The 72,089-nt window shown below is 40.3% G+C and overlaps 1 protein-coding gene across 1 annotated transcript; it reads left to right on the top strand.

Annotated features, from left to right (window-relative positions):
* The first annotated feature begins 22,258 nt into the window (after positions 1–22,258).
* zswim2 (zinc finger, SWIM-type containing 2) lies at positions 22,259–54,362 on the top strand. The gene is made up of 9 exons (XM_073047039.1): positions 22,259–22,428; positions 25,798–25,874; positions 27,469–27,509; positions 32,080–32,299; positions 39,317–39,568; positions 41,361–41,445; positions 41,881–42,008; positions 43,278–43,437; positions 53,074–54,362. The coding sequence occupies exons 1-9, from the start codon at positions 22,279–22,281 to the stop codon at positions 53,872–53,874; spliced, it is 1,914 nt and encodes a 637-aa protein (XP_072903140.1). The 5' UTR covers positions 22,259–22,278; the 3' UTR covers positions 53,875–54,362.
* The last annotated feature ends 17,727 nt before the right edge of the window (positions 54,363–72,089 follow it).

Below are 72,089 nucleotides of genomic sequence, written 5' to 3' on the forward strand. Positions count from 1 at the left end.
ATCAAGGACAGGGGAAGCAGACAAGCCAGTTGTCTTTGTTTCCCCCCATTTTGTGGACTCTGAACAGTTTCTTGTTCTCGGATAATCTAATCAGAGCTACTGAATGTGGACACACGAAGCTTCAGGCAATGAACTGCTAAACCTGAGACTATTTGTTATGTAAAGGGATAGACTCTGAACTGATAATTTGCTCTGGGACAATCTAATCAGAGCAAGAAACATGAGACCATTCTCAGAGAAGAAAAGCCAGACCTGCAATTGGTTATCGCGTTAGGCTCTCTCTGTGTTGCCTCATTTGACAGAGTGTAAAGACACAAATACACAAGGCTGGCGTGGGCAGAGCCATGAAACAATTTTGGCTGTAGCCCTGTACAATGACCAGTAAGAGGGTGACCCAGGTAGGTCAGGTGACCTTGAGCCAATGGGATGGAGATCCAACAGTTCAATTGCTGAGGAACAGTATAAGACTCAGGAGCTCAAACACGCAGGGACGATAACACTCCAGCAGCCAGAGACCAAGCATCGTGGATAAGGAGGATACCATGGGCATGTGGAGATCGAGACCATGAGGAACACCTAGCCAGCATAGACTCCTTTCCCGGGTAATAACTTTTCTCTTCATTGACTGTTCATGGAGAGTCAGGGAATTCTAGTAGGGCGCACACGGAGACAGTTTGTGAACCCACGTCCTTTTAGTTGAAACAATAAAAGTTACTTGTCGGTAAATACAGATTTTCTGTACCTCACTGATCACTATTATGAGGGTCGATCCTTATAACATCCAATTCACCATATGTATATTTAAATATAAAATAAATTTATATCCATTTACAAAGTGCTGATTAATCAACGGAGAGCACAGTTTATTATTATATATATATATATTTACTGTAAAGCATTTCTTTGCAAATATTAATGAAAATTAAGTAGTGAAATAATGCACATCATCTTGCCCAATGCATGTGACACTAATTAATTTGCTTCAGTTGGTAGCACTTTTGTCTCCAAGTCAGAACATTGGGAGTTCAATTTCTACATAGAGACCTGAACATAGAAGTCCAGACTGACTCTCCAGTGCAATGCTGTGAGAGGTGCTCAGGTGCTGCCATCTTTTGGACATATTTGCTTGTTCCAGTGGATGTTATTGCACTATTTCAAAACAGAGGGTTAGCTCACAATCCTGGCCAATAGTTATACCCCAACCAATATCTTCAAAGGTTCAAATGTTAATTTTATTGTCAAAGTATGCAAGTACAATACAACTCTAATATTTGTCTTCTCCAGATAGCAATGAAATACGGAAAGACCATACATCAATTCCACCCTCTGCATGAAAAAGAAAAGGAAACAAAGCTTGCAAACTTCAAAATCCCCCACCCCTTTCCCACAGAAAAAAAGCAACAATAGCAACAAATTTCCACCCCCAGCTCCACAGAAAGAAACAGTGATAATAACAATCCCCAACACCCTCACCTGCAGAAAAAAGTGACAATACAATCCCCAAACCCCTCACTCACAGAAAAGATGGCAGTGACAATAGTAACACATCCCCAACCTCTCTTCTGCAGAAAAAAAACAGCAAAAATAACAATCGCAACTTGGATAAAAAGAACAGCAACAGTAGCATCAAACTTGAGTTTTGAAGAAGTGAATTAATGTTTCCCTTGGAAAGACTGTACAAACCAGAGAAGTCTGTTCATTATTTTCTCTCCACCAGCCGTTACATTCAACAAGCTCTTCTTCAGATTTTCAATGGGAATCCACAACCAATTACATCCTCCCCTCTCCGCTGGATTTTAGCATTTTGAAGGGGTCATTGCCTTTGCAGTTACCTGGCCTGCTCTACCATTTCCAGCAGCTATTCTCTCTCTTACAACCCTTTCCCATATAGGCATAGGAGATGAAATACCTTTCTTCTTACTTATTTCCAGGAAGACAAACAATTCTTGACTGTATATTCATTTCCACTGATGCTGCCTGACCTGTTGAATTTCTCCAGCATTTTCTGTGTATTGCTCTGGATTTCCAGCATCTATAGAATCTCTTGTGTTTATGATCTGATTGAAAAGCTACAGAACCTGGGCCTCTGTACCTCCCTCCGCAACTGGATCCTGGACTTCCTAACCAAATGACCATAATCTTTGCAGACTGGAAATAACAGCTCCTTCTCATTGACAATCAACACTGGCACACCTCAGGGATGTGTGCTTAGCCCACTTCTTTGCTTCCTCTATGCCCATGACTGTGTGGCTAGGCATAGCTCAAATACCACCTATAAATTTGCTGATGATACATCCATTGTTGGCAGAATCTCAGATGGTGACAAGAGGACATATAGGAGCAAGATATACAAGCTAGTTGAGTGATGTTGTAACAACAAACTTATACTCAAGATTAGCAAAACCAAAGAGGTGATTGCGGACTTCAGAAAGGGAAAGACGAAGGAACACATACCAATCCTCATAGAGGGATCAGAGGTGGAGAGAGTGAGTAATTTCAAGTTCCTGGGTGTCAATATCTCAAAGGACCTCAACTGGTCCCAAGATTTTGATGCAGCTATAAAGAAGGCAAGACAGCTGTTATATTTCATTAGGAGTTTGAGGAGATTTGGTTTGTCACTTAAAACATTCGAAAACTTCTACATATGTACCGTGGAGAATATTCAGACTGGCTGAATCATCATCTGGAGTGGGGTGCGGTGGGGGGGGAGGCAACTGCACAAGACTGAAGTAAGTTGCAGAAAATTGTAAAATTAGTCAGCTCTACCATGGGTACTATACTCGTAGTATCCAAGATATCTTTAAGGAGCGGTACCTCACAAAAACTCAGGAAGTCTTTTTCTATATTTATCGCGTATTATACTGTATTGCTGCCACAAAATTTAACAAATTTCACAACATTTGCCAATGATATTAAAGCTGAATCTGATTCCAATTCTACCAATCTATTTACAAACACATTATTGTAGTTGTCTCTGCCTTAAACAACAGCACCACCAAGTGGCAACAAAATATTAATCTTCACTTAAAGTGAACATTTCATCATTTCAGTATTACAACAAAATTAATCCTTGAACTAAATGGTTAAGAATGTACTACAAAAACAAAGCATCGAGTTTGAGCCTCTTTTAAATCATTCAAATGTATTAAATATTTACAAATAATCACAAACTATTTTTTTAAGTTCCATCCAGGAATGCAGATGCTGTTAGCATTTCTGGGATTTATTGCCCATCCCTAATTGCTCCTGAAGGAGAAATTGAGAATCAGTCACATTGACGGATCTGAAATTGCATTTGGGCCAGCTCGCGTAAGAACAGCAGTTTTCCTTCTCTGAAAGACATTAGTGAACTAGATGGATTTCTATGGCAATCATGTTTACACATTACATTAAGCTGCTTAATTTTGTACTTCTGCACTTTAAATAAAGATATTCTGTGCTGAGATATGACCATACATTTGGATCAGTGGTCTAGACCCAGTGATCTGCTGATCCAGGTACTGGTTCAAATTTCAAAGTACATGTTTGCCACCATATACAACCCTGAGATCCAGTTTCTTATGGGCATACTCAATAAATCCATAATAGAACAATAACCATAATAGAATTAATGAAAGATTGCATTGATAAACCAATGTGCAAATGGCATAAACTGTGCTAATACAAAAAGAAAGAAAAAATAATAATAGATAAATGAGCAATAAAAATCAAGAACATGAGATGAAGAGTCCTGAAAAGTGAGACCATAGATTTTGTGGGAACATTTCAGTGATGAGCAAGAGAAGTTGAGTTAAGTTATTCCCTTTGGTTCAAGAGCCTGATGATTGGCGGGGGCGGGGGGGGGGGGGGTAATAACTATTTCTGAACCTGGTAGTGTGAGTCCTGAAGCTCCTGTAACTTCTTCCTGACAGTGGCATTGGGAAGAGAGCACGTCCTGGGCTGTTCTGCGTAGATGCAATACTATACACCCAACTTCAGTTCCATATTCAAATGAGGTAAAATTGCACTTGTTCTTGCCTTATGTCTTCAGATATTGTTAATTCTAAAGTACTCATTTAGCAGTAAGGCAAGATTTTAAAGCATATAACATTCCTGTAAACAATCCAAAACACATTAATGGAAAATAACATGATTACTATTGCTCAAATTTCCAATGGGCAGTTCAAAGTTCAAAGCTCAAGTTACGTTTATTAACAAGCTATGTATTAATTACACAACCTTGAGATCCGGCTCCTTATCTCCTTACAGGCTGCCATAAAACAAGAAACCTGAAAGAACCCATTTAAAAAAGACCAACAAACACCCAATGCACAAATAAACCCAAATCGTGCAAACAATGAAAGCAAGCAACAGCATTCAGAATGAAGTGATTCCAGAGCCATACCCTCAGCCTCAGTTCATCACACGACAGAGTACGACATTGTAGAGTTCGCAAAAACAAAGCCTGGAGCTGCCAGAACTGGCCCACAATCTCAGTCTCAGTGCAGCGGAGAGCAGAGCAAACATCACAGAGCAACACGCAGAACTGGTCCAACCCTTGCCTCAGGTCCCGATACCCTACCTTTTCAATCAACCTGGCCTGGCGTTTAAATCATCCAAACACCGGGTCATCGCTTGCTCTAAGACCCAGGCCCCGATGCATTGTTACACTCTGGGCCTGGATCCCACTGCCACATTCCAGCCTGCACCCAACCTCTCCAAATCGGCCCAACACTTACATTGATCCAAGTTCTTTCTCAATTTAGGTGGACAAGCTCTGAAACTCCTCCACTCCAACTTATCTCTGCTTCCCACACTCCATCTCGACCTCGCTCCAAACACTTTTCTTCAAACATGCCTCGACCGTGGAGTCAGTCTGGCCTTCACTCACCTCTTCACTGTTTGTGGTGATTGCTTACAATTTTCCACAGAAAAAGTGTTAATATTAAAGGAATTAGTTGTATTCCTTGCTTTATGAACTGCCAGTAAGCTGTCACCCATCTTCAGTAGCACCATCTTAAATCGGAAGTAATATTGTAAGTATATTAATTGAGAAGCATTCTTTATTTGTATCATAATTTATTATAGGTTAAACATTAGAAGTATCTGAATGGCATATGTTATTACGCCACCATGTCATATTTGAGAGTCTTACTAAAAAAGGGGAAAAGAAAAACTAAACAGGCAAGTATCCTATCTCCTGTGTTTTCTTTTCATTAGTTTCTGGACTTATCAAACATAACAGTGGTAACAAGGAAGTTTTAAAATGAAGCTGAAATGACTACCTACCTGTTGAAGCACAGTATGTTTTTCTTCGGAAGGGAAGAGAGATGTTTGGGTTACTAAAAAAGGCAGAATAAGGATGAAATTAACAAACAGCGAGTTCAGCCAAGGATTCTTAAACAGTGAATATCAGGTAACAATAAACAAACAAATAAATAAATAAATAAATAAGCAAGCAAGCAGAGATGGCAGGCTACATCAAAAAATAGATGTGTCCCATTGCACAACAAATAAACAGCTCTAAATGGTGACTCCTTTGCTTGCATCTTTGGAAACATCTCTATTTCTATCTTTGATTTTTTTTTCCTTTGCAAAGTTCTTTTGAAGACCATGACCTAGAATAATACTCAGACTTCAGTTCTTTGCGGGAATGGGATCCGCTCTCAGGGCCTCACGACCGACTGCTTTTTGACATGCCAAGAACATGTCCTGGAAGACTAGTGTGCCCTCAGGGTGCCAGATTTTTGTGGCTCTGGAGACAGCTGTTTCAAGGCCAGTGCCCCTGAGCCGTGGGAGAACACGGAATATCGAGAGCAGTGGGCTAGCTGCTGGCTGTGTGCCAGAGACCCGAGCCTTTCCGGGGCCAATTCTCTGGGGTCAGGCTACAGAAAAAGTAACACAATACTTTTAACCATCATAAATCAGCAAGCTGTGAAACGGGGACGCCTCTTTTTCCCTTATTAAGAAGAGAGAGCCGGTGGTATGTCAAATTGCCGGGTGAACAAGTAGTCTTTGGGATACTTTAAGTCTGTGTCTTTATTGATGCTTTGCTGCATGCTTGAGTGCTCGGTGGGGGGGCTGCTGATGCTTTTTTGCCAGTTGGGGGGATCATTGCCTTGCTGCTGTTTGTCCATGGGAGTGGGGAGCTGGGGGAGGTTGGGGTTCTAACATTTAACTGTCATTCATTCTTTGGGGCACTCCTGGTTTCATGGATATTTGCAAAAAAAAAGAATTTCAGGATGTATATTGTAAACATTTCTCTGACGTTAAATGTACTATTAAAATCTATTAAACCTAATAATGAGACGATGTACACTGAACAAATTGAACTGTATTTTGAAGCAAATGAAAAGACGATGTAGGTGACAGTTGAAATCACTGTATCAATGGAAACAGCAGCCAGAGATGCAACTGAGTTGTAGTCACGGTTGAAAGTGACTGCCAACATAATTGCAACGTCTAAACAGAAACCTGCCTGGCCGAAAAAGTAGCATTACTGTTGTAGCAGGGGCTTATATAAAAATGGAGGTTTAAAGGCAGAAAATGCAACAAAGTAGGACAGACAGTAGGACAAAGAGCTGATTGGACAGACAAAAATAAATGGACTACACAGGGAAAAGAAAAAGATAAAAAAGTAAAGTAGCAGTTTAAAAAAAAGCACTAATCTGTTTGCTGTTGATTAAAAATCTGATCATTATGAGCGTGACATAGGACTTGGTAGACTTGAGATTTACAATGTGAAGACTAACAAGAGACAAGCAAAAGGGCTTACACCAGAAGTGAGCAACAAATTAATTAAAATAGAATTGAACATTGGGTCGGCTGACTCAGTCGTTTCATAAAATCAGTTTGAACAACATTTCAAAGATACTGAACTGAAGTCTGTAGATATCCAACTAAGAACTTATGCTGGAAAAAAGGATAACTCCTGTGGAAAATACATTTGTTAACAGTGAAATGTAACAACTAACAAGCCACACTGGACTTATATGTGTAAAAATATTCTGCCCAGGATAGAGGATATCTTTGCAAACCTTTCTGGAGGGACAAACTTTAGCAAAGTGGTCTTAGTTGAGGTCTACCTACATACTGATGGAGATGGAAGTGGTTCTCACCGTAAATACTCACAAAGGCCTTTATCGCTATAATAGGCTTATTTTTGAGTAGCATCTGCACCTGCACTTTTGCTGCAAATTATGGACCAGGTGCTGCAAGGCTACTCAGGCACTCAGTGTTACCTGGATGACATCAATGATACAGTTTGGATGATAAGAAACATCTCCAAAACCTCAAGGTAGTAAAAAAAGAAATTAAAAGATTACAGGCCAAGAGCAGTACCTCTCCAACCCTAGAGATGGCCTATATTGCCCTAGCAGAGGATTCATAGGGATTTTGCCACACCATTCAGGGCACAATTTTCTTGCTAGAGGTAGATGCAGTTATAAAGTGACCAGAAGTGTTCCCAATAGCTTCCACTACAGCTTGATCTGTTCTGAAGCCTCTTCTCAAGTGAGTGACAATAGACCACAGTTTGGTGTGGAACAGTACCAGTCATTCCTGAACATGAATGGAATAGTACATACTACATCTGCACTCTACCACCCAGCTACAGATGGCTTTGCTGAAAGGTTTGTTCAGAGTCTAAAGAGTGCGCTGTGAGCAGTGTCAGCAGAACACTCTAAACTATCACTACACAAAATCAGTTTGAATGGCATTTCAAAGATACTGAACTGAAGCCTGCAGATATCCAACTAAAGCCTTATACTGGAGAAAGGATAACTCCTGTGGAAAAGACATTCATAACAGTGAATTATAACAACCAACAAGCCACATTGGACTTGTATGTGTAAAAACAGGAAATTCACATTGTGAGCACGTACTTAGCTGAGACAACTGCATCTTGATTGGCGAACCATCCACAACTTGCATGCCACATCGTCTGCAATAGAGGCAACTGAAGGCTCACCAATTTCCTCCTTGCATATCGCAATGCAGCACACTCCACAACCAACAACACATCAGCTGTGCTCTTCCTGGGTCAGTCTTTGCTCTTAGGCTTGGATCTCCTCAAACCCAACCTCAGGAGGAGGATGCAAGATAAACAGCTGAGACAAATCGAGGGTTCTTAAAAGAATAAGGTTGAAGAACTATGGAGTCTATTAAAAGTGGGTACTTAGAAGGATTAAGGACAGAAGTAGGCCACTCTCCTACACAATGAAGATTGCACCTGATGTCTTCTGGAGACAACACATCACGCAGTTGAGGAGAGCAGACAGAGTCGACTGTTGGAGAAGAAAGGTGCCCAGAGCTGTCAGAACCATTTCCTGCAGTCCCAGAGTCAACTCCTACAACCACCATGAAGGGGGCCCCAGAACCTGAGATAGCTTTACAGCCATGATTCTTATCTGCCAAGTAGAGTGACTCACCACCACCCCCGCCCAAACTCAGGAAAGACATTATGATGTTATCTCACAAGAGTAAGAAAAAGTGATTAAATCTTTAGGCCTGAATGGGACAATTTAAAATTTACTGTCTGTCGATATCTATGTTGTAGTTGTGTTCTATGCCAGCTGGTGGCTGGTGGCATCAGCACCGGACTTCGGAGCGAAGGCTCCCGAGTTCGAATCCAGCCGTCTCCCTTGCACGCTTTCCATTCGTGCTGGGTTGAGCATCGAACTAGCAACTTGGATTTATAAAAACAAGAAAGCCTGCTAAAAGAACACAGTCACGACGGTGTCCTGATGACTTAACCCGGAGTTGATGGCTTTCATCTTCTTCTAGTTGTATCCTATAGTATATTGCATGCTATACTATATATTAGGTAACTAAGCAGGGAGGAGTGTCATGCATTTAATATTTCAGTAATATTTGAGTTATTTTGCAAATACATAGTTTAAGCATTCACTCTTCATTTTGGGTTATATGTAAGAAGTACGTGAATGGCCTACATCATTATGCCACCACATCATATGTAAGTGCCTCATTAAAAATGGAAAAGAAAAACTAAGTAGGCAAGTATCTCAGCTCCTGGGATTTTCTTTTGATTAATTTCTGGAGTTACAAAGGCAGGTAGGTGGGACGAGTCCATGGTCAGATCAGCCATGATCTTATTGAATGGCAGAGCAGACTCAACAGGCAGATGGCCTACTCCTGCTCCTATTTCTTATGTTCTTCATAAGAATATCATGAAATATTCTCTAAAAATACTAAATTCTGGCTGTAGAAGCTGGTAATTTTCTGTGATATTCATGAAGCCTTAGATCAAAGATTTAGTGTTCATTGGAAACTGGAATATATATTTGTAAGAGATTATTAAAGCTGGATGTACAGCAGCAGGTTGTACCTAACATGCTCACTTACCAGTTACAATGCCCAATGTTCCAAGAAGGCAGATTTGAAGGAAGACTTTTTTTAAAAAAACTTCTGCTGTGGAAAAGTTTATTTAAAGGCAATTCCTGAATGGAAGGCAAGGAAGATAAATAATAGAAGAGCAAAGGTGATGAGCATTTGGTTTGCAAATTTAAATGTGTTGTTTGTGAAAATGAACCATTAAAATCAAATTTAGTCACTTGCTTTCAGAATCTGTTTAACCGAAGACGTAAGTTTCCTTTCCTGCTTTGGAACAATTGAAAATAGTAAAATCAAGCCCGGTTCTAGTAGAAAGAAGAACTGATGATGAAATCTTGCAAAATTAAAGGTTGAAATTCACATGATCCCATTTTTTTTACACTTACCAGGAAATCTAGATATTGGAGGTGAATATGATCATTAATTCATTTCCCCAAATTTCAAAATTCTATTGTGTTGGAAGGGAACAATGTACAATATTTCATAAATTACACAGTTATTGTTAGTGATAAAAAACAGAAAATGCTGGAAATACCAGTAAATCAAGCACAAGCACAGTAGAACAGAGGGATCTGGGAGTACAGATACATAATTCCCTAAAAGTGGCATCACAAGTAGATAGGGTTGTAAAGAGAGCTTTTGGTACATTGGCCTTTATAAATCAAAGTATTGAGTATAAGAGTTGGAATGTAATGGTGAGGTGGTATAAGACATTGGTGAGCCCGAATTTGGAGTATTGTGTGCAGTTTTGGTCACCTAATTACAGGAAGTATATTAATAAGGTTGAAAGTGCAGAGAAGGTTTACAAGGATGTTGCCGGGACTTGAGAAACTGAGTTACAGAGAAAGGTTGAATAGGTTAGGACTTTATTCCCTGGAGCTTAGGAGAATGAGGGGTGATTTGATAGAGGTCTATAAAATTATGATGGGTATAGATAAGAGTGAATGCAAGCAGGCTTTTTCCACTGAGACTAGGGGACAAAAAAAACAGAGGTCATGAGTTAAGGTGAAGGGGGAAATATTTAAAGGGAACATTGGGGGGACTTCTTCATGCAGAGAGTGGTGGGAGTGTGGAATGAGCTGCCAGATGAAGTGATGAATGTGGACTCACTTTTGACATTTAAGAAAAACTTGGACAGGTATATGGATGAGAGGGGTTGGAGGGATATGGCCCAGGTGCGGGTCAGTGGGACTAGGCAGAAAAATGGTTCAGCACAGCCAAGAAGGGCCAAAAGACCTGTTTCTGTGCTGTAATGTTCTATGGTTCTAAGTATAAAAGCTGGAAAAATAAAAGCATCTCATTTCATGAAAACATAAACCTGGATTCAGTGAGGTTGCATGGCTTACTGTGTACTTCCACAGTGTTATTTTTTAATTTGTCATTTAATCCCAGCTTCTTAACGTAAGACTGCCTCTATGATTTATTCACTCCACTATGTACTTCGAGGCCTGCTTTCTACTTTTCTAGTAACTTTTGCAGATGCTGAACTAACTGCTGATTTTTCCAGAATTATTTCTGCTTGCTAGCAGAAAGCCACATTTGCATTGTAGTCGTTTTGCCTAGGATTATTTTACCAAGTACGGCTGAGCTTCCCGTCACTTATTTACTAAAATTCTCTCGTCCTCTCTAACTTACAGCCTCTCTTTTCTCAACCTTCAGTGCTATTCTAATGGAATTTATTATAAGCTCAAGGAACACCACGTCGCATTTCTACCTGGCAGGTTACCATCTTCTAAAGCAACAATAATTACAACTCTCTAATCGACATTTCCAACGTTTTAGTTCCAGCATGCACAATATTTTCCTGCAATAATTTCAGATGACGACTCTACTTCCACCATCTACACCTTTTGCTGCCTTGGCGCTTTTCCACCTTCATTTTGCACATTCGCTCCTCCCTTCCAGATTTTCCTACAGATTTCTTGCAGTTGTTTCATTTCCGTTTTTCTGATGAGAGGTCATGGAACTGAGATATCACCACTGATTTCTATCCGTTTTTTTAATAACCAGAAAAGAATATTCCGTTTTTGCCGTTCAGTTTCTCACACCTTACTTTTTTTTCTTTCCACTTTCTTTCCTCTCTCCCTTGAGACATGGTTTGCTATTGCTACAAGTATTTCATTGCATCTGTGCATTCATGTACCTGTGCGTGTGACAATAAACTCGACATTGACCGTGCTCCATCTATTTCTGAGTTTTAAGGAAAGGTGAAACGTTCATTCTGTTTATACTCTGCACAGTGTCTGTGTATTCTGGCTGAGGGGGGAGTAGTCGGCCTCCTGCTCTGGACCATCTTCCTCACGCACTTTTGCTGTTGGTAGCCAGAGTGAACATTAAGACATTAAATTTGGCAGCGTTGACCCCGACTGGAGCAGAATGGGCTTCCAGCACCGTTCCCATTCAGGGACTTGCAACCCCCGCTGACCCGGAAGCTGTGTTCGGCGTCCCGTCGCCATGGTAACCCGGCAGCACTGGCGCGGCTGTTTCATGGATATCAGCGCGTCTCCCGGTGCCGGAGAGGGAGCGCCGCGCCGGGTCTTCTTGTAGGTGAGTGACCCAGAAGCAACAGGGGAAACCCGGCAAGGGCGATACTCACACGGGGTAATTACACCGACTCGGGGCGGGAGAGGTAGGTGAGGAAACAGAAGTACATGGCTAAGGCTGCATCGGGTTTCAGTGAAAGGGAGTGAGGAAGGGTTCCGGGTAGAGCACGAGTTCTCGTTAGAGAGTTAGGATGGAGAGGATAAGGATATCCAGGTTTCGGGATAGAAAAGGAAGTCTGGGATTGGTAAGGGATGAGGGACTGAGATGATCCAGAGTCCATAAGATATAGGAGCAGAATTAAAGAACAATACAGCAAGTATAGGCCATTCGGCCCACAATGTTGTGCCGACCTTGCCTGCCTCCCATATAACCCTCCACCTTAAATTCCTCCATATACCTGTCTAATTAGGCCATTCGAGTCTGCTCCACCTTTTCATCATGGCTGATCTATTTCACTCAGCTCCAATCTCTTGCCTTTTCCCCTTAATCCTTCATGCCCTGACCACTCAAGAACTGATCAACCTCTGCCTTATATCCACATAAAGATTTGGCCTCCACAGTTGCCTGTGGCAAAGAATTCCGCAGATTCATCACTCTCTGGCTAAATAAATTTCTCCTCATCTCTGTTCTAAAAGGACGCCCCTCTATTCTGAGGCTAGGTCTCCTGGTCTTAGACTCTCCTGCCAAAGAAAATACCCTCTTCACCTCTACTCTATTGAAGTCTTTCACCATTTGATAGTTTTCAATTATGTCACCCCCCACCCCATTCTTCTGAATTCCAGTGATACAGGTCCAGAGCCATCAAACACTTTTCATATGACAAGCCATTCAACCCTGGAATCATTTTTGTGAACCTCCTTTGAACCCTCTCCAGTTTCAGCACATCCTTTCTAAGATAAGGGGGTCAAAACTGCTTACAATACACCAAGAGCAGCCTTACCAATGTTTTATAAAGTTCCAACATTGCATCCTTGCTTTTATATTCTAGTCCTCTAGAAAGGAATGTTTATATTGTACTTGCCTTCCTCAACATAGACTCAACCTGCAAATGAACCTTTAGGGAATCCTGCACAAGGACCCCCAAGTCCCTTTATGCCTCTATTTTTTGTATTTTCTCTCCATTTAGAAAATAGTCAACCCTTTCATTTTTTCTATCCATGCTAGAACCTTTCCCATAATACCATGGTCCTGTAGTTTGTTAAGCAGTCTTACGTGTGGCACCTTGTCAAAGGCCTTCTGAAAATCCAAGTACACAACATCAACCGATTCTCCTTTGTCTATCCTGCTTGTTATTTCTTCAAAGAATTCCAACAGATTTGTCAGGCAAGAATTTCCCTTGAGCAAACCATGTTGACTACAGCCTTTTTTATCATGTGCCTCCAAATACCCTGAGACCTTATCCTTAATAACTGACTCCAAAATCTTCCCAACCATTGAGGTCAGACTAAGTAGCCTATGGTTTCCTTTCTTCTGTCCCTCTCTCTTCTTGAAGAATGGAGTAACATTTGCAGTTTTCCAGTCTTCCAGAACCATTCCAGAATCTTGTATTTCTTGAAAGATTATTACTAATGCCTCCACAATCTCTTCAGCTACCTCTTTCAGAACCCTTGGCTGTACACTATCTGGTCCAGGTGACTTATCTAGCTTCAGACCTTTCAGTTTACTAAAAACCTTCTCTCTAGAAATGGTAACTTTGCACATTTCATGACCCCTGATACCTGGAACTACTACCATACTACTAGTGTCTTCCACAGTGAAGACTGATGCAAAATACTCATTCAGTTTGTCCACCATTTCCTTGACCCCATTACTACCTCTCCAGAATTGTTTTTCAGCAGTCTGATTTCCACTCTCACCTCTTTTACACTTTATGTATCTGAAGAAACATTTAGTATCCTCTTTAATATTATTGGCTAGCTTACTTTCGTATTCCATCTTTACCTTCTTAATGACTTTTTAGTTGCCTTTTTTGGTTTTTAAATGTTTCCCATTCCTCTAACTTCCCACTAATATTTGCTCTATTATGTGCCCTCTCTTTGGCTTTTATGGTGGCCTTGAATTTTCTTGTCAGCACAACTGTCATCATGCCTTTAGAATACTTCTTCCTCTTTGGGATGTATATATCCTGTACATTTTGAATTGTTTCCAGAAATTGTAGCCATTGGTGCTCTGCCGTCATCCCTGCCTGTGTTCTTTTCCCATCAATTCTGGTAATTCTTTCATGCCTCTGTGATTCCCTTACTCCAGTGTAATACTGATACATCTGACTTTGGCTTCTCCTTCTCAAATTTCAGGGTGAATTTAATCATATTATCCTTTAGTGGGCTCAACCTTGAGCTGCTCTAAAAAACAATCTTGTAGGCAGTCTAGAAATCCATGCTCCTGGAATCCAGCACCAACCTGATTTTCTGTATTTCAATGTACCTGTGTATCAAAATCCTCCATGACTGCTGTAACATTGCCCTTCTGGCATACATTTTCTATCTCCCATTGTAATTTGTAGACCACATGTTTACTACTGTTTGGTGTGTATACAACTCCCATCAAGGTTTTCTTACCCTTGCAGTTCCTTAGCTCTATCCACAATGATTCAAAACCTTCTGACCCTATATCACCTCTTTCTAATGATTTGATTTCATTTTTTACTAACACCGGCCCCTCTGTCTTCCTGCTTTGGACACTAAGCTCCCAGCTATAATCTTCTTTCAGCAATGATTCAGCGATGGCTACAACTGTACTACAAGTTCATCTATCTTATTCCGTATACTGCGTACATTCAAATAAAACACCTTCAGTCCTGAGTCATGAGGGGTTGTGGGTTACAGGAATTTTGGAAGGCATTCAGGGATAGAGAAAGTTGCATGTCAGGGTGAGCAATGTGAGAAGGGGAGGAGATGGGGACCCAAGACAGAAAGGGTTCAGGGTCAGAAAAAGGATTAAAGATATGGGGTTGCAGGGTGTAAGTGAAAGGAAGAGAGGAGTGCTTTTCTATTCAATAAAAGCAGCAATCTCTGTCCCATTCCAGGAAGCATTATCATCTCAGGAAGCAATGTGGTGAGTCTGTTGTACTCCCTTCATGGCATGTTTTACCTTCCTTAGTCAGCCATACAATTCCAATTTTAATTTAAGCTTGGTGCCATCCCACTCCAGTACATAAAGTTCTTTCTTTTTAAATCCCACTCAATACATAATTGTTTTTAACTGATGTGCATTTCTTTCATTTCCTCGTTTGCTCTAGACTTGTTCTTCAATATCTCCAGAAGTTTTTGTGGATATGCCATTGAAAACAGACACAAAGTAATTGTTTAATTACTTTTCATTTTCCTGCTTTTCCAATATAATTTCTGTCTCAGTCTGTAAGGAACCTACATTGATCTTGACTTTTGCTTTTGTATGATGGAATGGCAGTGCAAACTCATGGGCTAAATGGCTGAATTCTGTTCCCATGTCTTATGGTCTCAGTCTTTTACATTCTTTTTTCTGTTTCTCAAATTATTATTCTTGTTTTCTACTTTTTCTTTCTTTATCAGTCCTGAAGAAGAGTGTCAGCCCGAAACGGCTACTGTTTATTCTTTTCATAGAAACATAGAAAATAGGTGCAGGAGTAGGCCATTCGGCCCTTTGAGTCTGCACTGCCATTCAGTATGATCATGGCTGATCATCCAACTCAGAACCCTGTACCTGCTTTCTCTCCATACCCCCTGATCCCTTTAGCCCCAAGGGCCATATCTAAACTCCCTCTTAAATACAGCCAATGAACTGGCCTCAACTGTTTCCTGTAGCAGAGAATTCCACAGATTCACCACTCTCTGTGTGAAGAAGTTTTTCTTCATCTGGTCCTAAAAAGCTTCCCCTTTATCCTTGAACTGTGACCCCTCGTTCTGGATTCCCCCAACATCGGAAACAATCTTCCTGCATCTAGTCTGTCCAATCCCTTTAGAATTTTATACGTTTCAATAAGATTCCCCCCTCAATCTTCTAAATTCCAGCGAGTATAAGCCTAGTCGATCCAGTCTTTCTTCATATGAAAGTCCTGCCATCCCAGGAATCAATCTGGTGAACCTTCTTTGTACTCCCTCTATGGCAAGAATGTCTTTCCTCAGATTAGGGGACCAAAACTGCACACAATACTTCAGCTGTTGTCTCACCAAGGCCTTGTACAACTGCAATAGAACCTCCCTGCTCCTGTACTCGAATCCTCTTGCTATGAATGCCAACATACCATTTGCCTTTTTCACCGCCTGCTGTACCTGCATGCCCACTTACAATGAATGGTGTACAATGACACCCAGGTCTCGTTGCACCTCCCCTTTTCCTAATCGGCCACCATTCAGATAATATCCTGTTTTTCTGTTCTTGCAACCAAGGTGGATAACCTCACATTTATCCAAATTAAATTGCATCTACCATGAATTTGCCCACTCACCTAACCTATCCAATTCACCCTGCATCCTCTTAGCATCCTCCTCACAGCTAACACCGCCGCCCAGCTTCGTGTCATCTGCAAACTTGAAAATGCTGCATTTAATTCCCTCGTCTAAATCATTAATATATATTGTAAACAACTGAGGTCCCAACACGGAGCCTTGTGGTACCCCACTAGTCACCGCCTGCCAATCTGAAAAGGTCCCGTTTATTCCCACTCTTTGCTTCCTGTTTGCCAACCAATTCTCTATCCACATCAATACCATACCCCCAATACCATGTGCACACTAATCTCCTGTGTGGGACCTTGTCAAAAGCCTTTTGAAAATCCAAATACACCACATCCACTGGTTCTCCCCTATCCACTCTACTAGTTACATCCTCAAAAAATTCTATAAGATTCGTCAGACATGATTTTCCTTTCACAAATCCATGCTGACTTTGTCCGATGATTTCACCTCTTTCCAAATGTGCTGTTATCACATCTTTGATAACTGACTCTAGCATTTTCCCCACCACCGATGTCAGGCTAATAATTCCCCGGTTTCTCTCTCCCTCCTTTTTTAAAAAGTGGGGTTATAGTAGCCACCCTCCAATCCTCAGGAATGAATCCAGAATCTAAGGAGTTTTGAAAAATTATCACTAATGCATCCACTATTTCTTGGGCTACTTCCTTAAGCACTCTGGGATGCAGACCATCTGGCCCTGGGCCCTGGGGATTTATCTGCCCTCAGTCACTTCAATTTACCTAACACCACTTTCCTACTAACATGTATTTCCCTCAGTTCCTCCATCTCACTAGACCCTTACTATTTCCGGAAGATTATTTATGTCCTCCTTAGTGAAGACAGAACCAAAGTAGTTATTCAATTGGTCTGCCATGTCCTTGTTCCCCATGATCAATTCACCTGTTTCTGACTGTAAGGGACCTACATTTGTATTAACCAATCTTTTTCTTTTCACATATCTATAAAAGCCTTTACAGTCAGTTTTTATGTTCCCTGCCAGCTTTCTCTCATGATCTTTTTTCCCTTTCCTAATTAAGCCCTTTGTCCTCCTCTGCTGGACTCTGAATTTCTCCCAGTCCTCAGGTGTGCCGCTTTTTCTGGCTAATTTGTATGTTTCTTCCTTGGAATTGATAATATCCCTAATTTCCCTTGTCAGCCACAGGTGCACTACCTTCCCTGGTTTATTCTTTTGCCAAACTGGGATGAACACTTGTTGTAGTTCATCCATGCGATCTTTAAATGCTTGCCATTGCATATCCACCGTCAACCCTTTAAATATCATTTGCCAGTCTATCTTAGCTAATTCACATCTCATACCTTCAAAGTTACCCTTCTTTAAGTTCAGAACCTTTGTTTCTGAATTAACTATGTCACTCTCCATCTTAATGAAGAATTCCACCATATTATGGTCACTCTTACCCAAGGGGCCTCGCACGACAAGATTGCTAACTAACCCTTCCTCATTGCTCAATACCCAATCTAGAATGGCCTGCTCTCTAGTCGGTTCCTCGACATGTTGGTTCAGAAAACCATCCTGTATACATTCCAAGAAATCGTCTTCCTCAGCATCCTTACCAATTTGGTTCACCCAATCTATATGTAGATTGAAGTCACCCATTATAACTACTGTTCCTTTTTTGCACACATTTCTAATTTCCTGTTTAATGCCATCCCCAACCTCACTACTACTGTTAGGTGGCCAGTACACAACTCCCAACAGCGTTTTCTGCCCCTTAGTGTTATGCAGCTCTACCCATATCGATTCCACATCCTCCAGGCTAATGTCCTTCCTTTCTATTGCATTAATCTCCTCTCTAACCATTAACACTACCCCACCTCCTTTTCTTTCCTGTCTATCCCTCCTGAATATTGAATATCCCTTAGGAATGTTAACGAGCAAAGTGTCCTTGCAGTGATAGGTAAACAATCCAGGAAGAAGCCGTAATACGTAAATCAACTGTGTGTCTCTCTCTCTCTTATCAGTAGCAGATGTTCCTGCCTCCATGCTTCATCTCTCTCTCTCTCATTAGCAGCATAGCAATAGTTCATACTTCTCAAAAGGGGGGGGGGGGGGAGGATGGTTAATTCTGCACCCCATTTCCATCAGGTCTGTTCACTGGCTGTAGTAAGCATCAAACCCATGTGTAAATAATTTCTGCTGAGATCTCCTCAAGTTAGTACAGCTCCCAATACTTCAGAGTACAGTCTTTAGAGAAGGGCATCAGCACTTTGTACTCATCTAAGGCTGCCCCAAGCAGTATCAAGCATTATTGCTGTGATGAAAGAGTCAGTATTTACAGTGCAAAGGGTGAAATCTCCCACATTGGCTCAAAGAGACACACAAAGACTGGCCAACATAATGCATGACGCATGGAGATCTTGTATCCTTGGAGAGCGATGAGATACATTAGGCACACCTCAAGAAGAGCCTGGATGGCTACAGTAGACTTTTCTAGAAGTGAGAGCCTCTGTACAGTAACTACACATAAAGTTATAAAGTTCTCATGAGATTTGTCATGCTGATCCATGAACATGGGAGTGGAAATCTTACAAAAAAGAAGGGAGAGATCTGTGCTCTTTAAGCAAAGTACCATTTCTCAGGGATTATAGAGATGTTATAGCAAGGCTTTTAACCAGTTGGAATTGAGATTCATTCATTCATACTGCATATGCATGGGGGAGGGCTTGCAGAAGGATGGGAACCAGATGGGAACCAGAGTCTGCAGAACCAGACAAATAGTGGAAAGATTGTGGAGACAGATGTTGTTAAGACCTCAGACAAAATCAGTAGTCAAAAGTTTGAGCATGGTGAAACTAATGTTCTGACTAATGACGGATTTCATTGCAACATGTATTGTAGGAAAGGCCAATGAGCTCAGGGCGTCGATCAACACAAGTAAGTATGATATGTTAGCCATTAGTGAAATTTGGTTGCACGAGGGACAGGGCTGGCAGCTCAATGTTCCTGGATTTTGTTGTTTTAGACATAACAAAGCGGGAGGGATTAAAGGAGGAGGAGAGGCATTACTTGTAAGGAAAATCGTCACTGTCGTGCTCAGTCAGGACAGACTGGAGAACACGTCTAGTAAGGCTTTATGGGTGTAGCTGAGAAATAAGAAAGGTATGACCATGTTAATTGGGCTATATTATAGACAACCAATTATCTGCAGGATTTAAAGGATCAAATCTGTAGAGATATCACAGACTGTTGCAAGAAACATAAGGTTGTTATAGTAGGTGATTTTAATTTTCCACATATTGACTGGGACTCCCATATTGTAAAAAGACTAGATGGGATAGAGTTTGTCAGGTGTGTTCAGGAAAATTTCCTTAATCAGTACATAGAGTTCCCAACAAGACAGTGTGTGATTACTTGATCTCCTATTAGGGAATACGTCAGGGCAGGTGACAGTTTGTATAGGGGAACACTGCATCTAGTGATTATCATGCCATTAGTTTCAAACTAAATATGGAAAAGATATGTTTGGTCAATGGCTTGAGATTCTAAATTGCAAGTGTGGATTGGGACAGGCAGTTTTTTAGCATTAGGGTTATATTTCTTGGTAAGTGTATTTGCTAAATGGGAGAACTTCAAAAGTGAAATTTGAGAGTACAAAGCTTGTATGTGTTTGCCAGAATAAAACATAAAGTTAATAGGTTTAGGGAACAAACACGAGGAAATCTGCAGATGCTGGAAATTCAAACAACACACACAAAATGCTGGTGGAACACAACAGGCCAGGCAGCATCTTTAAGGAGAAGCACTGATGAAGGGTCTCGGCCCGAAACGTCGACAGTTTTCAAGAGATATTTAAAAAAAGAAGTGCATTGCAGGAATAGGCAGATAGGAACAAACTACCGTAGATTCCGGACTACAGAGCGCACCTGATTAAAAGCCGCTGGCTCTAATTTTAGAAAGAAAATCAATTTTGTACTTGTACAGGCCGCACCGGATTTTAGGCCGCACCGGATTTTCGGCCGCAGGTGTCCCACGTTGTAATATGAGATATTTACACAGAAAGATATTACACATGAGGATTTTTTTAACTTTTAATTAAATCCATATGGTAACATAAACAAATACATATTGCAAATGCTTTTTTTCGAACCGTGCCTGTAACGCGGCTACTTTTAAATATACGTTGCATATACTTATTTTACTGAACAACATTCCAATATCTCCTAACGACTGGTAAAAAATATATATACTGCAGCCTACCAGGAAAAGTTATTGATCGCCTTTAACTTAAAAGCAGCGTTTCGCTCGGGTCTAATGCCGCTCGCCCCCCACCTTCCCGTTTATCGCAAACCGGTATTTCCCACAAGACGCGGCGAAACCGGATGTGACGTCAAAGCATCCCGGGATGTAGTACAGAAAACAAATATAGTTAAAACACTTCTAACTTTAACTAGAAAATGAATTACTAAGCGAAAATATTATAAACTAAATAACTACCATAAAGGCAGCACAATGCTTTTCTTCGAGTGTTTTCCATGTTGATGAGGGTGAGTACAAATGACTGATTTACAATAATTTAATTGTGAAAGTGCGCTTGATTTATCGTACAATTTCATTGGACCTCTGTGAACTACTCATCAATTTTATTGGTCTACTGTTACGAGGCAAAATGTTTTGGGCGGCATGAAAAAAATCATGCATTTGCCGCACCGTATTAAAGGCCGCAGTGTTCAAAGCTGTTCAAAATGTGGGAAAAAAGTAGCGGCTTATAATCCGACATCTACGGTATGTACTTAAGGAGTATGCGAAATGCTAAAGAGGGCTAAATGAAAGCATGAGGTTGTCCTGGCAGATAAGGTGAAGGAGAATCCTAAGGGATTCTACAGACATGTTAAGGACAAAAGGATTGCAAGGGACAAAATTGGTCCTCTGGAAAGTCAGAATGGTAATCTATGCACGGAGCCAAAACAGATGGGTGGAGATCTTAAATGGACTTTTTGTGTCTGCTTTTACTCAAGAGACCGACAGAGTCTATAGAAGTGAGGCAAAGCTGCAGTAAGGTCATGAATCCTTTACAGATTGCAGAGGAGGAGTTGTTTGCTGTTTTGAGGCTAATTAGGGTGGTTAACTCGAAATCCATGAGACACAAGTACAGAAATTTCAGGGGTGCTAGCAGAGATATTTAAATCATCTTTAGTGACAGGTGAAGTACCAGAGGTTTGGAGGATAACTAATGTTGTTCCACTGTTGTCTTTCTAAAAATAAACCAGGAAGTGATTGGCTGGTGAGCCTGACATTAGTAGTGGGAAATTTATTGAAAGGTATTCTATGCAACCTATCTATGTACCAAGACATCTAGATTTTGCACGTTTAGTGCATAAGATTTAGTATTACGTTTAAGCTATGTTTTAAATTAAAATGGAATTCAAAGCATGAAACGGTCACATTTGTTAACAGAAAGCTGATACAGGTTGAAAGTGTGTTGTTTTCCTTATTTTGTACTGCTGCTTTGAATCAATTTGGTGAATCTTATTACAACTGCTCCACTGCTTATTCACTGCATTGCTGAATAAACCAATTTATTGATTCATATGAGGATCAGTATGTTCTCACTCTATTGAAGGAAAGAGTGCCAATGTGCATGAGGACTTATGCAAACATCAGGAATTACTCAGGTCACAAGTGCACCGCTGCTACACCCAAAGGTTATGCTATTGTGCATGTAGATAAAGGACAATATGAGTCAATTCCCATAATAGTAAATCATTTATGGGAGTGGCTGATCTCATTGTGTCCCAAAAGAGATGTGTGAGAAGTCATAAGATTGTTTCTCCGCCCAAGATTAAAGCACTACAACTTGATTAGCAACATTTAAGTAAACTAACCCCAATGAACCTTTGCTCTGAGTTAAAGAAAAAAATTAGCACACTTTTTGGAAATAATTGTTCGATTTTACTGATATTGTTTAATATTTTTCAGATTTATTAAGTTATCTCACCTTACTTCCTCAACATGTCACGAGTTGCTCCCTTCAGAAGAGCTGTAACTGATTTAGTTCATAGGAATCAAGATCATGCACTCAATACAACAATATATATTTTGAGAGAATTAGGTCCTGTTGGATTTCTTCTTAAAGAAGAAGGTGTAGCTAAATGTTTTAAGGTAAGTATGAAATAATCAAGAAGAATTCCCCCATTTTATTTGGAATTATTTCAATAAGTTAATTTTCATTGTTTTAATGTTTCTGCATATGTCAAACAATATAAATAAAATCATTTGATGCTTTTTAAGGTTTTTAACTAAATTATACAAAACTTAAACCATTTTACATTAATTACACTAACACAGAAACATAAAAAGAAACATAGAAAACCTATAGCACAATAAGGGCTCTTCAGCTCACAAAGCTGTGCTGAACATGTCCTTACTTTAGAACTACCTAGGCTTACCCATAGCCCTCTATTTTTTTAAGCTCCATGTATCCATCTAGGAGTCTCTTAAAAGACTCTATCATTTCTGCCTCCACCACCGGTAGCCCATTCAATGCATTCACCACTCTCTGCGTGTAAAAAAAAAACTTACCCCTCTGTACCTGCTTCTAAGCACCTTAAAACTATGCCCTATCGTGCTAGCCATTTCAGCCCTGGGAAAAAGCCTCTGACTATCCACACGATCAATGCCTCTCATTATCTTGTACATCTGTATCAAGTCACCTCTCATTATCTTGTATGCCTCTATCAGGTCGCCTCTCACCCTCCGTTGCTCCAAGGAGAAAAGGCCAAGTTCACTCAACCTATTCTCATAGGGCATACTCCCCAATCCAGGCAACATCCTTGTAAATCTCCTCTGCACCCTTTCTATAGCTTCCACATCCTTCCTATAGTGAGGTGACCAAAATTGAGCACAGTACTCCAAGTAGGGTCTGACCAGGGTCCTATATAGCTGCAACATTACTTTTCGACTCTTAAACTCAATCTCATGATTGATGAAGGCCAATGCACCATATGCCTTCTTAACCACAGAGTCGACCTGCGTAGCACCTTTGAGTGTTCTATGGACTTAGACCCCAAGATCCCTCTGATCCTTCACACTGCCAAGACTCTTACCATTAATGCTATATTCTGCCATTATATTTGACCTACTAAAATGAACCACCTCACACTTATCTGGGTTGAACTCCATTTGCCATTTCTCAGCTCAGTTTTGCATCCTATCAATATCCAGCTATAACCTCTGACAGCCCTCCAAACTATCCACAACAACCCCAACCTTTGTGTCAACCACAGCAAATAATATCAAAAGTTTCCTCAGATTTAAAGTATCCGTATTTTCTTTTGTCAAAAGCATCTGGAAATAAAAATAAACAAGACAGTAGTTAGTGGTACTTCATTCTATTTCTCTTCTCCATTTTGTTACTTACCCAGTTCAAGGTACAGAGGGCATAGAATATATTTAGAATGACTTTTCATTCACATGGTGAAAACCCATGGAACTTGAATTTGTCTATTTACAGCAGTTAATAAGCACATGGTTTTATTCCTGTGTCCATACAGCAAAAGTATATGTAATTCTACAAACTCATTTTTACAGAATTTTGATTTTAATCATTGGTTTGAAGTCTCATATTCCCATTGTTATCTGTAGCTTCCTAGAGAAACTGCTGGATTTGCTATCTCAGTTAGGTCAGCATGCTGTCTGGCTTTGCCTAATCTAAAGTGGCAGTTAATTTCTCAGAAAATTATTCACAAAGGAGCAATTTAATCAAGATTTATCAATGAAATGAAAAATGGACAAGCTTTGTAAAGATCAGCCCATCACTGTTGAAATATTATTAACATATTTGTACCAAATGTGTTGATTCCTCCAAGAGACATGAATGGCAGTGAATAGATAAATGGATAAAATTTGTAAGAATTTTACAGTTCAGAAGAAGTCCTTTAATATTCCCTGTGAACCCCCTATCTTAAGACCATAAGATATAGGATCAGAATTAGGCCACTTGGCCCACTGAGTCCACTCTGCCATTTCATCTTGGCATTTCCCTCTCAGCCCCAAAATCCTCTTTGTATCCCTTCATGCCCTGACTAATCAAGAATCTATCAAACTCTTCCTTAAATATTCCCAATGACTGCCTCCACAGCCACCTATGGCAATGAAATTCCAGAGATTCACCACTCTCTGGTTAAAGAAATGCCTCCTCACCTCCATTCTAAATGGATGTCCCTCTATTCTGAAGCTATGTCCTCTGGACTTGGACTCCCCTACCATAGGAAACATTCTCTCCACATCCACTCTATCGAGGCCTTTCAACCTTCAATAGTTTTCAATGAGATGCCCCTTACCTTCATATTCTATCTTTAATGTCTTTATGACTTTTTAGTTGCCTTCATTGGTTTTTAAAACCTTCCCATTCCTCTAACTTCCCACTAATTTTTGCTGTATAATATGCCCTCCTTGGCTTTTATGTGTGCTTGATTTCTCTTGTGGCCACAGTAGCCTTCAGAGTACTACTTCTTTATGATATATCTGTCCTGTACCTTCAGACTTGCTCCCAGAAGCTCTAGCCATTGCTGCTCTGCCATCATCCCTGCTAGTGTTCTTTTGCTCTCTTATCCCTCTGTAATTCCCTTTACTCCACTGCAATACTGATACATCTGACTTTAGCTTCTCCTTCTCAAATTGCAGGGTGAATTCTATCATACTATGTTCACACACCTCTAACGGTTCCTTTACCTTAAGCTCACTAATCAATTTTGGTTCATTGCACAACATCCAGTCCAGGATAGCTGATCTCCTTGTGGGCTCTACCATGAGCTGCTCTAAAGAGACATCTCATAGGCATTCTACAAATTACCTTCCTTGGATCCAGCACAAACCTGATTTTCCCAATCTACTTTAATATTGAAATCCCCCATGACTATTGTAACATTGCCCTTTTGGCATGAATTTTCTATCTCCTGTTGTAATTTGTAGATCACTGTTCGGATGTCTGTATATAATGCCCCTCACTGTCTTTTTACCCTTGCAGTTTCTTAGCTCTACCCATAATGATCTGACACCTTTCAATCGTATTTTACATTATTCAGTCTTTTGACTTGTATTCCTTTCTCCTCCATATAATTAATCACCAATTTCAAAATTGGTATTGCCTTCAATAATTTCAGGGTTCAAGTTTCTCAGCACTCTTGGTTTAAAAAAAATACATTCACAGACTGAAATCTGCACTAAGTATCAAATATGGAAAACATACAAAAGGGTCACAACACCTCACAAACAGTAGAGGAAGTAAAGGAATATAATTGATGGGTGTAATTAGAGTACCTTCGTTTCTCTAAGATTGTTATTAGAAAATTGTTATTTGAACTTTAATGTAAAAGCAATAACTAGTCAGGGTTCATACATTATGATTACTGTCTTAGAAACAGAGAAAAAAGATCTGTATTAGTAAAGCTGTATGTGAACAGATATACTACTGTGTATATTTACAAATAAGGAGATCTATTGATTTCTCTTAATTTTGTTTTTTGAAAGGTAACTATAGGAAATCCACACAATTGCAGCTGTTCCACATTTCTCAAAGAAAATGATCTCTGCAAACACATCTGCTGGTGAATTTATTTTCATGTATAGTCTCCAATTCATGGAATACTTCTGAATTTAGTGTTTGAAAAAGCAATAAGAATACATCTTGAAAAGAACTAACACAGTTTACTCTCTTGTATATAATAATGTATTCTTTTGTATGTTAAGTAAGATGCTACAACGTTAACTGGGAGACAGTTAAGCACGACAGACACTGTACAAATCTGGAGACTGTGGCATTTTCGGTTAAGTTCTCAGTTCACTGTTTGGTATGCTGTTCTTAGTAGTCTGAAAAACAATGGGAAATGATTCACTCATGTACATCTTCAGAAAAACCCAGTGCTTACTAATTGCCCCATTTGAGAAAAATTACACTTTTGTTTGATTAGTGAATTAAAAGGACCAACACCAAAATTTTCAGGTTTATGTGCTTTGTGCAAGAGAAAGAGGAATTGAAATCTGTTGGGATTAAAATCTAAGTAAATTGATGCAAAAGGATCTTGAAACATTTAGTCATTTTAACCAAACAATAAAACAGAAAATAAATCTACAATCTGAATGCATTGAACACAAGAAGTATTTTTATAGATATTTGCCCTTTGCTTGTGACATTGGCATTCAGTTTCCTTTGCAGATTTAAAAATATTTCTCTTTTTAATTCTTCTTCCAAATTTACTGTGTTATTTTAAAAATTGGTTCTCATTGTATCTCGGGTAAATTAAAATGCATTATAATTAAATACAAAGGAAAGTTTGTGGAAGAGGAGAGTGCTTTCAGTAAGAATTATGTTGCTTTTTACCCCCACCCTGCCATTATGGGCTTTGTATCTCATCAGGGAGCCGCTCTTCTGCATCTTTTCCTTTTCCTGTATCTGATTTGAAAGTATCTGAGCCAGCATTAATTGAGCACTGTTGTGTATTTGGCTAGTCCTGAATTTTCCCAGCATAGGCACCTCCCAGTCTGCATACAGGAAAGGAAAGGATATCAATCACTACTCTTTCCAAAAAAGACACTGAAAGTTGCACAGCTAACTGAGCTGCATCTTAATGACAGAACAAATTTTAAATGAGTCTCCATAGGACAGGAAAGTAAAATATCATTATCTCTTAACTATTTAGATCATAATAACCATTATCTGGGGGAAGGTGAGTAAATTATATTTTAAGCATTCTCCTTGAATCTTTCCTTTAACAAACTTAAGCTCTCCAAGTATATTTATTAAATTAGTGAAACATATTAGGTGTGTGAAAAATGTACTTTCACACAATCAATGGATGGTATTACAGACTGGGCTGCCTTGTCCAGGTTTAGTCTCTAGTTTATGTCATCTGATCTTAGAATTGTAGCAGGCTTCTGTTGCTGGCCTCCTCCTGTGCCAAAGAAAGGTATGTTCCTCATATTTTCTCTGACATACTGTTTATCAAGGATGGACTGCTCCAGTCAAATACCCTGTCAATATTCATAATTAAAGTCAAGAATAAATGAGGGACAGGTAAATTGTATACTGTAGTACAAGGAATACTTTGAATTATTACACAAGTAAAAGAAAAAAAGGAAAAATAGAATACTCTGGCTGCTTGGAAATAGTATGCTCAAAACTATTTCACTTCTTCCAAACAGGGTTTTGTTAAAGAAATTCAGGCTACCACGTGATCATGAATGTAAGTGCATAATTTATTTCTTCACTTAAAGAATTAAAGACTTTTGCACTGTTTAGGGTTTAATTATTTTGTAAGCCGAAGTACATTTAACACATGAGGACTATAAAGCACATTCAAATAACATTCTATTTAAAAAAGATTCTTATATTTTAATCCGTGAGCAGATTTTGTTTACAAAAGGTGCTAATAAACTTCCCCAGTGAAAGATTTTCTACAATATCCTTGCACCCTGCAATCACTTTTCTTGTTGTTTGGCAGAGAGGACATTATTGCAATTTGCTGATGCTTCATGAATAATCATATTGCAAAAAATAATTCAGCCATGGTGAGCTTGCTGCAGATGAAATATACTGAAAGATTATATTCTACGAAGTAACTTTATCTGACAAAAAAAATCAAACATTAAGAGTGGTATCGTATTATTTTGCATTATTGCTACATCTCACGTTTAAATATAAAGAGGGGTTTGGGATATTGTACAGTTTTTGCTTGAAGTTATGCAGTCATAGAAAAGTACAGTACAGAAACAGGCCTTTCAGCTCATCTAGTCTGTGCTGAACCATTTAAACTGCCTACTCCCATACCACTACCATCCCTGCATTCACCATTTGTGCTGGCAGCTCTTTCCACGCTCTCACTACCCTCTGAGTGAAGAAGTTTCCCCTCTTATTCCCTTAAACTTTTCACCCTTCACCCTTAACCTGTGACCTCTGGTTGTAGTCCTACACAACCTCAGTGGAAAAAGACTGATTGCATTTAACCTATCTTATCCTTCATAATTTTGTATACCTCTATCAAATCGCTCCTCAATCTTCTACGTTCCAAGGAATAACATGCTAACCTGTACAATCTTTCCTTATAACTCAAGTCTTCCAGACCCGGCAATCCTTGTAAATTTTCTTTGCACTCTTGATCTTATTTACATGTTTCCACAATACTAATCCAAATTAGGCCTCACCGATTTCTTATACAACTTCAACATAACATCCTACCTCCTGTAATCAGTACTTTGATTTATGAATGCCAATGTGCCAAAAGCTTCTACTATCTACTTCCAACAAATTACACATTCAACAAATTACAGACCTGTATTCCCAGATCAGTTTGTTCTACCACACTTCTCGGTGCTCTACCGTTCCCGTTCACTGTGTAAGACCTACCCTGGTTGGTCCTACCAAAGTGGAACTCCTCAGACTTGACTGCATTAAATTCCATCTGCCATTTTACTGCCTATTTTACCAGATACTTCTGCAAGCCATTATAGTCTTCCTTGCTGTCCACTACATCCCCAATCTTGGTGTCATTTGCATATCCACATAATCATCACGATTTTTTAATTGTATATATAAAAAAACAAACAACAATGGGCCCAGCACCGATACCCATGGCACTCCACTAGTCACAGGTCTCCAGTCAGAGAGGCAATATCTACTATTATCTTGCTTCTTTTGCCTCACATTTACAGAGTCTGTGTCCATCTCTGAGTAGATACAGATGCAAAACAGTTAGTTAAAATGTCCCCCATCTCTTTTGGCTCCACACTTGGATTACCATTCTGATCTTCCAGAGGACAAATTTTGTCCATTGCAATCCTTTTGCTCTTATCATATCTCCTTTACCTTGTCTACTAGGGCAACCTCATGCCGCCTTTTAGCCCTCATGATTTTTTTCTTAAGTGTTCTCTTGTATTTCCTATACTCCATAAACACCTCATTTATTCTAACCTTCCTGTACCTGCGATGCACCTCATTTTCTTTTTCATAACCAGGGCCTCAATATCTCTTGAAAACCAAGGATCCTTAAATCTGTTAGCTTTGCCTTTAACTCTAATAGGCATTTTCAAGCTTTGTATTCTCAAAATTTTACTTTTAAAGGCTTCCCACTTAACAAGTACACTTTTGCCAGAAAACACCCTGTCACAATCCACAATTGCCAGATCCTTTCTGATACCACTAAAATTAGCCTTCCTCCAATCTTTGAAACAGCTCAGTGTCCTAGCAAACCTTCCTGCGAGGATATTAGTCCCTTCCAGTTAAGGTGCAAACTGTCTCTTCTCTACAGGTCCCACCTTCCCTGGAAGAGAGCCCAATGACCCAAAAATCTATTGCCCTCCCTCCTACACCAACTCCTTAGCCACATGTTAAACTGTCTCATCTTACTGTTTCTGGCTTCACTAGCACACTGCATGTGTAGCAATCCTGAGATCACAGCCCTGGAGGTTCTGCCCTTTAACTTAGCACCTAACTCCCTGACCTCACTTTGCAGAACCTAGTCATTCTTCCTACATATGTCATTGGTACTTACATGGGCCATGATCTGTGGCTTTTTACCCTCTCACTTAAGAATGCTGAGGACTCTATTTGAGATGTCCCAGATCCTGACTCCTAGGAGGTAACATAACATCCATGAATCTCTTTCTCATACACAGAACTTCCTTTCTGTTCCCCTAACTAATGACTCCCTTACTCCCACTGCTTACCTCTTCTCTCCCCTTCCCTTCTGAGATGCAGAGTCAGACTCAGTGCCAGAGACCTGACCACTGTGGCATTCCTCTGCTAGGTCATCTCCCCCAACAATATCCAAAGTGGTATACCTGTTGTTGAGGGAGTTGGCCACAGGGGTACTCTGCACTGGCTGTTTAACCCCTTTCCCCCTTTCCCCCTCCCTGACTGTCACCCAGTTTCCTGTGGCCTGCACCTTGGGTGTAACTATCTCTCTATATGTCCTATCTATCACATCCTCAGCCTCCCGAATAATCCAGAGTTCATTCAGTCTCAGCTCCAACTCCTTAATGCTGAGTGTTACAAGCTGCAGCTGGATGCACTTCTCGCAGGTGTCGTCAGCAGGGACACAGGAGGTCTCCCTGCCTTCCCACATCCCACAAGTAGAGCACTCCACTATCCTGCCTGGCATCTCTACTGCTCTGACTAAGCAAATATAAAGAAGGAAGAACAAACTGTGTGGGAGGGGGAACTCTACCTGCAGCTGTTTTACCCTCTCTGACTGAAGCCCCTCCTCACTGAAGTCTTGAAGAACTAAAGCCTCAAAACCCCCACTCTAACTCTGTCCACTCCAATGATGGCTGCTCTGCTTGCCCCTGCCTAACTTTAATTTGTTCTTTTCAATCAATCCTGAACGCCAGTTGGCTGCTGCTCCAAGTTCCAAACTGCTGTGAGTCACTGCCTTTTCTACTCAATCGGTGAACCTGAGTGCACTGCATCTTCTCAGGCTTCTGATCTCTGATTGAGCGCTGCTCAAAGCCTGAAGATTTTGTACTACCGAAAATTATTTAATGGACGGAGTCCTTCCATTATAATTTTATCTGCAGTGTTTTCATTATAATCAAATCTGTGTATTTGATTGACTTTTGAGATGCTCCAGTCTATAAAAAGTCAAATTATTTGCATCTCTGAAGAGTTTGTTGGGAGTTTTAGAATTAGAATCACTACGTGATTACACATAAAAGCTATACAATAAAAGTATTATATTCATTGGACAGAATTCTCCTATGACCTCAAGAATTGCTAGACGTAATTCTACAGTTTATTTTTTTTTAATTTATTGAATATAGGACTTAATGGAGTTTCTTTTAGAGTAATTGAAAAACAGTACAAAGTCAATTGAAATAAGATAAAAATAAGTTTTCTACTATTCTTACAAGGCTATCTCCACTTTTAGTTCTGGTGAGTTAACCTAGGTTCAGCTACCTTGCAGTGTTGATCCCATTTATCTAAACTGGGGCTATATATTAATGCTGCCATTGAGTTCAGTGATTCTGAGCTTTTGAAGAAATAATCAACTGGGCTTCTCGTTATGTCTATCTAGTGGCAGCTGCAGGAAAGTGTGATGAATGGTTATTCAATAAGGCCAACTTCAGATTCTATCATCAGATAGCTAACTTCCAATTAATGCCAATCCTGGAACATGAAATTGCAATATAAGGAACTGCCAATGCCAGAAGATAGTACTACAGCACAAATCTGAAACAAATGAGTAAAAATATCAAAAGACTTGGTCAAATACACAGCTTTTGGGGAGAGGAAAACAGAATTAACATGTCAGAGCAATAAACAAATTTCACCTTGAAATGTTAGAAAGCTGTTCATCCACAATTTAAATCAATAGGGAATACAAATAGGATAGACAATAAACTAATTTCTATTGATGTACCGTGAAGAGCATTCTAACTGCCCATGACATTATCTCACTGCTTATTTGATTTACCTTTTTTAAATATGTGTGTGTGTGTATATATATATATAGTACTATAATTTGCAGATTTTATTATGTTTTACAATATACTGCTGCTACATAACGTCAAATTTTGCAACTTACACCGGTCATATTAAACCTGATTCTGATTCTAATTTTACAGTTAGTAATGTTTATAATACAACCCCATTATTCTAAATCAACCAATGAGCATGTAATGTAGAAACCTTGTACTAATATTATAATTATAAGGAACTTAGTCCTGGAAATATAAGGAAATTAGTCCTGCATTAATTGTAAATTTAAGAATTTCTATCAATTTTGAAATTGATAATTTCTGGGTTTGCATTCCTTTCAGGTGCCTTCCAGCTTGGCCTTGTGGACCGAGAAATTGAAATATTACTGCGTAATCTTCACATAGATGAAACAGTACAGTTTCCCACTAGAAATTCTAACGTAAAGCAGAATGTTGAAGGAGCCATTGGAGATGTGCTTCAGAAGGAAATTTATCCTGAGGATATCTGTCCTATTTGTCAAGAAGAGCTACTGAAAAAGAAACAACCTGTGACATACTGCAGGTGAGATTTGTGCTTGTTGAAATATTAAATTATGGTTTTGAATAAAAGGACAGAATAAGAACAAGATTTCTGCAAAAACTGCAAAGTAACTCAAAAATATTTTTGATCAACATGAGAATATTAAATATTAAGATACTTTTAAAACTCAGATTGCCAGAGGACAGATACCTTTATTTATCCATGTTTATAATGGTGCACAGAACAGCAGAAATGTATTAATAGTATTTATAATTAATGAAATGATGCATAACCCATTAATTATTAGAACATTTACAATATGTATTCAAAGTGACTTAATGCAACTTCAAATTGTTTCTTTCAAACATTGCAGTGTTAATTGTGTTTTTACATTCTGGTCCCAGTAATTGTGTTGGGCAAGTAAATCTACTATATATTTTGTTCCACAACTTCGGTCTGTGAGTAAAACAATTAAAGTAAAAATCAACAGGTTTGATCACAGGTCTGCAGTAAATTCGTCTTTATGTTGTGTGATGATGTTAGGTGCACCACAGCAATTGAACTGACTTTGTATTATTTGGCAGAGGGTAATTGAAATAACCTTAACCCTGGTTCTTGATTGCTAACCACTTTCTCCTCTTACTATTAGAATGTTTTGTGTTTGGAATTGGCCTGGTTGAGATGCATTCATAATCCCTACCTCCCACAATGCCTAAGAAATGTCATTTTGTTGAAATACTAAAAACTGTTTGTAGAACAATGTTGCTATTATCAGACCCTCACCCCAACATGTACCACTTGAATTTAATTTCAAAAGTACAGCTCTAATTTCTAAACCATAATCTAATATATTCAATTAGTTGGGACTGACTTTGATCATCATCTGAAACTTTGTTAAATGACTCACTGTTGAAGTCTGCATAGGTATTTAACACAAAGGGTACAGATTGGAGTTAAATCAAAACAGATTGTAATTTAATAATTCTATTAGTGGAAGATCAGAAGACAATTGACCTCTAATTATAGCTTTTATGAAATACTACATTAATTAAAACTGGGGTCAAAGAGGACAGAAAAATGATGATCGGATAATGTTAAACTTTATATTAATTAAAAGATTACATGGAACATTGAAAATAATACTTCACTTGATTGCTTGGTTAGGTTTCAAGTTCACACATTTCAAATACAGCAAAATGAGTGATAATGTTGTTGATGTTGCATAAATGCAACCTGGCATGTTAGCCAATCATCATCATCATCATACTCTGGCAATGCATGGAAGAACAAAGGAAATTTAAGCAACTTGTATGCAATATTAATCCTTAAAAATATGTTTGAAAGACAGATGCAAATCATGCTTTGTCATAATCAGCAAGTGTACATTGATTTTGGGTGAATTTTAAATAGTGGAAATGAGTACAGAGTTAACAGGAATGGCAACGAGTAATGGAAATTAGAAGTCATAGAAATTAATGGCACAGACAACCATCAAACCTTTTCTGAAATTTAACATGAAAGGTTAATATAGTTGGCTACATACAATATTCAAAGTAGATGATATCACTACCCATTCCATCTGTGATGCTGTGCATATTAATATGTAGTTTGACATGTTCAGCTCGAATGCATTTAGAATAAAATAGAGCAGTTTTACACCTTTTTTTTAATCTCCTTGATTGAACAGGCCTAACCCATCATCTTCCTCTTAATAGTTGGAGCCAGAGTTTACCTGAAACTGAATACTTTACATTATTTTGTATTTTGGATTCCTTTTTGTTTCCTTTATAATTCTTGGTCCATTCCTTTATTCCCACCAACCACCCCACTTTTTTGGTAGTTTCCCTTGTGATCACATGTGATGCAACACTTATTCTTTCTCCTCTTCCCATCTTGTTGTGGTTCTTTTCCACGCTTTGTGGTGCATTAGGTGGCAATCTTGCTGCTTCTTAAGCATTTTTATCTGCTTTTTATGAGGCCAAGTTGCTAGCTTGATGTACAAACCAGCATGGATGGACAGCATGCAAGCAGCTGACTGGATTTGAACCAGGGACAACTCACTTCACAGAACAGGGTGGATGCCACTATACCACCGGCTAGCCTTTCCCACTTCCAGAGACCCAAATATTCTTTCCAGATGTATCAGCAATTCACTTGTAATTCTTCCAATCTAGTGTACCGCATTCATAGTGTTCATAGTGTACTGGTTAATAGCTCTCTTAAAACTAACTTGTCATTCATCTTATTAATCTGTGTGACTGCTTGCGCTGATAGCCTGTCATGATTGCCAGGGTTACATCAGTTATTACGTTAAAAAGTAAATAGTCTAGCTTTTCTCAGCACATGTATATCTAACCAAAATTTACGCACAAAATGCTGGAGGAACTCAACAAGTTGGGGAGCATTTAAAAAAGGGAATAAACATTCAACATTTCAAGCAGAGACCCTTCATCAGGACCTGCTTATAATCCTGTAGGGTGTTGACCTGAAACATTGACCGTATTCTCCTCCATTTATGCTACATGTCTTAGAGTTCCTCCACCATTTTGTGTGCATTGTTCAAGATTTACAGCATCTGAAGAATCTCGTGTTTATAATGTAGACAAATGATGTCTGTTGACCCTATTTATATTCTCAGTGGCCACTTTATAGGTACACCTGCATATCTCTCTTTAATGCAAATATCCAATCAGCCAATCATGCGGCAGCAGCTCAAAGTTTAAAACCATGCAGTCATGGTCTCGAGCTGTTGTTCAGACCAAACCTCAGAGTGGGGAAGAAATGTGATCTAAGTTACTTCGACCATGGAATTAATGCTGAAAGGGTGCTTTGAGTATCTTCAAAAACTGATGATTTCCTGGGATTTTCATGCACAATAATCTCTACAGTTCACAGAAAATGGTGTGAAAAACAAAACAAAATATTCAGTGAGTTGCAGTTCAGGATTCAAGATTGTTTAATGTCATTTCCAGTTCACAAGTGTAAAGGAGAACAAAATAATGGTTACTCAAGATGCAATGCAGTACAAAAAACTCAATATAATAAAGAACACAATAATTTTAAAAAACACAAAATATATAAGTACATTAGATAGCTTATATACTTTGATTGTATGTCCATAAAATGATGATAGGCACAGAATTGTCTGTACATAACTTGACTCTGACAAGAAATAGTAGTGTAAAGTAGTGGTCATGTAGGTGTGGAGGGGTGGGGTAGTGGGTGGAGGTGCTGGCCAGCCTTATTACTTTGGGAAAATAGCTGTGTCCAGTAGTCCTGGTGTGGATGCTACATAACCTCCCCTTGATGGGAGTGGGAGAAGCAGTCCACAAGCAGGGTAGAGGTGATCCTTTATGATGTTACTGGCCCTTTTCCAGCACCTTTTTGTATATATGTCATTGATGGTGGGTAGTCTGGGACCTGTGATGCATTAAGCAATTTTGATGACCCGTTACAGAGCCTTCCTGACCGCTGCAGAGCAGTTTCCATACCATGCAGTGACGTAGTATGTTAGGATGTTCTATACTGCACAGCTGTAGAAGAATGTGAGTACATGCATGGTCCAGCTCTCTTCAGCCTCCTAAGAAAGTAGTGGTATTTATGAGCTTTCCTGATTCTGTAGGATGTGTTCTGGGACAATTTAAGATTGTGGGAGAAGTGTACTTCCTGCTGCCAGTGTTAAGAGGAGTGTGAGTTGTGCGAGTTCTCCTGGTCAATAACCATCTCCTTTGTCTTGTTGACATTGCGGAAGAGCTTATCAGCCTGGTACGTGGGCTCATGCTTTTCCACCTCCTCTCTGTAGGCAATCTCATTGTTGTTGGTGCTGAGCCCCATCACTGCCGTGTCATCAGCAAACTTGACAATGTGATTACCTGGGTGAGAAGTGAGGGCCCCCCATTGGTCAAAGTTGACCATGGATGTTGTGTCCTAGCTGTCTGGATACACAAGCCTGGGCAGTACGATATGGAGAGCAAGCTGTTGCCCATGTAGCAAGTCCCCTCTTCACACAACTGATAAACCCAAAGGAATGCCAGACCCCGATATAGTTTGGTACCAGCAACACCGCGGGAGCCTTCCCTATAAGTGGGTAGTGGAATCTGAGATCAGAGTTTTCCTTCTCCTAGATAAGTTCTAACCACGGCTGACAAACCTTTCTGACCAAAGTGACTGCCAACAGTAGTTGTGCTGTAGCAAATTTATAGATGCCATTTAAGCTGTGCCTAGCCACACAGTCGTGGGGGTAAAGAGAGTAGAGCAGTGGGCCAAATATGCATCATTGAGGTGTGCCAGTATTGATCCTCAGTGAGGAGGAGATGTTATTTCTGATCTCCTGTAGCGTCCTGGTGAGGAAGTCAAGAATTCATTTGCAGACAAAGGTACAGAGGCCCAGATTTTGGAGCTTTTTGATTAGAACTGAGGTTGTGATTGTGTTGAACACTGTGCTGTATAAATAGCAGTTTAACATAAGTATCGCTGTTGTTCAGATGTTGCAAGGTTGAGTGGAGAGTCAGTGAGAGGCAAATTGCAGCAGGTCCAGGTCCTTGATTATACAGGAGTTGATTCTAGCCATGACTGACCTCTCAAAGCACTTTATCACAGTGGATATGAGTGCCACTGGGTGATAGTTATTGAGGCAACTCATCCTGCTCTTCTTGGGCATTATATGATTGTTGCTCTTTTAAAGCAGCTCCGATTGCAGCTGTGAGAAATTGAAGATGTCCTCAAGCACTTCCACCAGTTGTTTGGTACAGGTTTTCAGAGCCCCACTCGGTTCACCATCTGGGCCTGACACCTTTTGAGGGGTCACCCTCTTGAAAGATGTTCTGATGTTGACTCCAAGACAGAGATCACAGGATCACCAGATGCTGCAGGAATTTGCATAGAAGTAGTTTTGTACTCAGTTAAACAGTAGTTTGTCTTTCTTACACCATATTAGCTATTTCCATGAAATTTCGGCTAATTCTGGCAGCCGCCTATTTGGGCCAAAATGTACTAGATGTGTCGCTATTAACCAGAATCTGCTATATATATTTACAAAGGTACATGGTGCACTCTAGTGGTCATTACTAAGTACTACAAAAGATCATTAATATAGTGAGTGCTACTTTCAAATTGTAAATATCTAGTAATATTTGTTGAATTTTGTGATAACATAACAGGTTATAAAATGAATAAGAGAAATATCTAACTTGTGTATTTCTTATTTTGGTTTCCTATATTTTTGCTACAAAATATCTTTATTGAAATGTTTTTATTCTATGATTTTCATGGAAACCAACAGAAAGGTAACGGGAGAAGTTAAGCAATACACCTTTGGTTTGTTGTCAATTTTTGCAAAATGGAATTATGTCATGCCATTATCTGTAGCTACCAATATAGCTTAATGTCAGAGATTCCCAACCTTTTTTATGCCATTAACTGAGCGTACCGTGGAACCCCAGTTGGGAACCTCTACTTTAAGTAAATTATTGCTCACTTTCCTAAGAAATATTTTCATCTTAAGGCAATGTGTTGTTTGCCATTAATTTCACATTAATATACCAAAGTGTATGCTATTTTTAGCATCTGTAACACTATAGACATTTTTGTTTAAATGCTGGATGCTATGGCAGCAAACAGTGTGCTGGAGGAACTCAGTGAGTTGAGCAGCATGTGAGGGAGGAAAGGATTTATCAATGTTTCAGGTGAAACCCTGCATCAGGACTGAGAGTGGAGATGGGAGAACTGTGAAATAAGAACCTCAGGTCATTGGTGGACTGAGGGGTATAAGATTACCGGTAGTAATACACACAAAATGCTGGAGGAACTCAGCAGACCAGCCAGCATCTATGGAAAGAGTAAACAGTTGATATTTTGGAATTATCAATCAATTTGAAACATATTGGTTTTGTTCTGTACAGATGCTAAATATTTTCATCTGCTTTACACTCTGCTTTATTTCAGATTTCCAGCAAGTGCAGTATTTTACTTTTAGCGTGAGTTAGGGGCGGAATGATTAAAGGCTGTGGAATAGTTTGCTATTCATAATAGTTTGCCTTCATCAGGGGTATAAGATGACAAGCTGGTTGGGAGACGATGGCAGGTGAATGTTAGATGGAGGAGTAAGAAAGAGGAAATAATGGAGCAAGGTCAGGGGGTGGGAGAATAGTGTGAACATTGGAACCAATTGCTGGAGGGAGATTAGCAGAAATATAAAGGGCCACCAGTGCTGAACTATGATAATGGGAACTGTTAGTGGAGAGGTGGAACCAGAGTCAGATAAGGGAGAAATGGGGAAAAGCATGTGTGTGATGTGGGTGGATGGAACCAGGAGGTGGTTAAAGATGAGTTATGGGGGAGGGGTGGATTGGTGGCGGGGCATTTGAGAGGAGAAACAGTGGAAAATCGGAAGAGCCGGAGTGGGGGGGGGGGGGGGGGGGGGAAGAACCCACCAGAAGGGAGTGTTACCTGAAATTGGAAACTTTAGTGTTCGTGCCATTGGACTACCTAAGCAGAATATTTGGTGTTATTCCTTTAGTTTTGATTGGGCCTCTCCCTGCCAGTGGAGAAAACTGAGGATGGACAGGTCACTGGTGAAATGGGAAGGGGAGTTGAAGGGGGCTGGAAGCTGTGGTTCTGGAAATCACAACTATAGGATCAATATTAGCTATATCAAAAATATAAACAGAAAGCATATCTTCTTGAATTCTAGTGTAACATGTACTATTTATGGGTACTATACTCTTCTTGATTAGCACAATGCTCAGTTTAAACTTTGTTGCAAAGGAATAAAAGGTTGTGTTAGTGGAGATGATCAAATGGAAGCATGAACAGTGGCGTAAGAAAAATTCCAGTGAAAAAATTATCAATCAATTTGAAACACCTATTGGTTTAGCTTGGTACAGATGCTAAATATTTTCATCTGCTTTACTCTCTGCTTTATTTCAGATTTCCAGCAAGTGCAGTATTTTACTTCTGGCTTAAGTTAGGGGCTGAATGATTTTAAGGCTGTGGAATAGTTTGCTGTTTAATTACAGCTAAATTGGTGACAATTTGTTTTCTTTTTCTTCATGTCCATAGATATACCTGTGGTAACAGTGTCCATATCAAATGCATGAGGATTTGGGTAGAACACCAAACAAAGATTGAGAATGCAGCCACTATTAAATGTCCTTTGTGCAGGGAGGAATTTGCACCTTTGAGTCTCCTTCAGGAAGAATTTAGAAATTCCACTAAATTTACCACAGTTGCGGAAAGAGAAAGACTTGACAGACACCTCGGAATTCCTTGTAATAAATGTGGGATTTGTCCAATTCAGGGCAAATGCTACAGGTGAACAAATTATTATTTTGTATTAACAAGTGTAATGTATTGGATATAACTACCTTTTAATTTAAGTACCTTACTATCAGTTGTTCTCTAAGAATAGTCTGTAATGTATATCCAATGCAGATTAACAAAATGATATTTGGTATGAGAAAATAACAATAGAAAAATGCTGAAAAATATGATCTTTTTTAGAGATCATGTGATAAAGAATCCACCAAATTAGATAAAAATCAGAGTTTCCTGTGATAGACTGGCCTTGAGTAAGGGGTACAGATACAAGATTATGCACAGCAGATTCCCCTGTTATAGGGGATTTTATTTTTTACTGAGTGTCTTATGATGCTGTGGAATATACTGCCAGAGTGGGGAGAATGGCAGAATTTAGAAATAGGTTAGGCATAAAAGAAGGAAAGCTGAATAGTATCATATGACAGGTAAATGGAGACAAGAGATTAGACTACTGTTCTTGTGGAGGATAAACATTAAAGTGGATTGCTTGGACTAAATATTATTTTTTATATTTTTAAATTTCAAAGTGATTATTTTTGAATTTCTAAAATATTAAAGATAATTGCAAAACCCTCCATTCTTCCATCCAAATATTAACTCTGCCCAGAGTTGGGCAGAAAAATGGCAGATGGAGTTCAATCCGGACAAGTGTTAGATAATGCATTTTGGAAGGACAAACCAGAAGACTGAGTACAGGATTAATAGTCAGTTACTTAAGAGTGTGGATGAACAAAGGGACCTTGGGGTTCAAATCCATACATCCCTTAAGGTTGCTGCACAGGTTGATAGGGTAGTTAAGAAGGCCTATGGGATGCTAGGCTTCATTAACAGGGGGATTGAGTTCAAGAGTAGAGAGGCCATGTTGCAACTCTACAAATCTCTGGTGAGACTGCACTTACAGTATTGTGTTCAGTTCTGGTCATCTCATTATAGGAAGGATGTGGAAGCTATGGAGAGGGTACAGAGGAGATTTACCAGGATGTTGCCTGGTTTGGAGAACAAGTCATATGAAGCAAGGTTAGCAGAGCTGGGACTTTTCTCTTTGGAACGTAGAAGAATGAGAGGGGACTTGATAGAGGTCTACAAGATTATGAGAGGCATAGATAGGATGGATAGTCAGTACCTGTTTCCCAGGGCACCAATAGCAAACACCAGAGGGCATATGTACAAAATTAATGGAGGGAAGTTTAGGGGAGACATCAGGGGTAAGTTTTTTACACAGAAGGTTGTGAGTGCCTGGAATGACTTGCCAGGGATGGTGGTGGAGGCTAAAATATTAGGGGTATTTAAGAGCTTCTTGGACAGGCACATGGATGAAAGAAAAATGGAGGGTTATGGAGTGTCGGTTTAGCACTTTTTTTTAAAAGGATTATATGGGTCGGCACAACATGGAGGGCTGAAGGGCCTGTACTGTGCTGTAATGTTCTATGGTTCTACATTTTATCAACAGTAGAAAAAACAAGAATTTGGTTGCTGTTCAAAGTTATCAAGCTCTCAGGCCTATCATGTCAAGAGTGACATCAATAGTGTGGGGAAGGGATCACTTCAGGAAAGGAATGAGAGAAATGTGGCAAGTGGATGAGTGGGGAATAGTCATGAAGATTTGAAAATGGATGTAAAATGAAGATTAGAGGCTCGAAGTCACTGTTCTAACTACAGAACAAGGTGTCCTAAAGGAGCTGAATTACAAATGCAGAATTGATATTGGATCGGTTTTTAAAGTATTTTTACACTTTCATAAATGAATATAAATGTTATTCCTGTTTTCTCTCCTTATTTTCAAAAGATGTTTGCGCTGTCCTGATTTTCATCTTTGTCAGGAGTGTTTTCCATGTTTGAGCCACCCTCAGCACGAGTTCACCTTTCGTGAGGTAATTCCAGTTGCTTTTGTTAAAACATTTTAAATACACTTACATATGGAGGTAAGAAGAAACCTACATGAAAAATAAGTAATAGAAGCTTATTTTTAATAGAAGTAATAGAATGGTGATAATCATTGAGTGTTATGTGGGAAAACATCTGTTAGTACTTAGATAATACGTTAAGCAATGCCAATATTAGGAAATAAGTCCACTGTTCTGATTGGGAACAAATCTAGGCTTAGATAGTTAATTTTTTTGTATAGGAAATCTCTAATTGAAAGACAAGTTATATATTAGGTGACTTGGAAATGAAACTTAATATACTTCCATAACATTTATCCAAGGTTGAGGAATTTTTTAATGAATAATATGTACTACTAGTGCACTATATTCTCCATTAATATTTGAAGTACCAAATGTTGGAATATATATTTTTAATTTTAGAAGAGAAATCAGTGTTGGAAACCACTACAGCAAGTTTCCAGTGTGCCTTTACCACTAGCAGTTGTCGATGATCTGATGAATAGAGATATTGTTGCCAGTGATTATGATCTACTTGTGCAGTTGGACAGGTGGGTATTTTTCCAGTTACTTATGACATTGTGGTCCAGAAAGTGGATCATGTAACACCTGATTTTATCTGTTGGGCTGTTCCACTTTAAACCTTGTTTTAATAATCAAGCATAAGGAAGGATAATGATTGCCCATCATGGTAGCTTTCCTCAGGTCAACAACGCACTCATCCCCAGGCTTGATCCCATGTTTTCCCAATCTACAGCTCCATCTTTCACCTGATCTTCTGCCTGTTAACTCTATCACCAATTGCTATTCCAGTCACCAACCCCAACCAACTACCTGCCCTCAATTCTCAACTTTCATCCTAACATTGATGGTCCTAACTTATCAAGATCCTAATCATTCACACTCCAAACTTCTATCACCATTCTACCAGGTCTGTTATAAATCATGGTAGTTAAAATATTGTGCTTTCAAATGGGACGGCAGAGCTGGACCCTTGAACAAGGTATTTGTTGGCCTTCTGCATAATGCTTATTTAATATTCATTATCCAACTCTAATATCTCTAACTTTAATCCACTGGAGGTAAAATAGATTAATATTATTTGGAGACAACACAAAACTTTTAATCATTTTTAAACATAAAGTTCAGGTGAACTGGCAAGACATTTTTGTGTAAATCTGTATCAAGACTTAAAATATAGAGATGACAAGATAAGCCAATTAATGGCCACAGAATTGTGCAAACAGACTCCGTGTCCCACCTAATCCATACCAAATACCGAACACCTATTTACACCCACACAGCTCTAATCATATTTTATTCTCCTTAATCTTCTCAATTTTACCACCCGGCCCTCCCTCCCCCTGCAATTCTACCAGTCACTCACTTACATACCACAGGCAATTTGCAATGGAATTAACCCACCAATCTGCATGTCTTTGGGCTGTGATGATATGCGGCTATCCAGAACTTGGTTAATCTCAGGCAGAACAGTGGCAGACTGAGTCTTTAGAAATAGTGAGATTCCTTTCAATAAAGGAAAACACATAATTCCAAGATGTATTGCAGGAGCGATAGGGAAATCTCATGTTTTTCCATATGTTTAGTTCTTAGCTGATTTGAGAGGATTGGGTATGAAAACCACAGCCATCTTGTGAAATTGAAACATTCATTTCATTACTGCTAATGCATCATTTGTACTTAAGTGGATTCAAAATGAGTTCTTAAAAAGGACAACATTTGGATCCCAGTTTACTTTGTAATTTCACATTATTTAATTACCACTGTAACAAAATACTCTTTTTCTCATCTGTTCCAAGAAATAAATCTAGCACTGTGCCTGGACATGTCGTACAGACCTTACCTCTGATAATGGTGAAAGAGCGAAGCAAATTACTTGTGCCTGGTCAGCAGTGCAGAGTCTGTCTAAAGGCATTCAGATTAAGGCAGGAAGTTCGATGTTTACCTTGTCATCACAAGGTAAGAGTACTTTCCTAGCAGAATATAGTTGGCACAAATATATACCATTCATTTGCCTGGCATCTATGGCCTTGTGTACAAGACATCAAATGATCCAGGGTGCTGAATCTAAGGAATTCATTGCCACAGTTAGTTGTGGAGGACAGGTCATTGGGTGAATTTAAGGTGGAGGTTGATAGGTTCTTGATTAGTCAGGGCATGAAAGGTTACGGGGAGAAGGCAGGAAAATGGAGTTGAGTGGGAAAGTATCAGCCATGATGAAATGGCAGAACAGACTCAATGGGCCAAATGGCCTGATTCTGCTCCTACGGCCTAAATCAGGGGAACCAACTCAAGTAGAGCAAAGTGAGTACCATCAGCTCTGTTCATGGTCCTATCAGAGTATCTGTTAGTTGATTTGTCATTGGCTTTGGACCCACAATGATTTAGGTTTCCACCACAGTGAATTGGGATATAAAGAAAGATGGCCAAATTATCTCAGAACACTCTCTTCCATTCTTAGTTTAATGAATCTGAACTTGGAGGCATTATGTATGTCTGACATTTCTAAGCGCTGCCTAACCATCCTTACATACCGTATACACTATATGCCACTCATTAAGCATTTACGTGATACCTCTCTGTAACCTGAACAATCAGAAGTCCATTAGCGAAGAAGTTGTCTCAAAACTTCAGTTACACAATGTTCAGCAATTGTGTGCAATTTAATACTGAGTGTTAGAAAACTTAAAATACAGCTGGCGAAAAGGGTAAGGAGTTATTATCACAAACCTTGCTGAACAATTTTAGTTGATTTCATTTCTACTGCGCTAGAGGTTCTGCAGAATCAGAATCAGGTTTTCTGAGGCATATATTGTTAACTTTGTTAACTTTACGACAGCAGTACAATGAAATATATGATAAATAAATAAATATAGAGGAAAAAAACCTATTAAATAGTTCAGTTAAAATAAGAAGTGCAAAATAACAGAAAATAAAAAAGTAGTGAGGTTCATGGATTCAGTATCCATTTAGAAATCGGATGGTAGAGGGGAAGAAGCTGTTCCTGAATCACTGAGTGTGTACCTTCAGGTTTCTGTATCTTCTTCCTGACGGAAACAGTGTGAAGAGGGTATGTGGGTATGTCCTGGGTGGTGGGGATCCTTAATGATAGACGCAACCTCCCTAAGGCACCACTCCTTGAAGATGTCTTGGATACTACAGAGGCTGGTACTCATCACAGAGCTGACTAATTTTACAAGTTTCTGCGACTTTGTTTGATCTTGTGCAGTAACTCTTCCCCACCCCATCCCCATACCAGACAGTGATGCATGCAGTCAGAATGCAACTTGTACATTTGTATAAGTTTTCGAGTGTTTTAGTTGACATACCAAATTTCCTCAGTCTCCTAATAAAATATAACCACTGTCTTGCCTTCTTTATAACTGGACTATAATGTTGTGTCCAGAATAGATCCTCAGAAATATTGACACCCAGATTAGATCCTCAGAAATATTGAAATATTGAACTTGAAATTGCTCACTCTCTCCACATCTGATCCCTCTATGAGGGCTGATTTGTGTTCCTTCGCTTTACCCTTCCTGAAGTCCACAATCAGCTCTTTGGTGTTGCTGACGTTGAGTGCAAGGTTGTTGCTATGATACCACTCAACTAACTGGTTTCTCTCACTCCTGTACGGCCTTTCTTCTCCATCTGAAATTCTGCCAACAACAGTTGTACCATCAGCAAATTTATAGATGCTGTTTGAGCTATGCCCAGCCACACATCCATGGGTGTAAAGCAATGTTCCCTCTAATTTTTAGTAATCAGTGTGTGCAAAAATCTTGTGTTGTGCAAATTTTTTTCCTGTGACAAAAGTATGTGCACATTGAATGCACACATGGCACAGTTTATGTAGGTTTACAAAATATTTGACATAAAACTGCACAGAATAACAACAAAATAATATACATATTTAAGTCACTCAGTTATTTTTTCTCTCTCCTGTCTTTGATATTTCAATAAGTATAATTATTAATTACTACATTATTTTAGGTAACTGATCTTTTGTGCGCACATTAATTTACTTTGTGCGCTGGTTGAAAAACGTGTGTGCATGCGCACACGCGCATAGCTTAGAGGGAGCATAGATGTAGAGTAGAGCAGTGGGCTAAGCATACATCTACATGGAGTGTCAGTGTTAATTGTCAGTGAGATGGAGATGTTATTTCCAATCCGCACAGAATGGTCTTCCGGTTAGGGAGTCGAGGATCCATTTGCAGAGGGAGGTACAGAGGCCCAGGTTCTGTTGCTTTTCAATCAGAACTCAGGAATGATGGTGTTGAATGCTGAGCCATAGTCAATAAACTTGACCTAGGTATTTGCATTGTCCGGGTGATCCAAGGCCACGTGGAGAGCCATTGAGATCGCATCTGCTGAAGAACTATTGTGGTGATAGGCAAATTGCAGTCGGTCGAGGTCATACCTGAGACAGGTGTCGATTTTAGCCATGATCAAGCTGTCAAAGCATTTCATCACCGTAAATGGACGATAGTCATTAAGACAGCTCACTCTGCTCTTCTTGGGCACTGGTATAATTGTTGCTCTTTTGAAGCAGTTGGGAACTTCTGAATGTAGGAGTGAGAGATTGAAAATCTCTTTGAATACTCCCACCAGTTGGTTGGCACAGGTTTTCAGAGCCTTACTAGGTACTCCATCGGGCCTTTCTGCCTTGTGGAGGTTCACCGTTTTTGAAGACAGCCTGACGTCGGCCTCTGAGACAGAGATCATAGGGTCAATGGATGCTGCAGGGATCCTCATAACTGTGGTTTTATTTCCCCTTTCAATGCGAGCATAAAAGGTCGCATAAAAGAAGCATCACTGCCATTCACAATGTTGGGTTTTGCTTTGTAGGAAGTAATGGCCTACAAACCCTGCCAGAGTTTACATGCATCCAATGACACCTCCAACCTCTGCTGGAATTGTTTCTTGGCTGGGTTTTAATGAAGTTAGTGACAATTGTGACTTATTTATCCAGGCTCGAAGATGACTCCCTGAACACAGTCTAGTCTACTGCTTCAAAGCAGCCCTGTAAGCACTCCTGTGCTTCCGTGGCCCCTAACTTTTGGTCCTCACTACTGGTGCTGCAGTGTTCAGTCTCTGCCTGTACTCAGGGAGTAGAAGGAAAGCCAGGTGATCAGACTTATCAAAGTGTGGGGGTGGGATAGCATGGGAGGCACTCTTGAACTTAGTGTAACAGTGGTTCAGTGTGTTATTTCTTCTGGTACTAGAAGTGATTTGTTGATAGTAATTATTTAGTGACTTTATCAAGCTGGCCTGTTTAAAATCCCCCAAAATGATGGGGAAGGCATCAGAAAGTGCTGTCTCATGCCTGTTGATTACATTGTTCAGTTCATCTAGAGCTTGTTTGACATTAGCCTTAGGTGGAATGTATATTGCTATCAGGTGAAATGGCCAGCATTTAACTGCAAGGTATTCCAGGTCTGATGGATAATATTGGGACATCACCAACACATTAGTACACCATGAGGAGTTGATCATGAGGCATACACCCCCACTTCTGCTTTTGAGAGACTCAACTGACCTGTCTTGATGATGAATTGTGAGCCCATCTATTCAAATTACTGCATCTGGCACACAAGCGGTTATAAAAGTTTGTAAAACAATGGACACACGTATTTCTAACATCTCTCTGATACAACACCATGGCTCTGAGATCATCATTTTTATTTAACAGAGACTACATTTGCCAGCAACATAGTTGGTATTGGGAGTCGAAAACTACACCATCAGACCAGCATGTTGACCCCTTTTTCGCCAGCGGCTTCTTAAAGGGGCAGTGTGGCAGCCACAATCTAATTTTTTTTTTCCCATCAGTTTTAAGCAGTCAATTGCATTAAAGCTTCCTCAATGACTGTACATAGATGCAGTTATGGTTCTCAGCCGTAGCAGGGTAAATCGAGAATATTTGATATTTTCCATTATTTTCAATGAAAGCTGTTGTTAGGGACATCCATGGAATTGGTGCCCCAGAAGTGAAAATCGATTGCAGATCACAAAACTTCTGGTATAAGATGGCACTACTTACTGGTTTGAGCAGCAACGTGCTAGTGGTCAGTGAAACAAAGGAAGTAACTAATACTTTGTTATTCACACTTTTTCGATCATTGCAAACAGTAGCCTGTGGCTTCCCGATCAAAGTTGAGCTGAATCGCTTGTATGAACTGGCGTTTTGGCAGTGTGGCTGGAGTCGCACTGGGGTAGGACAGTTGCAGCACATCCAGACTGGAGTTGCTGTAGTGGACTTGGAGGAAATTCGATGTGAGGTGAAGAAAGATCCAAGGTTTGATTAATTTAAAAACCAATCTGTATTGGAAAGGTCGGATAAGTTGATGAGGCAGAGGTGAGGCAAAGAGAGAGTTTTGATTGATTTAAGTGCCGAGCCAAATTGAGAAGGTCAGGTCCTAACCGTATCAAAGTCGCAAGAGCCTGAGTCTGAATGCGAGGAACAACCTGAGGTTTAGGCAATTTAAGTGCCAGCCAGATTGAAATGGTCAAGGTGTCAGGGTTCAGAGGAGACAGACAGGTCGGAAGCAAGAGATGGGCCAGTTCCTCTTGCTACTCCATGGGGTAGCAAATCTGTGTTGGAGAAGGCTATGGCCTATAACTAGTGAACGTCTAGATCGGCTGCAGTGAAGCTTGGCGTTGGGAACTTCAGTTCTGAATGTTGCTTGCTTGCTTTTATTGTTTATACAATTTGTTTCTCTCCCCCCCCCTCTCATCCCCCCTCCCTCTCCCCTCCCCCTCCCCCCCTCGTATTTTTAGAGACTGCTCAATTTTCCAGCATATGTTTTGGAGGGCTGCAAGCACTTACTGCAACAGAGAATGTATAATGATGTTAAATATCATTATTATGTTGTGATATTAGGCAACATTAGTATTCTTCTAAAATTTACAAGGCAATAAACAGAAAGGTAAATCAATCATTGAAGAAATGCATTAAAATCCAAACAGGTTATAGTCGAGGAAAAGTTCTGAACTCTGCTTGATATGTCTCTGCAATAGATGTTCTGGAATCTTCTTTCCTTAAACTGCCAGAGGAACAACTCATCTTGGCCTCCCTGTTTCCACGTAAGACCATAGACATAGGAGTAGAATTAGGCCATTCAGCCCATCGTGTCTGCTTTGCCTTTCCAACATGGCTGATTTATTATCTCTCTCAACTCCATTCTCCTGCCTCCTCTCCATAACCTTTGATGCCCTGATGAATCAAGAAGTTATCAGCTTCCACTTTAAATATGTCTAATGACTTGGCCTCCACAGCCGTCCGTGACAAAGAACTCCACAGATTCACCACCTTATGGATAAAGACATTCTTTCGCATCTCTATTCTAAATGGAGGTCCCTCTACTCCAAGGCTGTGCCCTTTGGTCCTAGACTCAATCACTATAGGAAACATCCTCTCAACATCCACTGTATCTAGGCCTTTCAATATCCAATCGGTTGCAATGAGATCCACCCCCCCACCCCGCCATCCCATTCTTCAATACTCCAGCAAGTACAGGCTCAGAGCTATCAAACATTCCTCGCGCGTTAATCCTTACATTCCCGAAATCATTTTCGTGACCTACTCTGGTCTCCCTCCAATGCCACTGCATTTTTTTTTAGATTAGGGGCCCAAAACAGCTCTCAATACTCCAAGTGTGGTCGGACCAATGCCTTATAAAATGTCAGCATTACATCCTTGCTCTTGTGTTCTTATCCTCTTGAACTGAATGCTAATATTGGATTTGCCCTCCTTACCACCAACGCAACCAGCAAGTTAACTTTTAGGGAATCCTGCACTAGGACTTTCAAGTCCCTTTTGCACCACAGAGTTTTGAATTTTCTCCCTGATTAGAAAATAGCTTATATCTTTATTCTTTCCACTAATGTGCGTGACAAAGGTCTTAAGGTGGACAAGTCAGATGGCCTACATTCCAATCCTGCATTGGTCATGATCTTTCAAGAATCCCTTGATTCTGGCATGGTACTGGAGAACTGGAAATATCACTCCACTCTTTAAGAAGGAAGAAAGGCAAAAGGAAGGAAACTATAGGCCAGTTAGCCTAACCTCAGTGGTTGGGAAAGTGTTGAAGTCTATTATTAAGAATGAAGTTTCAAGGTACTTGGAGACTAATGATAAAATAAGTCAAAGTCAGCATGGCTTCTGTAAAGGGCCTGACAAAACTGTTAAGAGTTCTTCAAGCAAGGTGGTCAAAGGAGAGGCAGCGGATGTCATTTACTTGGATTTTCAGAAGACACTTGATAAGGTGCCATACATGAGGTTGCTTAACAAGGTAACTCCAATGGCGTTACAGGAAAGTTACTGGCATGGATCGAGGAATGGCGGATAGGCAGGAGGCAGCAAGTGGAAATAAAGGAGGCCTTTTCTGGTTGGCTGCCAGTGACTAGTGGTGTTCCTCAGGGGTCAGTATCGGGACCCCTACTTTTCAAATTGTTTGTCAGTGATTTGGATAATGGAATTGACGTCTTTGTGGCAAAGTTTGCTGATGGTACAAAGATAGGTGGAGGGGTAGGTAGTGCTGAGGAAGCAATGTGATTGCAGCAGGACTTAGTCAATTTGGAAGAATGAGCAAAAAAGTGGTAGATGGAATATAGTGTTGATGAATGTATAATAATGCATTTTGGTAAAAGGAACGATAATGCAGACTATTATCTAAATTGCAAGAAGGTTCAAACATCAGAGGTGCAGAAGGACTAAGGAGTCCTCATGCAAGACTCCCAGAAGGTTAATTTACAGGTTGAGTCTGTGTAAAGAAGACAAATACAATGTTAGCATTTATTTCAAGAAGAATAGAATATAAAAGCAAGGGGATAATGCTGAGCCTTTATAAGAGACTAGTCGAGCTGCACTTGGAGTATTGCCAACAGTTTAGGGCCTCATATCTCCAAAAGGATATGCTGTCTTGAGAGTCCAAAGGAGGTTCACAAGGATGACTGGGAATCATTGGGATGATTGGGAGTGAAGGGATTAACATATGAGGAGTGTTTGGCAGCTTGGGGCCTGTACTCACTGGAATTTAGAAGAATGCGGGGGGTTCTCATTGAAACTACTGAACATTGAAAGAACTAGATAGGGTAGATGTGGAGAGGATGTTTTCTATAGTGGGAGTATTCCAGAGCTAGAGGACACAACCTCAAAATTAGAACAGAGTTACGGAGCAATTATTTTAGTCAGAGAGTAGTGAATCTGTGGAATGCTCTGCCACAGACTGCGGTGGAGGCCAAGTCTGTAAGGCGGAAGTTGATAGTTTCCTGATCTGTCAGGGCATCAAAGGATATTGCAAGAAGGCAGGTGTATGGGGTAGAGTGGGATCCAGGATCAGCCATGATGGAATGACAGGGCAGACGTGGTGGGCTGAATAACCTAATTCTGCTCCTATGTCTTATGGTTTTACAATCTAATACATTGCCTGATGCTATATTCCATCTGCCACTTCTTTGCCCATTCTCCAATCTGTCTAATTCCTTCTGCAGACTCCCTGCTTCCTCAACACTACCTGCCCCTCCACCTATCTTCATACCGTCTGCAAACTTGGCCACAAAGCCATCAATTCAGTCATCCATATCATTGTCATGTAGTATGAAAAGAAGCCATTCCAATACTGACCCTGACCACTAGTCACAAGCAGCCAACCAGAAAAGGCCACCTGTATTCCCACACTTTGCCTCCTGCAAGTCAGCCAATCTTCTGCCCTTGCTGGTATCTTACTTGTAATGGCCAGGGCTTTTATCTTGTTAAGCAGCCTCATGTGTGGCACCTTGTCAAAGGCCTTCTGAAAATCCAAGTAAACAGCATTCACTGATTCTCCTTTGTCTATCCTGCATGTTATTTCCTCAAATAATTTCAACAGATCTGCAAGACAAAATTTCCCCTTAAGAAAACCATGCTGACTTTGGCATGTTTTATAATGTTCCTCCAAGTACCCCAAAACCTCAGCCTTAATAATGGACTCCAGTATCTTCCCAACCACTGAAGTCAGACTAACTGGCCTATAAATTCCTTTCTTCTATCTCTCTCCTTTCTTAAAAGTAGAGGGACATCTGCGGTTTTCCAGTCCTCTGGAGCCATTCCAGAATCTAGTGATTCTTGAAAGATCATTACTAATGCCTCCACAATCTCACTGATACCTCTCTCAGAACCCTGGGTATAGTCCAATTGGTCCACCTTTCAGCTTCTTCGGTAATAGCAACTGCACTCCTGCCCTCTGACATTCTTGAATTTCTGGCGTACCGCTGGTGTCTTGCATAGTGAAGTCTGGCACAAAATACTTGTTATGTTTGCCTACCATTTCTTAGTCCCCAATTACTACTTCTCTGGCATAATTTTCCAGCAGCCTGATATCCACTCTCACCTTTCTTTTACACTTTATATATCTGGAAAAAATCTTTTGGTATCCTCTTCTATTTTATTGGATAGCTTACCTTCATATTTAATCTTTTCTCTCCTTATGGCTTTTTTCATTGTTTTCTGTTTTAAAAGTCCGGCTTAGTGGCGCAATAATATCAGCGCCAGACTCTGGAGCAAAGGTTCCTGAGTTGGAATCCAAGTCGGGTTGAGCCTCGAGCTAGCAACTCGGCCTCGTAAAAACAAGAATAGCTTGCTATGGAATCACCGTCATGACGGTGCCCCGATAACTCCACTGCCAAGTTAAGGGCTTCTTCTTTTTCTTCTTCTTCTTCTTCTTCTTCTGTTTTAAAAGCTTCCTAATCCTCTAACTTCCCACTAATTTTCCTGATATTATATGCCCTCTCTTTCCCTTTTATGCTGTCTTTGATTTCCCTTGTCAATCACAGTTGTCTCATCCTCCCTTTAGAATACTTCTTCATCTTTGGGATGTATCTATCCTGCACTTTCCACATTGCCACATAAACTCCAGCCCTCACTGTTCTGCTGTCATCCCTGCTAGTGTCCCCTTCCAATCAACTTTGGGCAGCTCCTCTCTGATGCCTCTGTAAATCCATTTACTCCATTGGGATACTAATACATCTGACTTTATCTCCTTCCTCTGAATCTGTAGGCTGAATTCTATCATATTATGATCACTGTCTCCGAAGGGTTATTTTATCTTAAACTCCCTTATCAAATCTGGTTCATTACATAACACTGGATGAGGTGGTGAAATGGCGTGTTATTTAACTAACAACTGCCAAGGTAGTTCAACATGCACATTCTTGTCAATAATTAGTATTTTGATCATATGACAAGTGTTGATTTCTAGCTCTCAGTTTTTTGTAATAAAAATATATTTGACCACAACTGTGTGTGTCCTGAAATATTTTTCAACACTTGAAATCCACCTCGCAGCGAAAGGAAATCTTCTTGTAATCATTCCTAGCACTTTAGCGTTGTAGATGTTTAAACCATAATATTTCCCACATCCTCATTGAAAACCTACCAGAATGAGATGGGAATGCAACAGGAAACCAGGAGACATTTACGTTAACCTGAATCAAGAACGTTGTCTTTCATGTAAGCTGTTATAGTTTCAAAGTGCTTTATTATTTATAGTGTTATACTATTGCAGTGGAGTATTGCATTTAAATATTGTTTAATTATCTTATTTTCTCTAGTTTCATAAAGAATGCATTGACCATTGGTTATTGCATCAGAGCAACTCTTGTCCAGTTGATGGTCAAGTAATTTATAATCCATTAACTTGGAACAAAGGACCAAAAAGAAGCAACAAGAAAGATTCAACTACCAGTTTGGAGAATTCCAAGCCTCTGGCCCAGATTGATCAACCTCAGCTTCTTATTCCAGTAATTGGTTATAGTTCTTCACTGAAAAAAACAGGCAGCAATCAAGCCCTTGGCCAGCAGAGAGAAGATCACTCTAAAAGAGGAAAATGGACTCAGAATGCAGTAGACCACACAGAGGATTTCACTGTGAATGGTTTGAGTTACCTTCATTTAAAACATGAAACAAGTTTTGCTGCTGGACATTCAGTACCTGCACGAAAACCTCAGGAACCTTTTTTCCCAAGTATTTTACCTGACGTACTCGATGCAAGAAATAAAAATCATTCAATTCAAGCTGCAGTGAAATCAAAAAATACCAGCAGTAGTCAAATAAAGAAGAGAGAGATAGGCATGAGTAGGACTCATAGTATTGGTCCTAGAAGTGATCCTTTACTACATCTAAACAGTGGCAAGTCAAACTTAACAGAATTACCATCACCAGAGAAGATTTTACACTTGAAAGTTTGTCCTCTTGAAAGCAGCAACATACAGAGGATGCAAAGCAGTGGCTTCAAAGGAGACATCAGAAAACAAGGCAGAGTCCTGTCGAGAAAAGCCAGCTGTCCTGTGAGTTCAGCAGCTGACAATGTGATTCTTGCTATGGAGGGAATCGCAGTGAACACCAGGCTATAAATCCTTTCACTTATTTTAAGTGCAGATGTATTAACAGTTATAAAATTACTAGGAAAATGATCTAGATCACCAAATTGCCAGTAATTTTTATTAAACTGATCAAATTGCAGGCAGTTGTGAATATTCACTGAATAATGTGAAACTTGTGTGAATATAATTTAGGTTATACAGATAAATGACATTTATCTCAATAGGGTATTTTAAATTATGACATTCACTGGTCTTTACAAAGCCTGCTTGTCCACAGATGATGGTCAATTACAAATCTAATTGATGCAAGTGTTTAAATAAATGCAGATTTTATAGTTTATCCCTAATTTTTATTGTTTAGGAATTATTTTCCTTGTTATGTGTGGGAATATAACTTGATTGGCTTTCTTTTACTTTAAATCAGTTGAACACAGGTAACTTACTCCAAGGTTTCTAATGAAAAATATATATTTTCATGAAATAAAGGTCAGCATAAAGAAATTAGATTTTTGAAATGTTCCTAACTTTTCCATTTTCTTCAGATGCATCAGCCTAAGTTTTAACAACTAATGTATCATAATTAATTAGTAATGAACATGAGATGATGTAAAATTGTGCATTTGAAATGAAGTAATAAGTAATATCTCGAGGTGCATATAAAATCTTTTATTAAACTAAATCTCCATTGGCTTTATATAATTATTCAATTGATTATTGCAACATACAACAAATCAACAAGATGAAAATAATTAGTACAAGGTAATCATTAAAACTCAAGTGTCTAGATAAACAATGGTTCAATACAGATTCATTCACATCTGACCCATCTCTCAGAGACACTCCAAGTAAACTGTTAAAAACTATTATTCATCAAAGTTTGGCGATAGATTGGTTACCTTTATCTTTTATTTCAGTTTTTTATGATTTTATTAGTTTATAGGTGTGTATTATATCTATGAACCTCACTGAACAGCAGATGTTTTATTGTTCTATTCAGGACAATGTTCTACAGACTTTAATCAGCTTAACTACTCTTCGTCATCGTCTTTTGGTTTTATTTTCTGTCACTAAACCTCTCCTCTGCCCCCGTATTGTTGTTTAAATTACAAAATTAAATGAATTTGCTAACATTTCCCCCTGTAACTGTCAGAAACAATAAGCATTTCTACACATAACACTCAAATACGGAGTTGTAGTCAGCTATTCACCACAAAGAGTAATTTGGCATTGACAAAGGTAACAGCTGGAATTTAAGTATTCATTTGATTAGTTTTAATTGTTTGAGCTTGTTTAAACATTTTAGGTATTTTTTATTTAAGTTATCAAAGATTTAAAAACTTCAGGGTTGATTTTAATTTGTGAATGTCTCTGTATGCTTTTGATCATCTGACACATTTCAGTCTGTTTCAGAACCAAAACATTAGGTGTGCTTTTACCATTAGAACTAGGCCACTTAAAGAGTTATCAGGAATTACAGCGCCTTTCTTTATTTTCTTACAGAATGATCTTCCAACTCTAGATCCTCACTATTTCCCATTCTCCACCTTTCTGATTTTGCTAGTTCTTTGCCGTGCCTTAGACCTCTTGCTTTCGTTAACATTCCCAGAGTGGACTATTGCTTTGCTTGCTTGATAGACATCATTACCTAAATGACCCATAAATATCAACTAATCCAAAAATCTATTGAGCGTAAAGTATCATTCTCTATATCCCACTTCCCAATTGTGTGCAAGTATACAGGATTTAAACATCCTCCAGATGTTTTCTTCTGCTCAATCTTTGTGCCAAAGTTGATAGCTATGCTTTGACACTTAGCACTTGCTCTCTTAAATTCTCTCTCATCTCTTTTTTTTCTCTGAAACCTCTCTGTATAACTCCTTCTTTAGATTAGATTTCAATTTGGTTTGATTACATTTCTATTAAGTCTCCTGGAATGTAATTTGCATAATTATTTCAAAATATGATTAGTTTGAAAACGCAGTTCATTTCTACTTAGTTTTTGGAATCTTCTTCTCTGGCAGTATGTGAAGATCAAGGGAAAGTTGTGTTAGTCTACTTGATTCTGAGTTTTGAAACCAATTTGAAAAGTCCAACTTCCCACGAGTGGGATAGCAGATGCCCGATGGGATGAGTAGCTGGATCAGTGGAGAGATAGCATGCTCCTTTTGCTGTTTATGCAGGGATACTGTCTGATCTCAATTCATTGCCACAACATCATGGACCAGAAATGCTCTAAAGTCTGTGGGAATGTTAAATTTCTTCAAGGAGGCTCTGAACACATTCTTATTTCTTCTGTTTACCTGGTAATATCAAACTATGACAGAGCTTAGAACAGAAGGAATCTTTCAGGGTTCTGCTGCTGGTCATATGAATGTGGTCTGCCTAATGTGGCTGATTGAGTGTAACCAGAATCCCATTGCTGGGCTTGCTGGCCAGGGAGAAGGCATCGATGTTGATTCACTTAGCCTATGAATCTGGAAGATTTTGCGGAGACAAAATTCAGAAGATTTTGATGGTGGTATTTTTCTAGGGCCTTGAAGTAGCTGCTGTAAGTTATCCAAGTATTGGTTGCATAAAGGAGAGCAGAAATTGCCTCTGCCTGATCAACCAGATGTTTTGTGACCAGTGTGAGGTCTTGATCTTTAAACACTCTATTCTGCAATTGGGCAAAGACTGTGCTGTGTTTGAAGCGGGTGCTGAATTTTATCATTTAAGTCTTCCTTTGCTGAGAGATGGCTCACAAGATACAGCAGGTACAGCAGATTTTTTCCAGGTACTTTTAAAATGATAAAAAGATAAAGATTAGCTTTATTTATCACATGTACGGTACTTTGAAACATACAGTAAAATGCGTTGTTTTGAATCAACAACCAGTACAGTCCGAGGTCGTGCTGGGACAGCCCACAAGTGTCGCCATACTCTGGCACCAACATAGCATGCCCACAACATACTAATCGTCAGCCATACATCTTTGGAATGTGGGAGGAAGCTGGAGCACCCAGAGGAAACTTACATGGTCATGGGAAAAACATACAAACTTCGTACAGACAGTGAATACTGATCACTGGCACCGTAAAGTGTTATGCTAAGCACTACACTACCATGTCACTCTGACTTGCAATAAGCTGGTAATAAGCCAGCTGACTTGTTTAATTTCACAGCTGAGGTCTAATGTGGTCTTGTCCTTATCACATTACTTTAGTATCATGTGATTAGAAAGTCACAGTTAAAATACTTTGGCAACTACATTTGGCACAGAAGTAGTTTGGCTGCTTCAGGGCACTGCAATTCTGATTTTCAATTTCTTACAGCTCAGCTGTTGAATTATCGAACTTCATTTTCCATCACTTTCGATGTTTCCAGATTTCTTTAATATTTGAAATATCTGCAGGCGATGGAATGTTAGCAGCTTAGGAGTTTGTGATTACTTCAGCAAAACCATCAAATGCCCCCACCATCCAGGACACATCCTCTTCTTGCCGAAAAGAGTAAACAGTCAACAAACTGTTGACAGTTTACTTTTTTCCATAGATGCTGCCTGGCCTGCTGAGTTCCTCCAGCATTTTGTGTGTGTTGCTTTGGATTTCCAGCATCTGCAGGTGTTCTCGTGCATGTCCTCTTCTTACTTACTATCAAGCAGGAGGTACAGGAGCCTTGGGTCCCACACCACCAGGTTCAGGAACTGTTACCCTTCATCCATTAGGCTCCTGAACCAGTGTGTATATCTTCAATCTCTCATTTTTCTTCATTAATCCTGCAGAAGGGTCACAGCCCGAAACGCCGAATGTACTCTTTTCCATAAATGCTGCCTGGCCTGCTGAATTCCATCCAGTGTGTTGCCTGGATTTCCAGCGTCTGCAAATTTTCTTCTGTTTGTGAATTGGCAACTTCAGTCACTGGTTCAATCCAAGTTATCAGTAATAACTTCAATCACTGCTCTGAACTGATTCCACAACCCGCAGGTTCACTGTCAAGGGCTCTTTACAACTCATGTTCTGAGTATTACTTTTTAATTATCAGTTTATCTTTGAACATTGGTTGTTTATCAGTCTTCATCTCGTTATGTATAGTTTGTTGTAAATTCAATTGTATTTCTTATTTTTTTTCCAATAAATACGTGGAAGAAAATGAATCTCAAGATAGTATATGGTTACATATATGAACTTTGATAATACATTTATTTTGAACTTTGATCATTGTTCTCAGACTTGTGCATTTGAATAGCCATTCATCCCTGTATGACTGGGAGAATGAGGAAATTTGTGCAGTTGATAGAACTGTTGAGATAGTGGAGGAAGCAGGAGGTCATGTCTACCTAGGGTCTCCAGTTCAGAGCCTGCCAATGTGCCAGTGGCTCAGAAGGGATTTCTTTCTGGAAATATAGTACATGCTTCAATTACAGAAACTCCAGAGTTGTGCATCAGTTTCTTTGTGAACGATCATCTGCTTCTGCACAGTCAGTGCTTACCAAGCTAGCACTATTATGCAAGATAAATTACATGTTATCCTAGGAAAGCTGAACACTTCTCATTCTCATTAACAAGAGAACTGGTGAAGCTATCAGGTATTCATGTGTTTGGCAGATGTGACTACCGTAAATAAAATGTTAATGTGTAAATTGTCTGAGATGTGCTTGTGATAGTACTAAACATTTGAAGATGTGTTGGTGGTAATGATGATTAGTTGCAAGTCTAGTTTGATTGAAATAATTGGTAGATGGGAGAGTGCTGGCTCGGTGTGATGGAGTAGAGTCTGAAGTTAGTCCTGCATTTGGTGGGATATAGTATTCACTTACCTTGATTACACTCCCAGTCTCCACCCTCAGGACAAATTGTCTCTCTTCCCCTTTTCAACTGCACCCACAGAGATTTCAGGGAAGCACAGAGGAACGTGATGCCCCCCATCCCGTGTATCCCATAATATCCTAGATATTTTTGCATATTGCCATTACACTTACCAAAAGTGTACCTTCTTTTTATAAGCCGCAGACTTATATTTAAGTATTGAGGGCTGTGTTCGGCTGATAGCGACCACTCACAAAATTGGGATGCCCAGCTCAGACACTAATTAGCTACATGATTAGAGCTGGCTGAACACTACGATCACATTAATGAGTAAGACCAGAAATGTGTCAATCCTACAATGGAAATTCAGCCACTAAAATAGATCTTGGAAGTAAAAAATTAACATGCACAGTTTGATGATAGTTCCATTTAAATAGTTCCATTTAATATCAGAGAAGTGTATACATCATAGATACTGAAATTTTTCTTGGTAATTTCTTGCAATGAAACTACTAGATTTTCATAAAAGCTCGACTCATTCACTTTAGGGAAGAAAATCTTCTAACCTTGCTAGCATATCCTAAACATGACTTGAGACCCAGAGCAATGTTGTTGACTCCTAACTGCTACCTACAATGGCTCAGCAAGTTGAGGGTAATCAAGAATGGATATCAAATTCAGAATTTGCTACTATGAACGATAAGCTATGCACATAGTTCTTAAAGATATTACGGTCCTGACAAATAATATTAGGATGATTCCTTGACTTTGGGCAGTATGGCTATGTCCCATTACTTATTTCCCTGCTCCGTCTCCATAAATATCAGGTGCCTGTTATCTGCTGACTGTCACATTTATGGGAGCCTGCTATGCATAATTTGACTTGCATGTCAACTGTGTCTACACTTCATTGATGTATGGAAGTCCTGAGGTCATGAAAATGCTTTAGAAAAGTAACTCATTCTATTTTAAACTTATCATTGTGACCGAAAATAAATATCATCTTTTGAAGGTAAAATTTCATTACCAGTGGGTGGCACAGTAGCATAATGCTCTACAGCACCAGCGATCAGCAATCGGGGTTCAGTCTATTGCTGTCTATAAACAGTTTGTATGTTCTTCCCATGACCAGGCATGTTTCTGACAGGTGCTCTAGTTTCCTCCTACATTACAAAGTAGTACAGTTAATAAGTTATAAAAATGCTATGTTAGCACTGGAAGTGCAGCAACACTTGGGCTACCCCCAGCACATATTTGGACTGTGTTGGTCATTGACACAAATGACCCTTTTTAACTGTATGTTTTGATGTTTCAATGTACATGTGACAAATAAAGCTGATCTTTTAATCCCTTTTTTGTTACTGAACAAGATCTAACATGACAAAAAACTGTGCTTCACACAATTTTGTAAAGAGACTGCAACACATAGAGTCAGATGTCGTTAAGTATCCTAAGAGTTTTCGCATCTTCTCTTCATCTGTTCTGCAGGACATGATTTCAGAATACATTTCATTGTTGAGGCCATTTCCCATCATTTTGTCTGCAATTTCATCCACATTTTTTATTTTCTGAACCAGATTTCCCCAGTTCTTTTGCAGAAATGTTTTCTTATCTGATACAGAAATGAAAGGAATTATTTCACTGTACCTGAAAGGAAGATTTTCAGAAACAACTTTTTTTTGTGTATAGAAACTGCATAGTTTAAAATATGACATGATGAAATGTGATTCTATTGTATAAGGTTGGAAAATAGTGTCTTTTTTGTGTGTTTGGAAGAACTAGTGTAATTTTGTTTCTTTAAAGAAGCTAAAGCCAATTGTTCAGCAATTATCTATTGCTGCCACTGCACAATTTAAACTTGGTGTGATTTGTAATTTCTGTTTGTCCGGGGGGTTCGCAGTTCACTGATTTATTTTTCTGTGGGGGGAGGGGAGGTTGATGCTCTTGTTGCCATTACACAATTTAATTTGGAAAGATTTGTAAGATTTTTGTGTAGGGGGAGGGTTTTTTTATAGAACAACATGATTTTCTTTGCTTCATGGCTATCTAGAGAAGACGAATCTCAAAGATGTATATTGATACATATTTTGATAATAAGTGAATTTTTAAACCTTTAAAGCATATTTGGGAAAATACGCATTGCATTCTTGCTCGGGTGCCTTTAGTCTAATCAGATAGTTCCACTGTTGAGTAAGGACTAAGAGAAGTAATGGTTATTTAAAAGCTAACTGCTCTGTAACAGATAAAAATTTACTTACGTTAAAGACTAGCTAATCCTTCAAGAACAAAACCCTGTTACATTACTGAGCAATACAATGTCTGATCCCTCTACTTCATCTACTTTTTCACCAAATCCCCATCCTCCCTCAATTCCTTTGGAACATATAACAGCATAGTACAAACCCTTTGGCCCATGATATTGTGCTGACCTTTTAACCTATTCTAAGATCAATATAACCATTCTCTGCTTCACAGCTTTCAATTTTTCTATCATCCATGTGCCTATCTAAGAATTTCTTAAATGCCCAAAATGTATCTGCCTCTGCCACCACACTTAGTAGGGTGTTCCGTGCACCTGCCACTCTCTGTGTAAAATAAACCTACCTCTGACATCCTGTCTATACTTTCCTCCAATCACCTTAAAATTATGCCCAAAATTCTATCAATCATAGCCTCAAATATACTCCTCCCACAAGCTGCCACAGCCTTCTGTGGTTCTCCAAACCACAATTTCTCTGATGATGGCTCTCAGTTCTAGGGGACCTAGCTTCCTGGTATCCAGTCTGCCTGTTTTGGAATCAGCAGAGCTTTTGTCGGATCATCTCATTGTGGGTTTCCATCCCAGAATCATGGCAAGAAGATCCTCCACTCTAAGTTTGAGTTCAATGATTTGTCAAAGCTTATTAATATTTATAAAATGCAAGAGAGATTATAAAATCTTTGAAGTGGTCCAGCCACTGCTATTGGGTTTTATTTAAATTACCACTTTGTCCAATGTTCCATGTCTTGTTCACAAATCTCTGCAATGCCACTTTGGCCTACTAATTCTGTGCTGACTGTCAACAACCCTTGTGTAAAGTTTACACTAATCCTATATTAATCCACTTGTTTCTACTCTCCTGATGTTTTCACATCACTGCCCTTCAGACTCTAGCCCCCAACTGTACATAAAGGGCAATTTGCAGTGGATAATTAATCTACTCATCTGCATGCCTTTTGGGATTTGGAAGAAAACTGGAACACACAGAGGAAACCCGTCAGCCCCTCAAAACTTATCATCATGCTCCAAGACCTGCGCCTCCATACTTCCCTCTGCAATTGGATCTTTGACTTAATGTCGGGAGACCACATCCATTGCAGAACAGAAACGTCATCTCCTCGACACTGACCATCAACATAGGTGTACCTCAGGGCTGCGAGTTTAAACCCCCATATATCTACGACTTTGTACTTAAGTCCAGTTTCAACATCATCTGCAGATTTGTTGATGAATGGTTGCATGTTTTCCAAGTTCACAGGGAGAACATGCAACAGTACATGTGAAGTCAGGATTAAACCGAGGTCTCTGGTGCTTTAAGGCAGAGGCTGTAGTAGCCGTGCCTCTGTGCTGCCCATGGAAGGTCGTCTACAGGAGTACAGGCTCAAATGAAATATGAACAACTGAACTTATGTTCTCCAATTATCAGCCACTGTGCATTATTGAATGATGGAAGCTACAGTCTGACAAAAAAGCTTTTCAAATTCTTGTGTCTGTGACTCCACAAAAGGGTTCCTATGCTTTTTAAAAAAATGTCTAACATTCTCTCAAAACATTTATTTGCTCACTTAGTTTGTTCATAACTGGAAGGAAGTTTGGAACTGGCTGGACAAGATTTTGGGTGAATATAAGAATTGAAAGCAAAACATGAGACAAACAACACAGGAAATAAATCAGCAGATTGAAAATCCATGCAAAATAATGTGAGTGACTAATGGGGGAAATTTGAGAAAAATAAATAATGTATCAAAAGGCAACCGATGTGGATTCAGAAAGGAGATTTTGACTAATCTCCTCAATCCCTTTAAGGAATTGCCTACCTAATTGGATGGTAAGAGAATCTATGAATGGACTACTGTCACTGCCAGTATATGATAAAATTCCATGTTAACTGTAAGTTGAACTGAAAACTACAGAGTTACAGCATACTTAGAGTGGGTGAAAAATTGGCATTAAAGTAGAACTAAATGAATTTTTAAAAAACTGCAAAAGCTGGAAATCTGAATAAAAATGGAAAGTACCGGAAATGCTCAGTTGACTGGGCAACACCTGCAGAGGGAGAAATAGTCAATGCTTCAGGCCCTTGTTGTCAAATCTGGAGAAGTGAGAAAACTAATGTGTTTTGAGTTGCAGAGGTGGAGGGGATGTGTCGGCATGAGAGAACATAAAGTACGTTTGCGGTGAGAAAAAGGAAGACAAGGATTCAGAGCAAGAAGGCTGCGAGTGAACGGCTGATTTCTGGAGCAAAGGCAGTTTACTACTCCGGGTAAAAGAGAGGTGAGACTGCGCAGGTGCGTGACGTCAGCCAGTACAGCGGAAAAGGTTTAAAAAGAAGACGGCCGTATCCAGCAGGCACCGTTCGGAGCAGGCAGCAGAGTGAGAGACAGCAGAGTGATAGAGCTTTGGTTCAAGGGGCTTAGGCGGTAATGGGACGACACGAGGTAGGTTTATCTGTGTTATTTGCGGGAAAAAGGAAGTAGGTGTGTGAGGTCAGTTTTCTGTGCTCGGTGTCAGATGTGGGAGGTCCTGGAGTCTCCCAGCCTCTTGGACGGCCATATCTGCACCAGGTGTGTCAAGTTGCAGCTCCTGAGGGACCGAGTTAGGGAACTGGAGATGCAGCTCGATGACCTTCGCCTGATCAAGGAGAACAAGGAAGTGATAGAAAGGAGTTATAGGCAGGTGGTCACAGTCAGGAGGGGGGAAAGGGGAAGAGTCAGGTACTGGAGAGTACCTCTGTGGCTGTACCCCTTGACAATTAAGTACTACTGTTTGAGTACTGTTGAGGGATGACAGCCTACCTGGGGGAAGCAACAGTGGCCGTGCCTCTGGCGCAGAGTCTGACCCTGTGGCTCAGAAGGGTAGGGAAAGGAAGAGGAAGGTAGTAGTGATAGGGAACTCTATAGTTAGGGGGTCAGACAGGTGATTCTGTGGACGCAGGAAAGAAACTCGGATGGTAGTTTGCCTCCCAGGTGCCAGGGTCCGGGATGTTTCGGATTGCGTCCAAGATATCTTGCAGTGGAAAGGAGAACAGCCAGAGGTCGTGGTACATATTGGTACCAATGACATAGGTAGGTAAAGGGAAGTGGTCCCGAATAAAGACAACAGGAAGTTAGGAAGGAAGTTGAGAAGTAGGACTGCGAAGGTAGTAATCTCAGGATTACTGCCTGTGCCACGTGACAGTGAATATAGGAATAGAAAGAGGTGGAAGATAAATGTGTGGCTGAGGGATTGGAGCAAGGGGCAGGGATTCAGATTTCTGGATCATTGGAACCTCTTTTGGGGCAGGTATGACCTATACAAAAAGGACAGGTTTCACTTGAATCCCAGGGGGACCAATATCCTGGCGGGGAGGATATTGCTAATGCTAAGGCTAAACAGGCTTAAACTAGAATTGTTGGGGGATGGGAACCGAACTGAAGAGACTGGGGAAGAGGAGGTTAGCTCACAAATAGAGAAAGTTTGTAGAGAGTGCGAGAGGGAGGATATATTTCCCAAATATCAATTGGCATCTCCCTAGAGCAAAGGGTTTAGATGGGGTGGAGTTTGTTAGGTGTGTGTAGGAAGGTTTCTTGACACAATATGTAGATAAGCCTAAAAGAGGGGAGGCTGTACTTGATTTGGTATTTGGAAATGAATCTGGTCAGGTGTCAGATCTCTCAGTGGGAGAGCATTTTGGAGATAGTGATCATAATTCTATCTCCTATACCATAGCATTGGAGAGAGATAGAACAGACAAGTTAGAAAAGTTTAAGAGTAAGGGGAATTATGAGTCCATCAGGCAGGAAACTGGAAGCTTAAGTTGGAAACACATGTTCGCAGGAAAAGCATGGAAGAAATGTGGCAAATGTTCAGGGGATATTTGTGTGAAGTTCTGTATAGGTACGTTCCAATGAGACAGGGAAGTTATGGTAGGGTACAGGAACCGTGGTGTACAAAGGCTGTAATAAAGCTAGTCAAGAAGGAAAGAAAAGCTTACAAAAGGTTCAGAAAGCGAGGTAATGTTAGAGATCTAGAAGATTATAAGGCTAACAGGAAGGAGCTTTAGAAGGAAATTAGGAGAGCCAGAAGGGGCCATGAGAAGGCCTTGACGGGCAGAATTAAGGAAAACCCCAAGGCATTTTACAAGTATGTGAAGAGCAAGAGGATAAGATGTGAAAATAGGACCTATCAAGTGTGACAGTGGGAAAGTGTGTATGGAACCAGAAGAAATAGCAAAGGTACTTAATGAATACTTCAGTATTCACTATGGAAAAGGATCTTGGTGATTGTCGTGATAACTTGCAGCAGACTGAGAAGCTTGAGCATGTAGATATTAAGAAAGAGGATGTGCTGCAGCTTTTGGAAAGCATCAAGTTGGATCAGGCGTCTGGACCAGATGAGATGTGCCCCAGGCTACTGTGGGAGATGAGGGAGGAGATTGCTGAGCCTCTGGCGATGATCTTTGCATCATCAATGGGGATGGGAAAGGTTCTGGAGGATTAGAGGGTTGCAGATGATGTTCCTTTATTCAAGAAAGGGAGTAGAGATAGCCCAGGAAATTATAGATCAGTGAGTCTTACCCCAGTGGTTGGTAAATTCATGGAGAAGATTTTGAGAGGCAGGATTTATGAACATTTAGAGAATATAATATGATTAGGAATAGTCAGCATAGCTTTGTCAAGGGCAGGTAGTGCCTTACAAGCCTGATTCAATTTTTGAAGGATGTGACTAAACACATTGATGAAGGAAGAGCAGTAGATGTAGCGTATATGGATTTTAGCAAGGCATTTGATATGGTACCCTGAGGACATTGATTTGTAGATCCAGAACTGGCTGCCCACAGAATGCAAAGAGTGGTTGTAGACGGGTCATATTCTGCATGGAGGTTGGTGACCAGTCTCAGGGATCTGTTCTGGGACCCTTACTCTTTGTGATTTTTATAAATGACCTGGATGAGGAAGTGGAGGGATAGTTGTGGTTGGAGGTGTTGTGGATAGTGTGGAGGGCTGTCAGAGGTTACAGCGGGACATTGATAGGATGCAAAACTGAGCTGAGAAGTGGCAGATGGAGTTCAGCCTAGATAAGTGTGAAGTGGTTCATTTTGAAAGGTCAAATATGATGGCAGAATATAGCATTAATGGTAAGACTCTTGGCAGTGTGGAGGATCAGAGGGATCTTGGGGTCCGAGTCCATAGGAGGCTCAAAGCAGCTGCACAGGTTGACTCTGTGGTTAAGAAAGCGTATGGTGTACTGGCCTTCATCAATCGTGGAACTGAATTTAGGAGCCGAGAGGTAATGTTGCAGCTAGATAGGACCCTGGTCAGACCCCACTTGGAGTACTGCGCTCAGTTCTGGTGGCCTCACTACAGGAGGGATGTGGAAACCATAGAAAGGGTGCAGAGGAGATTTAAAAGAATGTTGCCTGGATTGGGGAGCATGCCTTATGAGAATAGGTTGAGTGAACTCTGCCTTTTCTCCTTGGAGCGACAAGAGGATGAGAGGTGACCTGATAGAGATGTATAAGATGATGAGACGCATTGATCGTGTGGATAGTCAGAGGCTTTTTCCCAGGGCTGAAATGGTTGCCACAAGAGGACACAGGTTTAAGGTGCTGGGGAGTAGGTACAGAGATGTCAGGGGTAAGTTTTTTTTACTCAGAGAGTGGTGAATGCGTGGAATGGGCTGCTGGCAATGGTGGTGGAAACGGATACTATAGGGTCTTTTAAGAGACTTTTGGATAGGTACATGGAGCTTAGAAAAATAGAGGGCTATATGTAGGCCTAGTAATTTCTAAGGTAGAGACATGTTCAGCACAACTTTGTGGGCCGAAGGGCCTGTATTGTGCTGTAGGTTTTCTATGTTTCTAAGTCAAGTTGGAGTAACAAGTCTGTTCATCAGAACCGATATCATGGAAGTGGAGGAACTCGGAGTATGGAGTGGAGCAGGGTGGGAAGTAAGGCAGTTAAGATAGCTGCAGGGATCTGGACTTAAGAACAATATTGGCCATTAACCTATCCTCAGAGGTGGAGACAAAAAAGTCAAAAAAGGCAAGGGAAGGTCAAAGACGGATCATTGAGTGCGCGGTGGAGATTGACAACAAAGGTAAAGTTTTTTTAAAGAGTGCTGCATAGATGCAAGAGACAGCATTGGTAAAATCATCAACGTAACAGAAGTAAAGTTGGAAGAGGCAGACTGGGAAAAAAAACTGTTCCACATATCCCACAAAGGGAAAGATACCCCTGGGGGTGCCCGAGAGGTGGGGAGGATGAGCACCCCAGTCGGACAGACAGGACGGCAACAGACCCAGGCAATGGACAAATGTCTATGATCAAGCAGTGTGCATGTGGCAAAATCTGTAAGAGCGATCGCGGCTTGAAGATCCACCAAGCGAGGATGAAGTGTCTGGCGGGAGCAGGAGCAGCACAACGCGCAGGTGTCCAACCTGGTGAGACGAAGGAGGTGCCAGGCCCGGAGTCACCCCAGAGTGCCCGGAACCTCTGTTGCAAACTGATCCCTCTAACATCAAGTCTAACAGGAGACGGATCAAATGACCTGCAGCTAACATGACGTCAGTGTGGAAACAGTTTGATGAAGATGTCAACCAAATTCTGGAGGCAACGGCAAAGGGAGGGGTTGATAGGAAGCTGCAAACCATGACAACAATCATTGTCAGCATCGCAGCTGAACGGTTCGGAGAAGAGCAGAAGAAAGACTCCAGAACACCTTACTCAAAGAACCAAAGAGCGTTGAGGATCCACAACATCAGGCAGGAGATGAAAGCGCTGAAGTCCCAGTACAAGGAGGCAGGAGAAGAGGAGCGCATCAGCCTGGCCCAGCTGACGTGCATACTACGAAAGAAGATTAGGGTTCTCCGCCAGGCAGAGGGGCATCGGAGACGGCGTCGTGAAAGGGCCCAGAAACATGCTGCCTTTATCACCAACCCCTTCAAGTTCACCGAGGAGTTTCTGGGGCAGAAGCGCAGTGGGAAATCAGCCTGTTCGGAGGAAGACATAGATCAACATCTGAAGAAGGTTTACAGTGATCCTGAAAGAGAGCAGGAGCTGGGGGAGTGCAACATCCTGATAGACCCCCCCCCCCCCCCCCCCCCGAACCGGACGTGCAGTTCGACATGTCAGAGCTGCTGAGGTCATCACAAGGAAGTCAGAGAGGTCATCCACAAAGCAAGGGCAAGCTCGGCTCCAGGACCAAGCAGCACCTCGTACAAAGTGTACAAGAACTGCCCCAAGCTCCTGTTGTGTCTGTGGAAGATTCTGCGAGTCTTCTGGAGAAGGGGGAAGATCCCAGATCAGTGGAGAGTGGCTGATGGGGCATGGATGCTGAAGGAGGAAAACACCACCCAGATAGACCAATTCTGTATCATCTCCCTGCTGTGTGTTGAAGCAAAGATCTTCTTCAGCGCCGTTTCCAATAGGCTGCACACCTACCTAGCAAAGAACACCCATATCGATACATCAGTCCAGGAGGGTGACATTTCAGGGATGCTGGGCTGTCTGGAGCACACCTGAGCAGCATCGTACTCTATGGACACCACAACAAACTGCAACTGCCCTTCAAATCCCTGGAGGAGGAGGAATTCAAAGTTACAAGAGCCAGAGAAGTGATACAGTACAGGGACTCAAGTGATGCAAAGGTGGCTAGAGCAGGGATCCAAGTGAGGACTGGCAGGAAGTGGAGGGCAGAGGAAGCTGTACAGGAAGCAGAGGAAAGGCTGCGTCACAGGAGGCTGGTGGGAGTGGTCACACGAGGCCGAGCTGGGCTGGGATCCTTTCCAACTCCCCAAATGGACACCATCAGAGGGAAGGAAGGGCGCCGTCTGGTTCAGGAGGAGGTGAGAGCAGCAGTGGAGGAGAGGAGAACCTACAAGGCAGTGGGAATGAAGCAACAGGGAGCTTGGACTAGATGGGAGAATGTAGTGGAGAGGAAAGTGACCTGGGCTGAGATTTGAAAAGCCGAGCCACACCGCATCCAATTTCTCATCCAGGCAGTGTATGGTGTGCTTCCAAGCCCATCAAACCTGCACACATGGGGCAAAGCAGAGTCATCAGCATGCCCACTGTGCTCCAAGCGAGGAAACCTGGAGCACATCCTCAGTAGCTGCACAAGGGCATTTGGTGAGGGACGGTACCGATGGAAGCACGATCAGGTCCTGAAGACCATTGCTGAAGCCATCGGCTCAGGAATGGAGTGGGCGAAGCGGGTCCCGACCCTCCAAGCAGGCCATTGCCTTTGTCAGAGGTGGGAAGCAGCCAATACCCGACAAAAGAACATTTGCAGATATCCTGACCTCTGCAAGGGACCGGCAGCTGTTGGTGGACCTCGAAAGGCAGCTGAAGTTCCCCAATCATATCGCAGCCACCACCCTGCGACCAGACATTGTCCTTGTGTCTGAGTCTATGAAGCAGGTGGTGATGCTGGAGCTGACAGTCCCATGGGAAGATCGCTTGGAAGAGGCCTTTGAAAGGAAGCTATCGAAGTATGCAGGACTGGTCAGCAACTGTCAGCAGGCTGGATGGAGAGCGAGGTGTCTCCCAGTGGAGGTTGGTTGTAGGGGATTTGCAGCCTGTTCCTTAGCCAGAGTCTTCAGCAATTTGGGCATCGAGGGAGAGAGGAAGAGGAGAGCCATCCGCAGTACCACCGATGCGGCAGAGAGGGCCTCAAGATGGCTGTGGCTCAAGAGAGGGGAGCCATGGAGTCATGTGGAGCTAGCCATCTGGACACAAGCTGGGGTCTGATCAACCCCGGCTGGGTCACCTGGAGGAGGGTGTATGATGTTGAAAGACCCAAAACACCCGATGATTCCAGGAACATCACTGATGATGTGTCCAGAAGCATCAGTAGATGTGTGCACACAGCAGAAATCAATGGAGCACTGATTTGGGGAAAGTGATTAGTTTATTTCCAGTACAGTTTTAACCAGCTGAAAATGTGTGCTGGGAGCTGGAGACCAACTCGACCTCTGTTCAGGGAGAAAGTAACGGCCATTTGTGACAGAACTCGCCAGTTCTGCAGTATGCTCATCCACCCTCTCCCCACTTTGCAACTTAAAACACAGCAGTTTCCAACTTTACTCATTCTAATGAAGGGTCATTAACCCAAAGCTCTGTTTCTCACTCCACAGATGCCACCTGACCTGCTCTTCAGTATTTTCAATGGAATTAAATATGTATTTGCTAAAGGGGCAGTGGCAGGAGCTGAGAGGGAGATAGTCCAAGCATTAGTACCTCTGCTGTTTCTTATTATTTAAATTAACTCAATTCAGAAGTTAATAAAAAGGAATTTTAAAAAAAGGTTGGAGATTAGTCCGGTGCTTAGATTAACACCTCCAACAAATACAAAGCCAGAGTCGACATAGTTTAATCTATAGGAAACAATATAAAGAAGACGAAATCCATTTAAACTCCACTTTGACTACTGTGTCCAATTAAAGGGTTGTGTGGGCATGAATAATTGAGGTATCTGAGTACAGAGGAAAGTCATAAGAATGTCCTTTATATCAAAGTCTTGAGTCATAAGGAAAGACTGAAAAAACTTGAATATGCCAATCTCTAAAGGAGGCTTCAGAAGCATACAAGTTTAAACTAGTAAACAGCTTAGACTGAATACAGTAGACTACATTTCACACAGCTGCAATAGATTTCCAGCTCGGAAAAACCTGTCATGGACGCCTGTAACAAACGAGGAGGCTGTAGTATTGGAATGATTAAATTAGATGGACCAATGACTTTACTCGTCTGTAATCTTCTCAATATCTAGTAATAGGAAATCACATGAAGAAATTCACTACCTTTTACTTTATTCTCCAGATCTTTAACTTTTTCTTTCAACTTTGGATCTGCAGAGAAAATAAAATTTAAAATATTATCATTCCTCAGTTATTAGAATTAATTTTTAAACATTTTAAGTATATTGTGTCTTCAGCATCTATTTTAGATAAAGTGCTTATATATTTATATGTTAAGTATTTTTGCTCCTTTTTCTTTACAGTAGATGATTTTAATCCTAACTCTATTTTAGATTTTGATTATTGTGCAAAGAACCATCTTGGATGAAGCAGATTAGTTATGTCATTTTCTAGCTGGAAACAATCCAACAATGGTGGGGAAGTAATTCAACTGCCCAGAAAACAGGGTTATTTTTCTACCAATTGTTGCCTTGACCTTAAAACCAAAAGCTGATTTGAATGATGAAGAATTTGCAGCATAGCTAGGATGTCTCTCCTCTTCATCACTGAGTCACAGAGAGATACAGCATAGAACCAGGCTCTTTTGCCCACACTAACCCGATGTTAATCACATTTTATTCCCCCCCCCACCTTCTTGTCAACTTCTCCTCCCTCAGATCCCACCACCCACATACATATTAGGGGCAATTTAGGATGTGGGTGGAAACCTGAGAGCCTAGATGAAACTACCATTGTCACAGGGAGAACATGCAAACTCCACACTGACAGTACCCAAAGTCACAATTGAACATGGGCCTCCTGCTCCACGAGGCAACGGCTCTACTAACTACTACCTGCACCACTATGCAATCATAGTGTCAAACAAATTCTAAAGTAACACCTTTTTTGGGGAAACACTGGTTCTTTATTCCTCTCCATTGATGTTGCCTGATCTGCTGAGAATCTATACTTTCATCCATTTTGTTTTATGAAACTGCCAATGGAATTCAGAATCATAAAATAGATTACTGACCAATCCCATTTGTTTGTGGGATCCACTAGTGTTGAGGATGATAGTGAAGTTTATTCAGCTAATGTGATACTGAATGTGCACATTATGTAGTTATTATTACAAGTTTCATTTTAATTGCACTTGAGACTTAAAACCAACACGCCTATTGATAGTTTCAAACAAAAATATCTAATTTTCACGGACTAATTAAGGTGAAAACCTCTCAATGACTGAAACAAAAATAGAAAAATATATATGCCCTGAAACACCAAAAGCCCTTGAATGGAAAATCCTACAAAATGTCGTGGATACAGCCCAGTCCATCACAGGTAAAGCCCTCCCCACCACTGAGCATATCTACATGGAGCATTGTCACAGAAAAGCAGCATCCATCATCAGGGAACCCCACCGCCCAGGACATGCTCTGTTCTCACTGTAGCCATCAAGAAGGTGGTACAGGAGTCTCAGACCACCAGGTTCAGGAACAGCTATTACCCCTCAACCAAAACAAAGGGGGTAACTTCACTCAAC

This window comes from Hemitrygon akajei, chromosome 5, assembly GCF_048418815.1.
Source record: "Hemitrygon akajei chromosome 5, sHemAka1.3, whole genome shotgun sequence".
Lineage (NCBI taxonomy): Eukaryota > Metazoa > Chordata > Chondrichthyes > Myliobatiformes > Dasyatidae > Hemitrygon > Hemitrygon akajei.

Bases quoted from the DNA above. Each gene is read 5' to 3' on its own strand.
- zswim2 (XM_073047039.1), top strand. From the start codon at position 22,279: ATGTCACGAGTTGCTCCCTTCAGAAGAGCTGTAACTGATTTAGTTCAT. The intron at 25,875-27,468 runs GTGAATTTATTT...TCTTCCAAACAG, and splicing joins CTCTGCAAACACATCTGCTG to GGTTTTGTTAAAGAAATTCA. The intron at 41,446-41,880 runs GTAATTCCAGTT...TTTTAATTTTAG, and splicing joins ACGAGTTCACCTTTCGTGAG to AAGAGAAATCAGTGTTGGAA.